Source organism: Vicia villosa, linkage group LG6, assembly GCF_029867415.1.
Source record: "Vicia villosa cultivar HV-30 ecotype Madison, WI linkage group LG6, Vvil1.0, whole genome shotgun sequence".
NCBI classification, from domain to species: domain Eukaryota; kingdom Viridiplantae; phylum Streptophyta; class Magnoliopsida; order Fabales; family Fabaceae; genus Vicia; species Vicia villosa.
The window spans coordinates 57,487,489-57,559,577 of record NC_081185.1 but is presented as its reverse complement, the minus strand read 5'-3'; the positions used below and the strand labels follow the sequence as shown (position 1 = coordinate 57,559,577).

Here is a 72,089-nt window from a genome sequence, read left to right as displayed (position 1 = left end):
GTTGGTATTTGTTTCGTTTGGTAACCAAGAGGGCTTGAGTTCAACCCTTGGCAAGACCAAACCATATTTTTTTACCACTATTTTCTTCCATTTTATTTACAACTTCACATAATTATTTCACCTATCAAATTAAATCATTTTTGCTTCATTTTTCACACACTTCTCACTTAATATATCTATTTTTAGGATATACCAAAAAATCATAAAAAATATATTATTTTAGTATGTTTTAATTAGGTTAAAAATCACATATTTTAAGTAAGTTTTAATACTTTAAAAAAAATATAAATTTCACTTAATTTTCTTAACCTAATCTCTTGTAAATATTTTTGAGTTAAAACCCTATTAATTTAGGTCTTAGTAGGGTATAAACTTTGTCATTACCCTAATTAAGTTGACTGTTGTCAAGAATTTAAACTGTTTTCAATCTCCGATCAAACGGACGATCCAGGTTTTCAGACAACAAAACCTTGTATCTCCTCAACTGTTTCTCATAAACAGTAATTCATTCTTAATGGGCCTCTAATAGAGTGTAAGACCCATCACCTTTTTCTTTTCCTAGTTTGTTTTCAAAAACTGTATTTACAAAATCTTCTTTCTGTTTTCAAAACATTCTTCTGGTATTTGAAGGGCATTATTCCCGGTGAAACTCTTCAGATACCTATGTGACCTATGTCCATCTTCACTTCTTCTGTTTCAAAAAACCCTTAACTGTTTATAATAAATATTCAACTGTTATCAATAAAATTGCTGGTAAGGCTTTGTACATACTCCTTCAAAGGCCTCCACTCCATCCAGGTTAGGCTTTACAAGCTTTCAATTTACAATTACTGTCAAATATAAACTGTTTATATACTATTTAGAACTACGTCTGAGTATAAACCTTAGGACAGTTAAAACATATATATATATATATATATATATATATATATATATATATATATATATATATATATATATATATATATATATATATATTATAGGACTATGGCCTAGGATTGAGAATGTCTTCCCGGTGAAGGCTCATTCCTAATTAGAGATCTTTAGTTCAAACCCTCAAGATGAATTATACCCGCTGAAACATCTTGAAAAAGCCTTAGAACCCAAATAGGATACATCCACCCAAGAGGAGTTATTCCCGGTGAAACCTCTTACCCATTTGCTTAAAGCCAAAATAAGTTCAAAACCACATAGCTTTCTCTTGTACTATAACAAGGACCCTCGATGACCCTCGATTAGCCTCCTCTTAGGCTTTGTACAAGGACCCACATGCTTCTTAAAAGCATTCCCAGCTTCCTCTTGAGCTTTATACAACGACCCATCAGGTTTCTTATAAACATAGGAACAGGTCTTTAGTCACCTTTTAGCCTATCCTGGTGAGTCTCTTCTTTTCTTTAAACCAGACTTTAAACAAGCTAAGAATGTCTCAATCGCATATTGAGTCCACCTTTTGGAATGAGAGACATGGATAGTCTCTGTCACCCTTATCTTCATTCATCTTCCTTAGCAGAGTCTAGGATCCATAGTTATCTATCCTTAGTCAGTGTCAGCCTTAATCCTGGGCTTTAAACAAGAAGTCTCAATTAGATAATCTTTCTGCTATCATTCATAAGTCCCTGGAAAGGGTTAGCTTCCCAAAAAATCAGTCTTTTAATAAATAATTTCACCAACTGAGTCAAAACCCCTGGAAAGGGTTAGCCTCCAAAAATTGATCTTTCAAAAGATAAATTCTCCAGCAGAGTAAAACCCCTGGAAAGGGTCAACCTCCATTCATTCTTTAAAAAAGATAATCTCACAAGTCTCAGTCAGTAAAAGACATATTTTTCAATAAAGAGTCAGCCACAATTATGGGCTTTGTACATAACACCAAATAAAATCCATCAAATAAATGCTCTTCAGCTAGAGTCAGCCTCAATTCCGGGCTTTGTACAGAACACAAAAACTTCTTAGTTTAAGTCAATTCCTAGTAGAGTTATCTCCCAGAGTCAATAAAATAATAAATCAATCAAAAGCCTCAAGCTTGGGCCTCATTCAAGCCAGCTAAAAGTTAAATCTTTCAAACAGTGGATAAACATAGCTTATCTCTATAGAGAGATATTTCTCCTATCTCACCACATTCAAACAAACATTTCAATTTCAATTTCAATTTCAAACATTCTTCCATTTAGGACTTTGAAAGACATGCTCTTAGGCAAAAAAACCCAGACTTGTACACTTTCCCTAATTTGGATGAGAATCCTTCTTTCATTCAAGAGACACGTGACTGGCATACTTGCAAACATACAAGTAAGGTCCCTCTCTTAATGAAATGTATTCAGCTTTTCTGTCACTCTTTTAAATGTTTGTGGTGGAATAGTAGAAATACCTCTCTATAGAGATGATTTCATGTCTCTTTACTGTAAACAGAGATTTAATTCAAGCTTCAACCTTGAGCTTCAATCAAGGCACCAAAAATCATTAATTTCCCTAATTAGTTCTCTGAACTACAAAAAGCTCTGACTTCCATTAGGGATATGTAGGCATGAGGTTCACAAGGAATCTCAGCGAGCTAATAAAATACCAAAAATAGTCAGTCAGTCTGTCTTCTTTTTAATTCAATTCAATTCCTTCTCCTAACACAAAGGAGAAACTTTCCCAATAATAAGCAACAAGCACAAACACATAGACACAGAGAAGGTTCCCGTAGAGTACTACAGATATGTAGGGTGCTTAAACTCTTCCCTATGTATAACCGACCTCTCGGACTCCAGAATTTCTAGTCTAGGTAAATTCCCACACTTAGCAAACTCCTAGGGTTTATTTGAGATCTTTTTCCCCTTTCCTACTCGTAGGATAATTAAAAAGTTCGTGTGATATCGTAGGAAGAACTGAAATAAAATTCATCCTGCCCCGGGCGCATTCTCCTTCCAAATTTCACGTGAAGGGTCTAGCGTGCCGTCCTCCCAAGTGAAACGGGGAGGTAAAGAAAACGACACCACATTGTCTGGTTAGGAGCTGTTGGTGAAAGCTTGACATGGGAATTGGAGAGCAAGATGCGAGATTCCTATCCCGAGTTATTTGAATCAGGTAAATTTCTATTTTCGAGGACAAAAATATTCTAGTGGGGGAGAGTTGTAACGCCAGAAAAAAATTAATTATTTGCTTAATTTAGACATTTGTGATGATTATTGAAATTTTTGCGTTTTGGGACGATTCAGTCGGTATTAGTTCGGGATAGCGGATTGACATTTAATCGGAAATTTTAATATTTTTAGTATTAGAAATATTAAAGAGCTAATATCTAACGTTTTGGGAATTTTCCGAGTAATTGAGATTAGACAGGAAATATGAGGCATTGAGTAATAAGTTGGTATATTAAAATAATCGGATTTTATTTTAATGGAGTTTAAGTTAAAGTATTATTTTTACATTAAATGTAGAAATTATTTTGGGCATAATTAATGACATCTCTAAGTATTAAGGGGTATATTTTGTTAGGCCCATTTGTATATTAATGAGTAAGATAGTCTTTTTTTGAAAAATAGAAGTAAGAGAGAAGTAGTATTCAGTAAAAGAGAAGAAGGAGGAAACCGAGGGAGAGAAAGGAAAGAGGGGCTAGGGTTTGAAGAGGAGAAGAAGGAGACCCAAAGTATTACTCTAAAGTGTCATTTTTCTCCAATTTTCCATTGAATCTTCTTAGATCTGCACTCAATCCAAGGTAAGGGTGGAGTTCTTACTACCTAAATAGGAATATGATGAACTTTATGTGGGGTTTAGGGTATTAGATTTCTCTATTGTGTTGTCCTATATATGTTGTGTTGTTGTTCATGAAATTGATAAGAAATTATTCTGGAAATTATATTGTATATTGGAGTCGTGTATTATTTTGGGTGTGATATTGAGTAGGTTGAATCTGTGATGTTATGAACGTTGTGCGTATGGAAGACGAAGAAAAAAAATAAGGGAAATGTACTTGTTGCTGTTATGTTGTCTTTCCGTTGCTGTTCATATATTCTCAGTATGTTCGTTGCTTGCTTACCACTACTTTATGAATATGTATTATGTATATATAGTGATATGTAGAAGAAATAAAACAGCACTTTAACTATATTATTTTGTTTACCAGCTAATTCCAATGCTGAGTGCTGTTCTTTTAGTTCTCATTTCTATTTTCATATTGTTTCCATTGTGTTCTATTATTTTGTTTTGCTTTGCTATGTGCCTTATTAGTTCCATGTTTCTATCTTTTTTAATTAAGGGACATATATAATGGATAATATAATAGAAATGAAACATGGTTATGAAAATGAAATTAAATTGAAATAGTAGGAAATAAATGGTGGAACATGTAGCACTAGTAGAACAAAATGTTCTTTTACATAAGATGCTAGAAGTGGACATAGAATAATTGAATTGAAATTAATATAGTGTGATAGTAATAGGGGATTAAATTAATAGTTGTGATAAATTTTTAGTAGCAAGATGTTGAAAAAGTTGAAAAATGTTCCGTTTTGTCGAATTAGCCGAATTAAGCGGTATAGTTAATTGTCCGGAATTTGATGAAAATTTATGTGGTAGCTAAGTTTAATTAGTATATTAACGCGGTGGTGTTATTTTTTTGGAATTGTGATATTTATGAATCGATCGAAATTGTGTTTGATGTGAATATCCTTTATAATTAAATGTTGATCTTGAGATGGAAAATAGTATAAATATTAATATATTATTTAATTGGAAAATACTTAGACTTGGATAAATTATTCGGTTTATCGGTAAATTACGGGATCTTGAGAAATTGACCGTAATTATATTTTGGTTGAATATTTATGTTGAGAATAATATATTGCTATGCCAATGATGTTGTTTTGATAATTAACGTTATCTCTAATTGAGTTATATGTTAATTTGGAAGTTGTTTTTGGCTTATTTGATATATTGGCATATTGCGATTATTTTGCGAATTGACCGCAATTTGTGATGTTGTTTTGGATGCTTTTGTTGCGATTAATGTTGTGATTTCCAATATGATTATTTTGTGCATTCTTATGTGAATAGCCTCATAGTGTGAATTATAGCAAATTTTGATATTCTGTATATAACACTATGAATTGATAAGTTGTGTTGTGAGCCTTTGGCTAAAGTGGAACGGTGTGATGTTGATATGTGACCGTTTTTGTGTTGTTGTTATGTCGTTGTTTCGTTGTCAAATCGTAGTCGTTGTATGTTTCCGCATAGCATAGCATAACATAAAGTTGAACAGTGTGATGTTGATATGTGATCGTGTTGAAGGCTTTGCCTTACGCCTCGGAATTACTGGCAATGTTCTAAGTTGGGAGTTTTACTTCAATGGTACCACATGCATATGCATAGTGAGCCGCATTTGAGTCGTCGTTAGTTGTTGTTGGTTGAAGTTGTTGTTTATACATTGTGATGCTTAGGTGTTGAATTGTTGAAGATGCTTATGTGTTGATATCAAGACTATTCTTAGATTATGTTCTTTGTGTTGTTTATGTTGATGTAGTGTGGAGTGGTGATTCATTTATATTCTTTACCTAATATATGGTTTATCATAATCCTATTTATATAGTTTGATATCTCACCCTTTCTGTTTGAATGTTTCCTCCACGTGGGTAACATGCAGGTAATCCAGATGAGTAGCTGTTTTCGCTTATAGTCGAGTTTTGGGTGTCATTGCTCTGATACGTAGCACTTGGGGGGAAATGAACACTTACTTTATGTTGTTGTTTGTTTATTGAACCTTATGTTGTATTTGAGGAGATGTTAATATTGTTGCTATTTTATTGTTCAAAGATGCCATGTCTATTTGGTGAATCATTGTGAATCCGCTGCATGTTGAATCTAAGTTTGGAGTATGTTTACTCAGAAGTTGCGATATATGTTAAGAGTTATATTCATTTCAATCCTGAAAGTGTTATGTATTAGTTTAAAAATCATGACAGGTGTATGTTTATGTTGAATGTGTGACATCCTGATTCTTTTGAGAATTTTTATACTCTGATATTTTCCGCATAAATGGTTGGGGTAGAATTGGGGTGTTACACGAAGCGCATACAAAAGAACAACGTGGCGCCCTTTTAGAGTAAGACCGTTAGGGTCGAATTAGTATATATAGGGATCTTAGTAGTAGGATTCAGAGGTGTTCATTTTGTACAAATCACTCAAAAACTCGCTCAAGTACCAAGAAAAAGAGAAAGAGTTTTCATTGAGAATGTACGTGTAAAACCATTTGTAATTTACATTTGTCTCAATTTTACAAATTCAAGTCATTTACATACGTTTCTTTTTCGAATCATTTTCTTTACATTTGTCATTGAACCTTTAAATCTCTTATTTAAATTCTCATCTTTACATATTGTATTGCCTTTACATTAATTTCACATTCGAAGTATTCCTTTAGAATATGAACCTAGTTATTAAACTAGAAACTTTTAGACACATGTCCTTAGGATCAATCTAGTCGATTCTGTACGTTACCAAAATATATTTAATAGTTTGGAAGACTAGCGTACCAGAAATCACTGTAAACCAATATGCACCCCCAGTGGGACCAGTGTCAAAAAGTTTAAAGGTTCATAAGTCTCATTTATATTGACTTGTTATTTTAATTTAGAATATACCAAGATATTGTATGAACCTTAGGAGTGGTAAAACTACTAGCAGTTCACAACCAATACCTAAAAGAAAATATAACAAGAGAATGGCAAATACTGCCAATGATCAAGGAGGAGAAAATCCTCCACAAGGGCCAAGCACGATCGTTTAAAGTTCGACCAACGTTTAGACCTCTATGCCAGGTTCTCAGGCCATGCCCACATCTACATGATCTATGGCCGTAAATATTTCTCAGGCCATGCCGATATCCACGAGATCTATGGCTACAAATAATTCTATACCAATGTCCGCAGGAACTATACCCATAATTTGTTCGACCACTGTGCCTCCTTTCTTGAGTACAATAGACATTCCATCAAATACTCAAGTTGGCCCTTTTTCAACGTATCTTGGAAACCAGGCACAACCTTCAATCCCTAGGCCACCAGGTTTTGAGAGTTTTAGGACTTGGAGGGAACAGCCATATGGAATGCCATCCTCTTATATAGCAGGATTACATAATGGCACGTCCACATGTACACAACCTAATATGGCCACGTTTTCGCCAATCCAAAATGCTGGCTCTGTGGGTCGAAGTGCCCAAAACCAAGGTCCGTCAAACCAAATGCCTACATTAACAACCAATAATCAGGCAGCATTTAGGCAGCAAATGGACGCTAGCAGCCATGATATGGTTGGGGTCCTTGCTTGTGATATGAACACCATATTTTCCCCTTTAATCCAAAATGTCAATAGAACTAATCAAGAAAATATCCAGTCCTATCAACATTTATTAGCGCAGATGGCGTGTATAACAGATTTTTTGAGGCTCCCCAACCATCAGGACAACATAGGATAAACCATGTAGAAACTCAGGAAGAACCAACTATTAACCAAGTTCAACCACCTAGACAAAATGTCGTCAAAAGAGACATGGGGGCAGGGGTAGAACGACAAGAGATTCGACAGCAGGCCCCTGAAGAACAACCTAGGAGAATAGTGATGATTAATAAAGATCAAAATGCATACGAAGTAATCCATAGGGTTAGACAAGATAACATGGTGGTCGAAAATAACTTATCTACCATGATCGAAAGAATTATGGCCCAGAACGGCATGAACACAGGGCTTCAACACCCAAATTATACATCTCCATTGGTAGACTTTATCTTAGAAACTGAATTACCAAGGGGTTGTAAGATCCCTAAATTTACAAAAATTTTAGGGGATACCAGTGAGTCGATTGTCGAACACATATCCAGGTATTTAACTGAAGCAGGAGATTTGGCGAATAGTGAAAACTTGAGGATAAAATATTTTCCTAGTTCTTTAACAAAGAACGCATTCACATGGTTCACTACTTTGTCACCAAACTCTATAGATACATGGCCTTATATAGAAAGATTGTTCCATGAACAGTCTTACATGGGGTAGACTAAGATAAGTCTTAAAGAATTGGCTAGCATTAAAAGAAAGTTTACTGAACCTATAGATGACTATCTGAATAGGTGCGTCACAATAGTTCCTGAGCATGAACTAGTTGAAATGGCTGCAGGAGGGCTAGATTATTCCATTAGAAAGAAGTTAGATACCCAATATCTGAGGGACATTGCCCAATTAGAAGATAGAGTTCGACAAGTCGAACGATTGAAGCCTGAAAAGGCCAGAGCAAATAAGAGTTATAAAAAAAGAAAGAGTGGCTTATGTCGAAGTCGAAGATGAGGAATTCGAAACCTTCAATGATTCCTGTAATTTTGAGGAAGTCGAAGTAGATTTGGCTGAATTAAAAGAGGCACCTCCATATGCTTGTAAAATGCTCACACCTTCGAATGGCAAGAACACTGTCAAAGTAGAAAAGAATGATAAATTTCCTAAGAAAACATATACATTTGATGTTACCAAGTGTGATGAGATTTTTGATTTATTGGTAAAAGATGGCCAGATGATAGTGCCTCATAATACTAAAATTCCTCCGTTAGAACAACGGAAGAAAAGAGGTTTTTGTAAATATCATGGATTAAAACCTCACAATGTTTTCTTTTCATGGATATTATTCAAAATGCTATCAAGGACAAACATCTGAAGTTCGCTGACAGAGCCAGAAGCCATATGAAGATTGATGTTGACCCCCTTCATGTTGCAGATACCAACTATGCTGAACCACTGGAGATCAACATGGTGGATATGGTGGAATTTGGGGATAATGAGGCGCAGAAAGTGGAAGATGTCTCAACTGGAAAGCAGGCTACTGAAAGCCTAATTGATAATGTTGCCTTCAACACTGATGTCAAAGGTTTCATTGTCGTGAATTCTGGACCTAAGACTACTGAAGGCCTTATGGAAAGGATGAATGAGGCTACTAAAGTTCTTTGAATGAAGTTAGAGAAAGTAAAGATTTTGGAAATTCCTACTTTAGGAGTGAATATGGTGGACCTGAACCAACTGACACCAGAAAATATGAGAAAAGAAGGAGAGTTTAAGAAAGCAAGAATTGAAGTTGCTTTGGTGTGTTTTTGAATGAAGATGAACTCTCTACTTATAGGCAAATAAAGTGAATTAGTCTTGAGAGCAAATGAACTTGATGTTGAATAACTTAGTGAATCAGTTATGGAATATTCCATTTATGCAATGATGAATTTTTGGCCATGGTTGGAATCCAATCCTCTAGCTCCCCATTTCCCTAACTATGAGTTTGATTATGATTCTATGATCCAATCAAATTGGTGATTTGAAGATAAACTTGATGATTCATCATTTGCTAATGATTTCAAAAAAGTAATCATTACTTTTTCACATGGCAAGTGAAAAATATGGTACTTTGATATTCTCTTGAAATGATTCAAATTCATACCACTTGCTCTTGGTTGATGACAATGCATAAACATGTGCCTAATTGGTGAATAAATTGTGAAAAATTGGTCATGGGCAAAACTAGTTATGCATAAAACTAGTTTTATGGAGTCTTCTTTAGAAAATCATAACTTCTTGCTCAAGTAAGATCCAATCATGTTCTAAGAATTTTTGGAAAGCTTAGATGATTTACTTCAACTCCCTTGTTGATGGCTTGGAAGTTGGTGAAAAAGTTAATAAAAAAGACTTAGAAGTTTTTTCTAAGTGTTGGAAGAAACTTCACGAGCCCACATTGTAACACCCCAATTCTACGCAACGAATATTATAAAAACGAGAGTATAAAATTTCCAACAAAACATGGGATGCTACCATTTCAACTTAAAACAATGGAAATCAATCACATTTAAATCAGATACATAACACATAATTTTCGGATGAACCAATAAAAACCTGTTTTGTCTTTAAAATTCAAAACAATTTCATTACTACGCAGCGGATTCACAAAATTCAATATAAAATGACATAATCTCATGTCCAACTCAAAACAACTTCAAGACATCAAGTCTTTAATGAAATAACTTAAAAATTCAGCACCATAATAAAAACCAACAATAAAGAAAACACGCGTTCATTCCCCTCGAGTGTTACGTATCAGAGCGACAAACACCTTACTCGAGCTAATGAAGGTTACCAACCTTCACTCTGGATTACCTGCACGCTACCAACATAGGGGTAACGTTCAAATAGAAGGGGTGAGATATCAACCCATATAATTGAGTTTATAATAAATAATATATTAGAATTTAGATCATATAAAATTACCACTTCACAATTATTAACATCGCACAACACTTCATATTACAACCTCATATACCTCAACCAATTCAAATCACAATTCAAGTTGCATCATTTCACATCATTCATACTTATGAAAAATAAAATGTGACACTAACAATGCACATGCATGTGGTACCATTAGGACTTCAACCCCCATCGTTAAATTGCCAATTAATAGAGGCATCAACAAGGCATAAGCCTTCATCGCAGTTTGTCAATCCAGACCATTGCAAAATAATGCAATGTATGTGACTCAATGAATATGACATCACATAACATGATCAACAACAACTTTCCATTGCAAGACATACGCTTATATAACTATTTTTTTTACCAAAAATAGAGGTAAATCATCATCACAAAACTTCCATGCAACTTCGCATTATCAACAAAATATAGTAGCATCACAACACAATAATCAACAACAATCATATAACGACAATTCAACATCAAAAACGGCTACAACATTTATTGACAACTACAACATATTAGCAACATCTAAATAATACACCGTATTGACTAAAATATACTACGACCGTTCCACGTATTTATTCGAACGATTTCGACTATTTCCGGTTAATTAATTATCGGCTAAAAATACTAATATTTTCTATTCTGGACTGCTACTATTATTCCATACTGTTACTACTAATCATTCTACTGACAATTCTATTATTACTATCTCTATAACTTTTTACAACACTGCTACTAAAAATATATACCTCAATTACTATTATTTTCTGTTAATAGTACTAGTTCAGATACTATTACACTGCTACATACATATACCAACTTTGCTAAATTAATATACTACCCCTGTTAATTATATTGTTACTATAATATTGTCCTATTAATTTATTACTAAAACTGCTACTGAAACTTATACTAAATAGTTCTCTGCTAAATATTAACTCTATTATTAAATTACTGTTACAATGTGCCTATGCTAATTATATGAATCTGCAACATTTACTTGTTTTACTAATACATAAAACAGTTATATAAAATTTCCACTCAATTGACAGCACAGGCATGGAAGGCAAATCAAACAAAACAAAATAAGGATAAGAACATGTGCCCCTCAGCACATAGTGTGCCACCCGACACACTTGGTTTCTGTGATGTCCGTGCCAGGGTTGTGCCACTCGGCACACCCTCCCAAACCACTGTGCCGCTCGGCACAATAGCATGCCCCCCAGCATGGCTTCACTCTGTGCCCCTCAACACGATGCACATTTTCACGCAGCTACTCTAATCATCGTCCGTTTCAATGTAAAACCTCAATTAATTCCATCGATCAATGATTTCCGGCCACAAAAACATGAATTATAGAACAACATAACAATTATATCAACCATGGAATAATTCCCAACAACAAATTCATCGACTGAATCACTGCAACTTTAGCAACAAAATATGACAGTAACACCACAACAACACTTTTCACACAGAATCAAACATACGATAATTTTATACAACCAATTCCCACATACTATCCGGCATATACCCTATTATAGAGTCAGAACCCCACCCTTACCTTGGATTGGAGATTTCTCTATAATTCTATTGATCGAAGCCTTCTAGCCTTAACTTCCAACCTTTGGCTTTTTTTTATCAGAACCAAAAGCTGGAAATTTCCCAAATATGTAGCTATAGTGCGATGATGATATCTCACAACTCAAACCTTATTTTGAAGATCCCAACAGTCAAAAGTTAGATATAGGTGTTGCGAAACTACCCTCAAAATTGGAGCACGATCCAATGGTTAACGAATCGGGGATCATCAATTTAGTGAGACTGCTGCAAGAAAAATAGTTTTGAGTTTCTCTCATCTCTTCTCTCTTCTCTGCAACTTCCCATAACCAATTCCCTAAGAATTTTTACCTTCTAATTAACCTAATCCTTATATAATTAACTTAACCTTATTATTTTATCAATTCATAATCCAACTCTCTGATCTCCAGGTTGCGTTCGTCTACACTTAGATCACTACTTTCCAAGACATAAGAAATACTCTACACGATTAAAATCAAATGCACACATGCTAATCATGCAACACCTTCGCGACATAATCATTCCTATAGGCTTCTGATGTTTTAATCCCCCACTTCTAACCAGTCGTACACGCATAGCAACTGCGCCACATCACACCTCAGTTGCGCAACTCTGATCATCCACCTTAAATCACCATCTTCATTAATAGTTCCGTCAACCATCCAATGTACAAGTCTCAATCTAGTTTTGGACTTTCTTTAACATTGACCACAAAATTGTTATTCACTTTGATATTCTCAATCTTTCACTTTGTGACGTTAGCTCACATATAAACCTGCTATTCCGAGTTGTTCAATACGTTCCCACTCTATCTTAGCAACTTCTCCATTAATTCACACAACCTGGTGTGAGCGACTAATCTCACGATATAACATCAATCACCTTACACACTATTAAGATAGCAAGATAAGTCTATACCATCCAACACGATCTCGTCTACTATCAATAAGGGATTAAGGGTGACCAGTTCCTCAATTTTTCAATAGATAGTTGACAACCATAGTGGAGTATAAACCGTCGTTACCAACTATAACAACATTCCTTAAAACTTGTACTAAGTCACTTAAAACACAATAATCTCTCTTAAGGTTTACAATTCCTCCCACAATTTCCTTCTCATTCAATCTTTACAATGAGACACCATCGTCCAAACATATTACCCGATCCACTTCACCCTCACTTTGCATCACACAAACGTTAAGTGCCTTCCAACTCAAGAAATGATAACATACTTAATACATTACAATTCATTGTGCTCCAATTGAAATTTGTATCCATGTAGAGGATTTAACAACATTCCTAAATCCTTGGTTTCATCCTAAATATCACAACATCGAGGATTCATACATTTCACATTTGCATCTCAGTTCAATCGAAATCTCAACAAAAGCTTCTCGTCTCCTCAATCCATAATTTAAGTCGCTCGACAATCATCACTACGTACCATTTAAGTTAATTCCAAGTACATGAACCATTTTTGTTGAGAGGAATGCCGCGCTAGTTTCCTAACACTTAAACTGGCGACCAAAATGGTGTCACAGTCAAAAAGTTATGAATCTCTGAAGGTTACCAAAAATTGCAAACACCGACATCATACACTGACACCATAAAGTCTCATTACACACCAATTTAAATTCATTCCCTGAACAAGAAACTATTTTTCTAAAAAAGTACATTGTATGAGCTTTTCCCATATTCGAATGGTGCGTCAAACGGATACTAGAGTCAAAAGTTATGAATTTTTGAAGTTTCCGCAAAAACCAGAAAAATTCCTGCGAACAGTCCTCGGGTTCATACTAATTCTTCATTAAAATCCAACCAATTCAACCATCTTTCATGAAATAAACACTTATCCATCCATACCTAACATACGGTAAAAATCTGGAGCCATAAAACATGAATTCTATCACATTTCACAACCTCATTCTTCTTATAACTCAAGAGACACAGTAATTCACCAAAAATTCCGTCTTCGAAATACCAAGACTTTATTCCTTTTCACAAAATTACTCATATCCTCGAGTTCTGACTCCGACTCACGATTCAAAGCTTTCCAACAACTTCTACGATTACTCACAAGGATCCCACGACAAGGTCTACAACAATCTGTCACTTAACCACCGTTCAAAAGTTGACATCATACGCAAGGGCTACTCAAACCGACAACTCAACAATCCACCAGCAGTGCTGAAACATCGCAACTTTCTAAGTTCCATCTTCTAGAATTATCCCTTTACTTAACAATCACCTTCAAAAAACATCATGGATTTACACTCCACTCGTATATCAACAACCGTTACATTGCTCTTCATTCTCTGAGAAGTGCACATCAACAGTGTCTGATCATTCTCCATCAAGACGTTCCAAACGAAATCTTGAATCCATGTCACCTTCGTATTCGGGAAACAACAAAACTTCAACAATACTTGCACTGTCTCCATCAACACCACATTGAACCAACATCTTACAACAGAAACATCTCCGAGAAGCAAAGCTTCTCCCCCACTTATCTCAAACTAACTCCTACCACAATCGATTAGAAAAGCAAACAAGTATCGACAGTGTTCCACACACATGTCACGTACTAAGGAATAACACGCTAACAGTATTCAACTGTCGTAGAACTCTACAGACTCGACAACTTGGCCGGACGGACGGATCTGCTCTGATACCACTAGTGTAACAACCTAATTCTACCTGGCAAATATTATAAAAATAAGAGTATAAAATTTCCAACAAAACATGGGATGCTATCGTTTCAACTTAAAATAACGATAATCAATCACATTTAAATCAGATACATAACACATAATTTCTGGATGAACCGATAACAACCTGTTTAGTCTTTAAAATTCAAAACAATTTCATTACTATGCAGCGGATTCACAAAATTCATTATAAAGTGACATAATCTCATGTCCAACTCAAAACAACTTCAAGACATCAATTCTTTAATGAAAACAACTTAAAAATTCAGCAATATAATGAAAACCAACAATAAAGAAAACACGCGTTCATTCCCCCGAGTGTTACGTATCTGAGCGACCAACATCTGACTCGAGCTAATGAAGGTAAGCAGCCTTCACTCTAGATTTCCTGCACGTTAACAACATAGGGGTAACATTCAAATAGAAGGGGTGAGATATCAAACCATATAATTGAGTTTATGATAAATAATATATTAGAATTTAGATCATATAAAATTACCACTTCACAGTTATTAACATCGCACAATACTTCATATTACAACCTAATATACCTCAACCAATTCAAATCACATATCAAGTCGCATCATTTCACATCATTCATACTTATACAAAATAAAATGTGACACTAACAATGCACATGCATGTGGTACCATCAGGGCTTCACCCCCATCGCTAAATTTCCAATCAATAGAGGCATCAACAAAGCATAAGCCTTCATCGTAGTTTGCCAATCCAGACGGTCGCAAAATAATGCAATGTATGTGTATATGTATACGTTACATGTTAATACCATATGTATACGATAGCATCCTACTGTCCAATTGATTTGCATATGTATATGTTACATGTTAATACCATATGTTACAAAATAAATGCATGCTGATATACATGCTGAGTGAACCAAATAAAATGAAATAAATGATCCACATGCAAAATGAGTAAATGGAATAAAAAGAATGATAGTGGGCTGAGATTGGTAACTGGGCCTGGTGCTTTGATTTGTACACCCCCTGAATCCGGGCCCAAACGCACCTTTAACTAGACATCAGTGCATTCCCAAATTGCTTTTATACCCTTGCCTGTTCAAACCTCTTTAATTTGCCATATTTGTTTTCTTCATAACTTTGGCTTCATAAATCTTTCTTCATGAAATAAAGAATAAAAAAAAAATATGTTTTAGATACTTCTATGTGTGTAAATAATTGTGGTATTTTTTATAGATTTTAAAAAACTAGTTTGCTATTTTAAATAAATCATTTACTTTGGTATGTTCATGTTTCTCTTGATTTCGATAGATTTTGCAAAGTAATTTCGTTTAACACCTTAGGAACAGAATTTAACCACCAATTTTTGTATGATTGCTGTAGACTAACCCGTGATGTTGTGTATAAAAATTGAACTCCTAATTCTTTGTTTTGATTGGTATTTGGTTAGCTTTGTTTAACTCGATTAATATGCGTTTCTAATAGATACTTGTGACGTTTGTGCTCTCAAATTGAAATGCATTCATGCAATAATGTTGGTTTCTTTTTGTACATATAATTAGGGATGTTTAGAGGTCCTAAGACCTGGAATTGAAAATTTTAATTCATGTTTTCTTATTTTACTTGATTTTCCTTTCTCACATGTGAATAACTTGTTTTTGGGTGACGATTGCATCGTAACTTGTACAAATGACCCGTAATTTTGTGTGAAACTCTTTGGCATGATTTTGTGGTTGTTTAGGCATCTAGTAGAGGCTATTTGCTACTGACTTGCACCATTTGATTACATGTTTCTAACTTCATTCACGATTTGAAACCGTTTAGCTAGTATTGACCTAATGTTGTCTAGTTTTGGTTAGAGTTTTGTATTGCTTCGTGCTAATTGACTAATATAGATTAACATAGGATATTAGAACTAAATGAATGAGTTTGCTACTGACTTCAAGCCTAGTTCATGTGTTCACTTGTCTTTGTTTTGATTAATTGATGTTCGTCCGCTAGTTGGTAAGTAACGACGCATGCGATACTTTGGAAATTTTGTGTGAATACTTTTGTGTGACGCCATGATGCTTTTGTGTTTGACCTAAGACACTCAATTCCTTGGTTAGCTACTGACTTAGAACTTTCATCTCCCATTTTCATGCTTAGCCTCTTATTTCTTGCTTTGGTGTTGCTTATCTCTTACTATATGCTTGCCATGTTCCCTTAGACTCTTCCTTCTTTGTTAAGAGGAATTGAGATAGGATAGTTATCCTCAACCTTAGGGCCACAAATAGGAATTAGACAACTTAGATTAGAATTTAGGATTAGTTCCCTATTTCATTCTTTTTCTTTTCAACTTTTAAAATACTTAATAAAAGGAAGATGCGAATCACATTAAGAAAGTGATAGAGAAATGAGTGGGATTCATTCCCTAATCTGTTTCTCAATCGCTTAGCGGCATAGAAACGAGTGGGATTTATTCCCTAATCTGTTTCTCGGTCACTACTTAATGGGAGAGAAATGAGTGGGATTCATTCCCTAATCTGTTTCTCAAACATTAATTAATGGGAGAGGAATGAGTGGGATTCATTCCCTAATCTGTTTCTCGAGTATTACATAATGGGATGGAAGTGAGTGGGATTCATTCCCTAATCTGCTTCTCGATCATTATACATTTTATGTGATTCGGATCGCAAAATAAACTCCCTTTAAAAGCTACACAACCAAAAACACTTAAAACACCTAATAATGGTTCAAACTAAAACAAAGTGGAGAAAGTGGTGAGTGGCCCGGTATTGGGAACTGTTCATCACTCATCTACCCTAAAAGACACAAACCAATCTCTTTTCCTTCCTTCTAAGGGCATTGTTATCTCTGCTCTATTGCATCCTAGGCTGTCCCCTTATGCAAGAGCGCGATCGTTAACTCCGCCCAACTAAAAAACACAAAAACAAACAGAAAATCGTGAGCCGAGCTACGGTAACTCTGATTCCTGAAAAGGATACGTAGGCAGCGGGGCAGGGCCCGTGCGAGTACAATTATTTATTTTCCCTACATTTTGCATTCATTCGCATTTAGACATAGACATAGTTATACACCCTTTAGATAGAAACAAACATAGGTGGATACCATCGAGTACGATGGGCGCGAGGGGTGCTAATACCTTCCCCTCGCGTAACCGACTCCCGTACCTAGATTCTCTGGTCGCGAGACCTTGTTCTTACCCTTTGTTAGGTTTTCTGATATTCCTTTCCCTTATGGGATAAATATATTGGTGGCGACTCTGTTCATTTTTCGCGAGCGTGCGACAATGTGACTCAATGAATATGACATCACTTAATATGATCAACAAAAACTTTCTATCGCAATGCATACGCCTATATAACTATTTTTACCAATAAATAGAGGTAAATCATCATCACAAAACTTCCATGCAACTTCGCTATATCAAGAAAATATAGTAGCATCACAACACAATAATCAACAACAACCATATAACGACAATTCAACATCAACAACGACAACAACGTTTATTGACAACTACAACATATTAGCAACAACTAAATAATATACCGTATCGACTAAAATATACTACGACCGTTCCACGTATTTATTTGATTAAAATATACACCGATTTCGACTATTTCCGGTTAATTAATTATTGGTTAAAAGTACTAATATTTTCTATTTTGGACTGCTAATATTATTCCATACTGTTACTACTAATCATGCTACTGATAATTCTATTATTACTATCTCTGTAACTTTTTACAACACTGCTACTAAAAATATATACCTCAATTACTATTATTTTCTGTTAATAGTAGTAGTTCTGATACTATTACACTAGATACATAAGTTAACCTATATTGGACTTAACCTTCACACCACCACTTTTGTTACACACAACCATAGAATGAGCCCAACAAATAGTCTTCTTAATATTCTAGTATATTATTACTAATATAAATCGACCAATTAATCAACTAAATAATCAACTTAGCAACACCACGCAATGTATAGCAACTTATCAACAAATAATTCGAAAATAATTTAATTAAATTATTAATAAAATCAACGGGCGTTACACACATCTCTCAAATGATTGATTTTTTGGGAAATAGTTATATGTGACAGAGTTGTAGATCTTGATTTTCTCTTCAAAATGATCTTTGGTTTAGAACTTTTGACCAAGGGATGAGAAAGTTATGACTTTTCAAAGTTTGAATGTGATTTCCTTACTTAAAAAGTCAAAGCCCTAATGGTTGAATTTTTGAATCTTGATTGATTTTCTTAATTTATCTTGATCAAATGGATTCAATAATCACATGTTAATGATTTTAATCCTTAGAAGTCCATAGTTGACAAAATTTCTCAAAAGTCAAAGGTGATCTCAAACAGTTGACTTTTTCTAGATGAATTGTAATCTTCTAGGTTTCAACTGAGGCAATTTCTCCTAACTAAATATGTGATATGAGTGACTCATAATTGTTGAACCATGATTTGAGCCACGGAATCATGTCTTGACTAAAAGTCAACCTCCCAGGTGAATTAGGTAAAAAAAACCTAATTGTGGACCAGATGAAATTAGGAGTTGTTGAGCTTGAATTGAAGCACATCTTGGTTTATATATTGACGAGGGGGATCATATGAAAAAACTTGAGCTCCTTGAATTATGTTTTGAATCTTGTAGTTCTTCCTAGGTGAAAATCTTGATTTCAGCCCTTGATGAATCCAAAACCCTAATCTGGTGCACTTGAGGCTTGATGCCTTGAGATTGGAGATCATATATAGATGAATGAAACATATTTGACTTCTATGATTGTGTTAAGGATAATTTAAATCATTGATTGATCCTTTTTCTGAATTCCCTGGCTTGAAACCCTCATCTGAGTACTTGGTGAACAAGTGACTGCTCTAGGTATCTGTTTTGAGTTGATGGAGTATGTGAGATGCCATATGATGAGACATCTTAGGGGGGGTCAAAATTAGGGTATGACAATTATGCATAGGCAGCCACATTTCATTTTTTATAGGTTTAATACCTCATGTTATCTCATTTGATTCAACAAGTTTAAACCAAAACAATTATCTTACAAGAGCCATGTGATTTAGGTCAAACAAGTATCAAAGTGTAAGTTCAATTAGAAGCATACTTGCCATGTAAACAATTAGTCAAAGTCAGCAAAAAAGTACCTCTAATATTTGTCTATACATTCAAGGTATCATACCAAAGAGAATCTACAACTTTACAAGTCATCATAACAAGTTATGTTACAAATCAACCAAAGAAAGCCAACTTTTGTCATGTTGAAAGAACAAATCATACAAGGCACAAATGAATGATTTAAGAATCCCGAAATTATAGGTCCTAAGACCTCTAAAGGCTACTCATTATGTACACAAATGGATCTAAAATAATTCACAAGTGCACTTCAATTATGAGCAACAAACAAGCAAAGGCATTTATAAGCACAAGTGAAAACAGGCTTCAAATATTCATCTTAATGCCACATTAAAAATCATAATTGAACCTTGAAATTTTATATATAATATCACATATGACCCTACTGAGTACTCACAAAATTTTTGGTCAAAATTCATCATCTAAAGTCCTCAATCAAGTTCATTTGGAAAATGTGTTAAAGCAAGGTGAGTTATGAACACATGTGAGAAAAAGGATTATAAAAAAAAAGCAAATAAAATTTTAAAAATCAATAAAAATGTTTATATACATCCAAACATATCAAGGTACCTAAAAGCATTTTTTTTTGGCATTTTTGGTTTGAGTGAAAAAGGATTTAAAGAGCAAAAGTTAAAAAAAAAACAATTTAAACTATTCTAAAAAACTTTCTAACACTGGGGTGAATTAGTAAAGGTGATTGAACTGAAATCTATTTGAAATGGCGCATGGGCCAGAAATAAGGGGTGTAGGAATAAAAAGTTAGGCCCATTTACCAAGTGCACGCGTGTTATTAACAGATAGGGAGTATATTGAGTAAACAAACTCAAGCCCACTCGCTCGTGGCCCAACATCAAGCCTTCACTATTATTCACTTCAATTTCATTTATCTTGATTTTCAGTATTTTATATTCATTTCTATCACATGGTAATGAAATTAAAATGTGACATGCAAAATATATCACCATGTATTAATAAGCTAGCTTATCATTTAAATTGATTAAGAAGAAAACACACCTTGGCCAATTACACACCAACACGCATCAACCCAATCATTTGGAAGAAGATAAAATGGTTAAATAATGGGAAAGCTATACAACTAAAGCATGCCACGTGAGCTCACCTGAGTCAAGACACCCAAACCTAACACAGACACCGGAGATAACTCCGGTCGCCTTCTCTGACACCTACTACCATCGGAATTCCATAAAATCCGCCATAAATTAAAGAGGCTTACATTGTTTGACTTGATTTTTCGCCCTGAGTCCGAATATTAACTTAGTTTCCACAAATCAAACCTCTAACACCTTAACTAAAAACCAACCCTCAAACCTTAATCTAACTGAATCTCACCAAATCGCAATTAAACATCAACATTCACCTTGTTTTTATGTATAGAATTCAAATACAAGGGCCACACTTAAAGAAACACAAGTTTACATAGAAAATTGTTGACATCCAAACCTGCGCTGCACAGAAAAAATGCAACAAGCAACCACCACAAACATTTGGCCTACTTCCCAGCCTCCCAGTGGTAGGAGCTCTCAGATGCAAGTGCCCTATCCAATCAACTAAACATGCTTAGAAAGTTTGAGAATCTTACATGAATAATTCCCCAAGAAAACTCTACAAGCTCTTTTGAATCTTGATGATGATTGATGCTGAAACAAGTGTGGATATATAAGAAACAAACTCAGGAGTCCATGATGACTTTGAAGCTTAGATGAAGATGATGATGCCTTGAAGAAAGATGCAATAGTATAGAGTGTCGCTACCGCGAAAATTAACAGAGTCGCCACTAACATATTTATCCTGAAAAGGAATGGAATGCCAGCAAACCACAAAACAAAACAACGGTCTCACGACCAGAGAAAAAAGGGTAAGGGAGTCGGTTACGCGAGGGGAAGGTATTAGCACCCCTCGCGCCCATCGTACTCGATGGTATCCACGCTTATGTCTAAACCTATGGGTGTGTAAGCAAACTGCGCCAATCTAGACTAAAATGCATGTAAAATGTAGGGAAAAGAAAGAGTTATACTCGCACGGGCCCTACCCCGCTGCCTACGTATCCGTTTTGTGGAATCATAGGTACCGTAGCTCGACTAACTAATTTTATTTGTTTTGTGTTTTTTAGGTGAACGAGTTACATTCACACTCCGCTGCTCGACCTTTGGAGACTTATGCTGGGAATGGAGCGGAAATAACAAGCTCTTAAGAAAAGAAAAACAAAGAGTGTGGTTTGTGTTTTAAAGAATGCATGAGGAAAACCTAAGCTAAAGGGGAAAGCTTGCTACCTAATGTTATCATACAAAGGGTACAAGTCTAAACTAAGCTAGCAACCTACGAGGGAAAAGCGAAAGCACACAGGAATATCACACAAACGAGCATCCGCTCGTAAAGCAAACAAACCAACGGTACTGACCGAGTGGTAGAAAAGCTGTCCCGCCATAGCCAAGGGGAGCAGCTCAACCCAAGTCAACCAAGCATTAGACCTCGTGAAAATGATCGGGCCATAGACAAGAGGGCGGACCCCTCTCAGCAACCAAGCCGTCACGGATCGTAAAGGAAAACGGTGCGTGCGTACACCGAGCATCAACGTCGAGCGACGCGAGCTATAGGAAAGGCGGGGGTCCGGCTACATGAACCCTTTTCCTGACATACTCGATAACAAGATCTTGTGCAGGTTCAGAAGCGAGCAACGCGAGGCGTGCGCATACCGAACAGACTCGATGAGACTAGGCAGGGGTTGATTGCTAACCCTTTCCGCGTGCCTTCCATGAGGACTTAACGGAGTGCCATATAGGACTTATTACACCGTGACTCCCTACCGCAAAGCACAAATATAAACATACCAACAAAAACAGAGCCTCTTTCGAGGACTTGGCCAGATGAATGTCTAGGTCCTACTTCTCATATTAAAGGATGATGCGAGAAAATGATAAAGTGCGAGAGAAATAAAATGAAACGGGATCAATACCAAACAGATGATGATCCGTAAACTATAGCGAAGCAAAGCGAAGAAACTAAGAATCCCGCGAGCGAGCTAGCAAAGCAAAAGCAAATAGTCAGCACACTGATTAGCCATAAAGCGCACAAATGTCGACTCGCACGTCGAGCATAATCACGATACACCTGCAAGAGGAACAAGCAAACCAAATAAGCAGACATAAAGCAATAGGATCGTGTCTCTAAGTCGAGGACACGATACAAATGATATAGAATCGTATCCCGCAAATGAAGCGGAACACTCGAGTGATAGGCATCGATCGGTTACCATCCAAAAGCCTTGCACACTAGCACACAAGTTCGAGATACCAAACACCGCAATCGGAATTGCGTTATTGCATTATAAGCTAAGAGGAAATGAACAATCAACGCACATATAAAATGGACAACAAATGTCAAGGGGAAAACACACATGAATAACCTACAATTAATCAACATCAATCGTCTCATGAGATAGCACGTTTCACAAGCTTTCCAACGACATAAAGAACGCGCAAATCGGAGTTACGAGTAAAAAGATACGAAGGTTTGAAGTTAGAAAAGAAAAACACAAAAATTGCACTCAGGAACCGGTTCCTGCATAGGACAACCCGGTTCCCAATATAAAAAACCAGAGAAGCAACATTTCAGAAAACTGGGAACCGGTTCCCACCTAGGGACAACCCGGTTCCTGGTACAAAAAACACAGAGAGTCAAAATTTCAAAAAACTGGGAACCGGTTCCCACCTAGGGACAACCCGGTTCCTGGTACAAAAACACAGAACCATGCAAATTTGAGATAACTGTGAACCGGTTCCCACCTAGGGACAACCCGGTTCCTGGTGCAAAAACCAGAGAGTAAAAACAACGCAGGAACCGGTTCCCACTTAGGGACAACCCGGTTCCTGGTACAAAAAACCAGAGGATCAGCGTTTTGGATTGAGTGGGAACCGGTTCCCGCCTGGGACAACCCGGTTCCTGGCGTATGAAAACAGAATTTTGCACATTTTTGAAACCTTAGAGCCATTCGCACTCAATCCAAAAACGTACCAACTCGAGATTAATCACAAACAAACACAAATATCATGGTATACATGCATTCACACATCAAATGATCCACATGTCAACAATTATGCTAAGTGCGACGCGTCAAGCAAGGCGAATATCAATCGAAAATGTAGCACATGCATTTATACGAACACGTTGAGTACATCGCAAATAACGCCAATTATCAACAACAATTATACACACAAAATCACCAACAAATCACGGATTCAACCACGAATAACACAATTCATCATCAACGGATATCAATCATATGCAATGAACATCAATTCTAATCAAAATCCCCATGAACACAATCAATTCGAGCAAAAATGAACAAATTCACCGATCAATCGTCATCAATCATCCATAAATCAAGAACAAGGAGTAGATCTAGATTTGAATTCACATGATAATCAACAATTAAGCACCTAATTCAAGATTCGAAAGCATACCGGATGAAGATCCAAACCGAAGCGCGAACACGAACACGATACGAACGCGAACACGACACGAACTCGAAACGAACTCGAAAACAAAATCCGAAGTGTGAGAGAGAGAGGGCGCGTGAGTCTTGCAAGGGGGAGGAAAAGAAATTCGAACTTCGATCCTTGAATCTTCAATCCATGTTCTTGATCTTGATGAAATTTTATGAATATATTGATGAAAGTTTTATGTAATTTGTGGTTTTGATCCAAGAGAATTGAGAGAGAATTAGGAGAAAGTGTTTGTGAAGAAAATCGGTGAATTGAAATTATGAGCTCTCTTTTTTTGATTTGTGAAGAGCAAAAGTTTATATATTATCAACGCGAAACGTCCAAATTGCCCCCGGTGCGTCTTATTTTGGCTCGTTTTTAAAGGAAACTCGGTTCGGCTCTGAATTCCGGAACGAAACAATTACAATTGTGAAGATGACCAAATTCTTGACTTTTCGCCGTGAGAATCGTCTCAATCCAATAAGCGATGAAGAAAATACGCCCGTTTGAATGACGAGAAACGCCAATTCATTTGGTGCGACTGTGCAGAATTTTGTGAGTACCGCTCAAAGAACTCGATAAAACCCTATCTTCGGCTCAGAATCTGAACAGGCATGTGTGACGAAGAATCGAAGCTAACGAAATTTCTGAGAAAATGCCGCCGGAATGGACTTCATACGATAAAAATCGAAGAAGTTATGAATTTTCAAACTAGGCGCGACATACTCGAAAACACACTTTTTACCGAAACAATGCGACGATCCTTAAAATTCTGGGAATTTCCCGTGCATAATTGGCCTTCGGTCCGAACATATGAAATCTTGGTAATGATGGTACGGAGCTCCAGTTAAATTTTCAAGTGAATCCGACGAGCGGATTAGGAGATATGAATTTTCCGAGGTCCGAAACCCTACATTCAGCATTGTTTTTTTACTACAAAACCTCAAGTAATTTGCAAATTTGGCAACCTTCCTCAAAGAATTGGCTTCCGAGCCAAACACGAAAGTTGTAGATATCGTCGAAACTGTTGGGACATCGCGGGAACTTAGCTCATATCACCTTCCAAATATGACTTGCGAATTTTCTCGTATTTCCACTGTTTATACCATTTTTCACGCCTTTCTTCTTAAACCCATGAAAACTCTTTATTATTTTTTCTTCCATTTTAGAATGACGAAATAAACGTCATTATTAAATAAAGAGGGCAAATTTTGGGGTGCAACAACTGCCCCTATTCAAACTTCTTGAACCTGACGAGTGAGAAACGAAAGTTTCGAACCGTTGAGGTGGAAGGAGATTGAATACCAGAATGAACTCGAAAATTTGCGCTCTTGATCAATAGAAGATTCCGTCTTGCAATAAGAAGGAATGTACCACCCCACAAGCAGGGAGAAAAAACTTCAATTGATCTGTATAATAAATATGCTCCAACTTGTGATAAGGGGGAACGGGCACCCACAGGCAGGGGAAACACTTCAAATGATCTGGGCATCAAAAGAAGGAACATCTCGACTGATCTGGGTATCAGGCGTAGCAGATGTCTCCGAACTTGCATCGGGATAGATGTCTTAAGTCGATCTGGGAATCGAGGGAGATACATCGGTTGAATCGGACATCAACGGGTAATAGGTATCTCTAATCTGGGAATCTGGGCAGACATCTCTTCTGATGCAATTAAATCATCAGGTAGATATTCCTACTAATCTGGGAATTAGCGGCTAGCTCCTTCGTAAGACCACGGGGATCCGGAGGCGGCTCCTTCAACTGAACTGGGAATCAGGATAGGAACAATATCTCTTCCGAACTGTGTACGCCGGGGAAAGAATGCCTTTAAACTGATCTGGACATGATGCCAGAAAATAAGTAGGACAATCTTCATCTGAAAGACAAAGTCGATCAAGCAAACATCTCCATCTGATATGATGATATCAGTGGCTTGCTCCTTCGTAAGACCACCGGGATCCGGAGGCGGTTCCTTCAACTAATCTGAATCTGAATATTAGGATAGGAACAGATGTTTCTTCCGAACTGTGTACGCCGGGTAAAGAAAACGTCCTCAACTGATGGTTAGGCATCAGGACTGGGCAAACGAATTTCTTCTTCTGAACGAACTAAATCGTCAGGGAGTAGATATTTCCAACTGATCTGATGTATCAGCGGGCTTGCTCCTTCGTAAGATCTTGGGAGATCCGGAGGCGGTTCCTTCAAAACTGAACTGAATATCAGGATAGGAACAAATATCTTCCACCGATCCGGGGGCATCGGGAATAGGAATGCCTTTGAACTGATCTGAGCTACGTCAGAAAATAAGTAGAACAATCCTCTTCTGATTCAAAACATCAGGATAAGCGCCTGTAATGACTAGGCGAATATTGCTCTATGGGGAGCATTTGAATCTGGATAACTTTCCTGCAGAAAGAGACAGATATGATATGGTTTATGCATGATGCATGTATGAATGTATATGGAATAACGTTTTCGAAAAGGAAGACGCTATACGGTTTAGAGAATGCAATGCAAATGATGCATGATTCGAACGTTGCTTAGGGAAACAACGGATGGGCACTGAATTGCTGAAACAGTCCTGGAGAGAGTATGGAACTCTGTGGGGAGGACAAGATGAGTAACCAAGGGTCACCATTGCGAGCTGTTAAAGATGGATCAGAAATCTGCTGGAGATGATCAAATCTGGATGCGAGCTCTGCTTGGGGAATGAATCCTGCTTGAGGATATGAACATCCCGATTAACTCCTCGGGGGGAAACCCTGGCAACTTCACTAGAGAAGCAAATTCTCGACACACTGGGGATGAGGAGATAAGAGCGAGTCGTGGAGATAACTCTGATGAGGAGTGACCGACTTGCTTGTATAGGACGCATTCCGCTGGGGAAGTCCTAGATGAGAACAGATCCTGCTGAGGATGCATGTGAATCTTTGCTGAGGAAAGAAAACTCAGTGGGGAAGATGAATACTTCTGCAAAGCGAGCTGCTGGGGATATGAGAGATCCGCTGGGGATAAGGAACTTAGCATAAGAACCTTTTGTTAAGGCAATCCCACTGGGGAATAAGATGACTCTTCTGGGGAAAACAGGTCAATCTGTTGGGGAGAGAAACACTCTACTGGGGAGAATGAGGAGCTCGGTCAAGGAACCTCATTAAGAGCTTGCCGGGGAATCAGATACCATCCAATCATGACTCAACTGGGGAGAAGACATTCCGCCGGGGAATAAGGCTTCTGGAACATAGAGAATGCATTAAGATGTGCTTTGATGAGGAGATGAGAATCTTGGAACAAAGAAAGTCTCATCCAGATATACTCAGCTGGGGAATGAGAATCTCTCGTTAGGATGCACTCGGCTGGGGAGTGATAATCTCTCGTAGCTGTGTCCACCAATATGCTGATGTGAAGCGCTTGCAAGGACGTACCTGCGAGACAAACAAATGAAAAATGCCCCAGGATATAGCATGGCATCTTGGCCTGCCATCCGGGTCACACAAGACTTTGAAGTAATTTCAAAGATTTTATCATTTCTAATCATGTATTGTAAAAGCAATGCGGTTTTCATATGCAAAGTTTAACACGAATCCAGGACGTTTTATGCAAACAAAACAGTAAAAGAAAACAGTTGTTTAAGATAAAGAGATTTTTATTAATTGCGAACAGAATGCTCGTAAAAGAGCGAACACATTTCAGAAGTAGTTCCTAGTAAGAGGTAACCACGCATTTATTGAGTATAAGAGAAATGGCAATGTGAAAACGGATATCCATTGATTCCGATCCGGCTATCACTTTTATAACCTTGACGTTCTCATCTCCTTGCTTTGGAAGACCGTACTCATTAGGATTGATCACTGCCCGATCTGATAATGTCACCAAACTTGTGGACCCGACGGGGTTTGTGAGAGCCTTTAGGGATTTGAGCTGCCAGGTGCAAACTCAAGAACACAGAGTCTTGCTTATCCCTCGGTCGGGAGCCCTAAACAAAGTGATTGGAACTTGTGAATGCTTTAGGGATTTGAGCTGCCAGGTGCAAACTCAAGAACACGGAGTCTTGCTTATCCCTCGGTCGGGAGCCCTAAGCATGTATGAAGAGTGATTACCGAGATGGCATGCAAGATGTAGTCATTCGCTTTTGTCCCTTTTTTGCCTAAGCCGCCCTTTCGGGTTTTCAACTTAGCGGGTATATTTGTTTCTTTTTCATTCTTTTGCCTGATTCATTTTCTTTTTCTTTTCTTTTTTTTTTCTTTCTTTTTTTTTCTTCTTTTTCCTTTCTTTTTTTTATCAGGTCTATGCGAAGTATTTTTTGACTACATCCGCGTTCACAGGGTGCGGAAAGTTCTCGCCATCCATCGTTGCAAGCATCATGGCACCGCCAGAGAACACTTTCTGCACAACGAAGGGACCTTCATACGTCGGAGTCCACTTGCCTCGGGGATCACCTGGTTTATAGCTTTGGGGTCGCACCCGCTTGTCAAAAGCTTTTCTCATCTTCTTTTGATACACCTGACCATGTCCAATAGCCGCTAAGCGTTTCTCATCAATGAGGTTCAACTGATCCATCCGATTTTGTACCCATTCTGACTCGTCAAGCTCGACGTCTTTCATAATCCTCAGGGAAGGAATCTCAACTTCAACAGGCAGTACCGCTTCCATACCATAAACAAGTGAGAAAGGAGTTGCCCCAGTCGATGTACGTACAGAGGTACGATAACCATGCAAAGCAAAAGGTAACATCTTGTGCCAATCTCGGTAGGTCACTACCATCTTCTGCACAATCTTCTTAATGTTCTTGTTGGCCGCTTCAACAGCGCCATTCATCTTTGGACGATCCGGAGAAGAATTGTGATGCTTGATCTTGAAGGTCTCACAAAGCTCCTTCATCAACTTGTTATTAAGATTCGATCCATTATCGGTAATGATCTTTTCAGGAATCCCATAACGACAGATTATATTGTGCTTGATAAAACGAGTAATCACTTGATTGGTTACATTCGCATAAGATGCGGCTTCAACCCACTTGGTGAAGTAATCGATGGCAACCAAAATGAAGCGATGTCCATTAGAAGCAGTAGGTTTAATCTCTCCAATCATGTCAATGCCCCACATTGCAAAAGGCCACGGAGAAGTCAAAACATTCAAAGGCACAGGCGGCACGTGCACTTTATCAGCATAGATCTGGCACTTGTGACAAATTCTTACATGGTTATGACAATCGGTTTCCATAGTGGACCAATAGTAACCAGCCCTCAAGATCTTCTTAGCCATTGTATGTCCACTAGAATGGGTACCAAACTCGCCTTCGTGCATTTCTTCAATGATTTTCGAAGCTTCTTCCTTAACAACACATCGGAGTAACACACCGTCATGATGTCTCTTGTACAAGACACCACCGTTAAGGTAGAACTTAGCTTCAAACCTTCTCAGAAACTTCTTATCAGTCACCGACGCTTCGGGAGGATACTCTTGAGTTTCGAGGAACTTTTTGATATCATGATACCAGGGATTACCATCCAACTCGACATCAGCCTCAAAGCAAAATGCAGGTTCATCTAACCTGTTAATGGTGATATTAGGCGCTTCATTGGCCCACTTCACTTTGAACATGGAAGCCAAAGTAGCGAGAGCATCAGCAAGATTGTTCTATTCTCTAGAAATATGCTCAAATGTGATCTCATCAAAGTATGGAATAAGTCTCATCACATGCTCCCTGTATGGAATCAGATTCTGATGGCGAGTTTCCCAATCTCCATTGATCTGGCTAATGACAAGATTGGAATCCCCATAAACCTTCAAGTACTTGATTCGCAAATCGATCGCAGCTTCGATACCATAGATACAAGCTTCATACTCAGCCATATTATTAGTGCAATCAAAATAGATTCTGGCTGTAAACGGAATATGAAAACCTGATGGAGAAGTAATTACAGCTCCAACACCATTCCCGAGTGCATTAGAGGCACCATCGAACACGAGCGTCCATCGCGATCCTGGTTCGGGTCCTTCCTCTGGTCCAGGAATGTTACAATCTCTGATATACAGGACATCCTCATCGGGGAATTCAAACTTCATTGGTTCATAATCTTCGACCGGCTGATGCGCGAGATAATCCGCCAACACACTACCTTTGATGGCTTTCTGAGTAGTATATTGGATATCATATTCAGTCAAGATCATTTGCCACCTAGCTACTCTTCCAGAAAGAGCGGGCTTCTTAAAAACATACTTGATAGGATCCATCTTGGAAATCAATAAGGTGGTGTGAACCAACATATACTGCCTCAGCCGGCGAGCAGCCCACACCAAAGCACAGCAAGTTTTCTCGAGCAGTGAGTATCGGGATTCACAGTCGGTAAACTTTTGCTAAGGTAGTATATTGCATGCTCTTTTCGGCCAGACTCGTCATGTTGGCCCAGCACACATCCCATTGAATTTTCAAGAACTGTGAGGTACATAATCAAAGGCCTTCCTGGAACTGGAGGCATTAGTATCGGAGGTTCTTGCAGATACTCTTTCACTTTTTCAAATGCTTTTTGACAATCATTATTCCACCTGGCCGTCTGATCTTTTCTTAGTAATTTGAATATTGGTTCACAAGTGGCCGTAAGATGAGAGATGAATCTAGCAATGTAGTTCAATCTCCCTAAGAAACCACGAACCTCTTTTTCTGTTCTCGGCTCAGGCATCTCTTGTATAGCTTTTATTTTTGCAGGATCGACCTCAATACCTTTCCCACTAACAACAAAACCCAACAGTTTTCCGGATCGCACTCCGAAAGTGCATTTGTTTGGATTCAACCTCAGTCTGAATTCCCGAAGCCTTTCAAACAATTTCTGCAAATGAACCAAGTGCTCTTCTTCAGTGTGAGACTTTGCAATCATGTCGTCAACATACAATTCAATCTCTTTGTGAATCATGTCGTGAAAAAGAGTCACCATGGCACGCTGATACGTTGCCCCTGCGTTTTTCAACCCAAAAGGCATGACTTTGTAGCAGAAAGTTCCCCACGGTGTGATAAACGTTGTTTTCTCCATGTCTTCTGGTGCCATCTTGATCTGATTGTACCCAGAGAAGCCATCCATGAAGGAAAACACTTTAAAAGGAGCAGTATTATCGACCAGCACATCAGTGTGAGGAAGAGGAAAATCATCTTTCGGACTCGCCCTATTCAAATCTCTATAGTCAACACACATCCTGACCTTTCCGTCCTTCTTAGGTACAGGATCAACATTCGCAACCCACGGCGGGTAATTCACAACTTGCAGAAAGCCAACATCAAACTGTTTCTCAACCTCTTTCTTAATCTTCTCAGACATATCTGGGCGAGTCCTTCGGAGCTTCTGCTTGACAGGAGGACTATCTTCCTTGAGAGGTAGACGGTGTACCACAATATTTGTATCAAGACCTGGCATATCCTCATAGGACCAAGCAAAGATATCCGCATACTCTTTCAACATATCAATAAGCTTCTGCTTCACACTACTCTCAAGCGCAACCCCTATCTTGACTTCTCGGACCTGCTCTTTAGTACCAACATTTACCATCTCGATTACCTCTTGATGCGGCTGAATCGCTTTCTTTTCCTGTTTCGACAATCTGGCCAACTCGTCGGGGAGATCATAATCTTCATAAGCTTCCTCCTCGGCTTGGTAGATCGGATTGTCAAAATCATAATAAGCAATAGCGGAACTGTTACCAATGGAATCCGTGGTGGTGGAACATCTGCATGATTTATGTTTTTATTTTAGTTTTATTTTTATTAAGATATGTGCAAGTGTGTGCAAAAACATTGCCATTTAAAGGAAAAAGTTAAAAGAAAGACAAAGAGCGAAACATTTGAATGCAAAAACGTCCTTTTATTTCATGATTAACTTTGAAAAATGCGAACTGCATGGCCCTACAAATGATTCATTACGCCTTGGGCAGAGCGTAGGAATTATGTCATGATAAGAAAAGTAAAAACAAGGAATTTACTCCTGAGCTTGTGTAACTTGGATGACATCTTCGATTGTCCAGTTGCAAGGCATCTCCCCAGGAATACTTGGACGAATCCAGCTATCAAAGTCACAATCACTATCCACCTCTTCACCATTGACAATGGCGTGGACCTGACCGTTTTGAATGACACCTCCACTCACGAACTTGATCGGGCTAAGGACACCAGACTTGGGCGATGTATTTTGCCTTCCAGGATTGAAACCAAGACCCTTCTTATCAAATTTGGGACGCACATCAATTACTTGCCCCCAACCTTCCACTCTTCCCGTCTCAACGACAACCTGAGCATCTTTCAAAGAGGACATAACCGTTTCTGGCTTCGTTATCTCATAAGGAGGAGTTCTCACAGCGTTCACAGCCTCAAACGCTTGGAACAGCATCTCATGTATTTCACCTTCGATCTCTACATATCGGAAAGAGGACAAGTGACTCACGATATAATCTTCTTCACCACAAACCGTCACCACTTTACCGTCAACCGGATATTTCAACTTCTGATGAAGAGTGGATGTCACCGCACCAGCCTTGTGAATCCACGGTCGTCCCAACAAACAACAGTAAGCAGGTTGAATGTCCATCACATAAAAGGTTGTAGTAAAGATCTGAGGACCCACTTGAATTGGTAGATCTACCTCTCCAAACACAGACCTCCTTGAACCGTCAAAGGCGCGCACCACCAACTCACTAGGCCTTAACTCCATACCAGCATAGTCAATTCGCATGAGGGCCGACTTGGGAAGCACGTTCAAAGAAGACCCAGTATCAACCAAAACACGGGACAAAGTCGTCCCCTTACACTCAATCGAAATATGCAAAGCCTTGTTATGGTTTCTCCCTTCTGGAGGAAGATCACGATCCGTAAATCCCAAACCGTTCCCAGCAGAGATATTATTGGCTACCGCCTCTAGCTGATTCACAGATATTTCATGCGGGACGTAAGCACCATTCAGAATTCTCAAGAGAGCATCCCTATGACCTTCTGAACACATCAACAGTTGCAAGATGGAAATCTTTGACTGGGTCTGACCCAACTGCTCAACAACCTTGTAATCAGACTTCCTGATGATTCTTAATAATTCCTCCACATCCTTGGAAGACACAGCACTATCAGGTGCCTCACTCTGAATCGGAGAATTCTGGACATCAGGCACTACTTGTTTTCCTTTGGCCTTAGCCAAAGCATCTGCATTGTTTTGAACAAGCTGAGGAGAGAACACCCTACCACTGCGAGTGATCCTACCAGTACCGGTGAAATTATCAGTGTTTGCAACTGAGGCCTCAACAAACTTCTCTTTAGATGGCTCGCCTTCTTCCTTCGTGCCATAGTAATATACGTCTGAACCATAATGCCAAGGGATGGCCTTCTCACTCTCATATGGAATAGGCCCTGGCACAGTAATCATCAATGCCGCCGGTTGTTCCTCATACGGGATACTGACAGGTATCTGAATAGGCACTTGGATACATATTGGAACAACTGGATCATAAGGAATTGAGATCACAGACATTTCACCATCCTTACTCTTCGCACCTCTCAACCTTCGATAGAACTGAAGAGGACCCTCATCAATCAGCTTTTGTACCATACCTTTCAAATCATCACAACCTTCGGGTTGACTTTTGCACTTCTCACAATCCACACCACAACCCGGGAAGATACCGCTATTGATCAGATGTTGCTTCACAGATACCAGAGGAAAAGTCAAACAGCTCACTTCAGATACAACCTTTATCTCTTCACTCTCAATGGCATTCACACCCGAACCTCCGTGAGTAGGCATCGGATTATTGACAATATTGGGTGTAGGAGTGAACTGAATTATCTTTTGGTCCAACAAGTCCCGGACTTTGTTCTTCAACGCAATACACCTCTCGGTATCATGCCCAGCGGCCCCTGAATGGAAAGCACATCGTGCATTCGCATTGTAATTCGGAGATTGTGTGTCCGGAGCATTCGGAGCATCTCTCAAAGTAATCTTCTCAATCTTGAGCAAATGTTGCAACACTTGAGCATAAGTCATAGGAATCGGATCAATCTTTCTGTGAGGCCTAGTCCTGGGAGGATAGCGATCATTACTGGAACGTTGTCCCTGCTGTTGTTGTTGTTGTGGTACTGGGATCATGACAGCATTAACCTGTGAATTGCTTCTCCCCGAACCCCTTCTTCCATATATGGCATCCGCATTTCCTTCTTTCCTTCTGGCGTAACCTTCAGCTTGTTTCTTACCACCAGCGGAACTAGAAGAAGCTCCCAACTGAATTTTCCCCATCTTTAGACCCATCTCAACACGTTCACCATATCTCACCATTTCAGAAAAGTTAGCTGAAGCACTACAAGCCAAGTAATAGTGTCCAGACAAGGTACTGGTGAACATGTCAATCATCTCACGTTCAGTCATCGGTGGCTGAACTCTTGCGGCTAACTCACGCCATTTCTGAGCGTACTCTTTGAAAGATTCTTTAGACCCCTGAACCAAACTCTGCAACTGGGTCCTGTTGGGTGCCATATCAACAATGTACTGATAGTGCTTAATGAAAGCCTCCACAAGATCTCTCCAAGAATGGATATGGGTGCGTTCAAGTTGAACATACCACTCCAAGGAAGCTCCAGCCAAGCTATCCTGGAAGAAATGCATTAGAAAACCCTCATCCTCTGAATAAACTAACATCTTGCGATAGTATGCTTTGACATGAGTCATGGGACAAGTCGCCCCATTGTATTTGTCAAAAGATGGAACTTTGAATTTTGGTGGGATCCTCACACCAGGAACCAACCCCAAGTCATTGATATCCATGCCTAACACCCCTTTGCCTTCAACAGCTCTAAGACGTTCTTCAATCAGACGATACCTCTCGGCTTCCTCATGTGCACCATCAGCACTATGCCTTGATACCTGGTCAAAGTTCTCAACATTGAAATCCAAACTACCACGGTTCTGATGATCTCTCCTTCCCAACAGACGGGACGGAGGTGGAGGTGGAAACCCGTGATGCTGATTGAAAGGATTATAGTGCCCTCCCACGTGATCAAACTCATTCGGATCATGATGATCGTCAGTTCTACCAGACACATCATCAAACAGCCCTGGATGTCCTCCATTCTCATTCCTTCTGGAGTTCTCGACAAGAACTCGCAAGTCATCCTGCCCCTTGGTCACATTAGTCAATGCTTCCATAAACTGCGCCATCTGTGCATTCATCTGCTCTGTCAGTTGAGCTCTCATCTCTGCCATTTGTTCCTGAATCTGTTCCATCTGCCTTCTCTGATTGCTCCTAGTCGAATACGGGTGATTAGCCGTCTTAGAACTCATTCTGACAACAAAACAGTGAGACATAAGATATAAGACCTGCAAAACCTGCAAATATATGACATGTATGATATATGAATGATATGCATGAAATGTTTGTCAATTTTCAGGTATCCAAGAGTTCATCCCACTTTCAGATAGGACATAGAAACCCTGATACTGAATATATTTGAATAACAATCCGCACACGAGAATAATTCAGCAAACTGAGCATACTTCATTCAAACATAACTGAGAATTTGAGTTCATACAAATAAAACACATAACCGTGTCACAATGTGCTCATAAGGCATACAAAAGAAATTCAGAACATCAAAATGCGACCCCATCCAACAATCCTGGACATGGGCGACAAATATCAAGCATAAACATCAAATCCACCATCATGGATCAAACAAATCCACCCCACAGTGATACTAGGATCGCCTGGCAACAGAATGAGCTCCTTCATCTCCTCTCCGTTGGGCTCGGAGTCTTCTTAGTTCTTCTTCAAGTCGAGCAGTCTTAGCCTTCTCTTCTGCTAGCTGTTTATCTGAATCCCGCTTCTGCCTCTTGAGACTACTCTCTGATCTCTGTAACTGTAGACACTCTTGCTGCTTATGATACAAATCTTCCTCTAGCAACTCATAGGGACGCCTCCGGGTACTGGCTTGACTTGAACTTGCGCCTTCGACTTGCTTGAGCTGGTGCATCAACCTCATCTTTGCATCTCTCTCTTTAAAGAACTTCAAATTGGTCTCTTGCTCTCTTTCATGCAACCTGTAGTTGGTAACTAAAGCATCCTTGTAAAGTTCTGTTGGCACAAATTCGGATAGAATCAAAGGAGGTTGCTTTTGAAGTGGTGCAACCCTATCATATGGCAGCGACAAGTTTCCGACCCGTTTTACAATCCATTCAACATACGGTGTCAAAGCGAGTGATTCCTTCTTCCCTAAATGGGCTCCGCTATGCTTACGGATCTTCTTCCGAGCCACAATTATCCCCTTCAACTTTTTTGGATCCGACCCCTTCTCAAAATAGACTGTCTCTGCTATCAAGTGATCCGCCGGCTTGTCTTTCAACGTATACCCCAACTGACGCAAGGATACCACGGGATTGTAATTGATGCAACCTCTAGTACCAACCAAAGGAACATTATCGAACTTACCGCACCCAATAATCACTTCAGAAACGTTAATTCGATACTTTTGCCACTGAATATCATAAGAAGTAAGTGACATAATCCTGTGTGTCCACTTGAGCGTATCCCTTGTCTTCACAAAAGGTCCTTTGCTGGGCAACAAAGAGAGGAACCAAATGAACAACAACTGAAGGCAACAAGTGATGGCACCACCATGTTTCTCATATCGGGAATGAACGGCATAATAAGTATCGGCCAACAATGTAGGAATAGGATTCTTTCCCATGAAGATGTATACCGCGGCCGAGTCTACAAAATTGGGAACATTTGGGAACATCACAATCCCGTAAATAGGCACAGCAAGCAATGCATTGTACGCGTTCCAATTCTTTTTCTCAAATTCCTCTTTAGCTTTTCTTACCAAGAACTTCAAAGAGAACCCCGAGACACCTCCATTCGACTTCCAATTATCATATACTTCTTTTATGCTCAAATAAAGAGCAGCAGCGATCAACTTGAAATTCACTTCTTTTGGAACGTCGATGAATGGCACTTCGTCTTTTACTTTGAGATTAAGAATGATAGAGTACTCTTCCAATGTCGGAGCCAATTGGTAATCCTGGAACGTGAAACACCTCATTTCAGGATCATAGAATTGCATCAAAGTTTGCAAAGTAGGTGTCTCAACCACGGTTTCCAACAAAGTCAAAATATTCCCATAATTATCCGTGAAACTCTTCCGGCAGAAAGCGGTCATTAACGAACTCAAACCCTCTAAGGCGGTCAACGACTCTCGGAAAAAGCTGTAGGTGTGCGTATGTCTCTTTGCTTCCTTGACAATATCAATGGGAGTGTCCATCTTCAACTTGAATGAACTCTTGAATGTCCCTGAAAATATGACATGCAAATGTTTGTTATACATATATATTGTTTTTGCGTTTCTTTTGGAAATAAATATGCTATGATGCAAAATGGTGGGGCTTGTTGCCGCCCACCAGGCATTCTGGACTGCCGGTAACACACATAATACAAAGCCAAAGGTTCGGCCTCAAATGGTATACCACACGGAACACAGAATATCAATCCACGGAACCAAAGCCCATAGTCAATAACACACTGGAATGGAACACAGATTACCACTCGAACAAAAACCATAGTACCCCACGAACAAGAACCAATAGTACACTCGAACGAGAACAGCGGTAACCCACGAACAAGAACAGCGGTAACCCACGAACAAGAACAGCGGTAACCCACGAACAAGAACAGCGGTCACCAACAATGTACCTGTTAAATGATCATTGATTCCCGCCCCACTCACGGGTAAAATCTAGGCCAAGGTAAGGTCATGAAACGCAATATACGGTCCGCCCGAAGGTAAGCATCATCACAGCGCGGACGCGGGTGACGATAATACCTCCGTTTGAAACCACTACTCTGCTCGTGGTCACATAATCCATCCCGAGACGTACACCTCGAGACAAACCATGCTCCCACTCTATCCTAAGGTTCCTATGGTTCACACATAGCCTGGGTATTGGGCCTTTTACCTCTTGAAACACCCACCCAACAGACAGAGATCCAGCCAGTCCAGAATATGATGCAGAAAAGTAAAAGCGCACATAGAATGCAATGCAAACAGGTAAATATGCAAAGCAGTAAAACACCCAATGATAAACATACAAGCGCTAGGATCGACTCGCTAGGTCCGGACCAGCAACAGGTCGAGACGTCCCCAGCAGAGTCGCCAGCTGTCGCTACCGCGAAAATTAACAGAGTCGCCACTAACATATTTATCCTGAAAAGGAAGGGAATGCCAGCAAACCACAAAACAAAACAACGGTCTCACGACCAGAGAAAAAAGGGTAAGGGAGTCGGTTACGCGAGGGGAAGGTATTAGCACCCCTCGCGCCCATCATACTCGATGGTATCCACGCTTATGTCTAAACCTATGGATGTGTAAGCAAACTGCGCTAATCTGGACTAAAATGCATGCAAAATGTAGGGAAAAGAAAGAGTTATACTCGCACGGGCCCTACCCCGCTGCCTACGTATCCGTTTTGCGGAATCAGAGGTACCGTAGCTCGGCTAACTAATTTTGTTTGTTTTGTGTTTTTTAGGTGAACGAGTTACATTCACACTCCGCTGCACGACCTTTGGAGACTTATGCTGGGAATGGAGCGGAAATAACAAGCTCTAAAGAAAAGAAAAACAAAGAGTGTGGTTTGTGTTTTAAAGAATGCATGAGGAAAACCTAAGCTAAAGGGGAAAGCTTGCTACCTAATGTTATCATACAAAGGGTACAAGTCTAAACTAAGCTAGCAACCTACGAGGGAAAAGCGAAAGCACACAGGAATATCACACAAACGAGCATCCGCTCGTAAAGCAAACAAACCAACGGTACTGACCGAGTGGTAGAAAAGCGGTCCCGCCATAGCCAAGGGGAGCAGCTCAACCCAAGTCAACCAAGCATTAGACCTCGTGAAAATGATCGGGCCATAGACAAGAGGGCGGACCCCTCTCAGCAACCAAGCCGTCACGGATCGTAAAGGAAAACGGTGCGTGCGTACACCGAGCATCAACGTCGAGCGACGCGAGCTATAGGAAAGGCGGGGGTCCGGCTACATGAACCCTTTTCCTGACATACTCGATAACAAGATCTTGTGCAGGTTCAGAAGCGAGCAACGCGAGGCGTGCGCATACCGAACAGACTCGATGAGACTAGGCAGGGGTTGATTGCTAACCCTTTCCGCGTGCCTTCCATGAGGACTTAACGGAGTGCCATATAGGACTTATTACACCGTGACTCCCTGCCGCAAAGCACAAATATAAACATACCAACAAAAACAGAGCCTCTTTCGAGGACTTGGCCAGATGAATGTCTAGGTCCTATTTCTCATATTAAAGGATGATGCGAGAAAATGATAAAGTGCGAGAGAAATAAAATGAAACGGGATCAATACCAAACGGATGATGATCCGTAAACTATAGCGAAGCAAAGCGAAGAAACTAAGAATCCCGCGAGCGAGCTAGCAAAGCAAAAGCAAATAGTCAGCACACCGATTAGCCATAAAGCGCACAAATGTCGACTCGCACGTCGAGCATAATCACGATACACCTGCAAGAGGAACAAGCAAACCAAACAAGCAGACATAAAGCAATAGGATCGTGTCTCTAAGTCGAGGACACGATACAAATGATATAGAATCGTATCCCGCAAATGAAGCGGAACACTCGAGTGATAGGCATCGATCGGTGACCATCCAAAAGCCTTGCACACTAGCACACAAGTTAGAGATACCAAACACCGCAATCGGAATTGCGTTATTGCATTATAAGCTAAGAGGAAATGAACAATCAACGCACATATAAAATGGACAACAAATGTCAAGGGGAAAACACACATGAATAACCTACAATTAATCAACATCAATCGTCTCATGAGATAGCACGTTTCACAAGCTTTCCAACGACATAAAGAACGCGCAAATCGGAGTTACGAGTAAAAAGATACGAAGGTTTGAAGTTAGAAAAGAAAAACACAAAAATTGCACTCAGGAACCGGTTCCTGCATAGGACAACCCGGTTCCCCATATAAAAAACCAGAGAAGCAACATTTCAGAAAACTGGGAACCGGTTCCCACCTAGGGACAACCCGGTTCCTGGTACAAAAAACACAGAGAGTCAAAATTTCAGAAAACTGGGAACCGGTTCCCACCTAGGGACAACCCGGTTCCTAGTACAAAAACACAGAACCATGCAAATTTGAGATAACTGTGAACCGGTTCCCACCTAGGGACAACCCGGTTCCTGGTGCAAAAACCAGAGAGTAAAAACAACGCAGGAACCGGTTCCCACTTAGGGACAACCCGGTTCCTGGTACAAAAAACCAGAGGATCAGCGTTTTGGATTGAGTGGGAACCGGTTCCCGCCTGGGACAACCCGGTTCCTGGCGTATGAAAACAGAATTTTGCACATTTTTGAAACCTTATAGCCATTCGCACTCAATCCAAAAACGTACCAACTCGAGATTAATCACAAACAAACATCAAATATCATGGTATACATGCATTCACACATCAAATGATCCACATGTCAACAATTATGCTAAGTGTGACGCGTCAAGCAAGGCGAATATCAATCGAAAATGTAGCACATGCATTTATACGAACACGTTGAGTACATCGCAAATAACGCCAATTATCAACAACAATTATACACACAAAATCACCAACAAATCACGGATTCAACCACGAATAACACAATTCATCATCAACGGATATCAATCATATGCAATGAACATCAATTCTAATCAAAATCCCCATGAACACAATCAATTCGAGCAAAAATGAACAAATTCACCGATCAATCGTCATCAATCATCCATAAATCAAGAACAAGGAGTAGATCTAGATTTGAATTCACATGATAATCAACAATTAAGCACCTAATTCAAGATTCGAAAGCATACCGGATGAAGATCCAAACCGAAGCGCGAACACGAACACGATACGAACGCGAACACGACACGAACTCGAAACGAACTCGAAAACGAAATCCGAAGTGTGAGAGAGAGAGGGCGCGCGAGTCTTGCAAGGGGGAGGTGTCGCACGCTCGCGAAAAATGAACAGAGTCGCCACCAATATATTTATCCCATAAGGGAAAGGAATATCAGAAAACCTGACAAAGGATGGAACAGGGTCTTGCGACCAGAGAATCAAGGTACGGGAGTCGGTTACGCCAGGGGAAGGTATTAGCACCCCTCGCGCCCATCGTACTCGATGGTATCCACCTATGTTTGTTTCTATCTAAAGGGTGTATAACTATGTCTATGTCTAAATGCGAAATGAATGCAAAATGTAGGGAAAATAAAGAATTGTACTCGCACGGGCCCTACCCCGCTGCCTACGTATCCTTTTCAGGAATCAGAGTTACCGTAGCTCGGCTAAAGATTTTCTGTTTGTTTTTGTGTTTTTTAGTTGGGCGGCGTTAACGCTCACGCTCATGCATAAGGGATCGCCTAGGATGCAATGGAGCGGAGATAACTTGCCCTTAAGAAAAGAGGGAAGAGAGAGAGAATTGGTTTGTATCTTTTAAGGGTAATTCCATGATGACGAGAACCTACTACAAGGCTTCGCATCACTTCCTTACTTTTGCTTTAAATCTGACCATTTATTAGGTTTTTTGAGGTATTTTTGGTTGGTGATTTTTAAGGGGAAATTATCTTTGTGACTTAGATCATACCAAAAAAGTTTTGTTTTGCATATTTAGAGAACGCACATCGAGGCCTACGCCACAATCGTTTCTCTAAATAGCGGTTAAGAAATACACCGAGGCTTCACACCTCAATCATTTCTTCTCCGCTAAGTAAACGAAATACAAAAAGAAGTTTTTGTGAATATTTAGAGAATGCTCATCGAGGCCTACGCCACAATCGTTTCTCTAAATAGCGGTTAAGAAATACACCGAGGCTTCACACCTCAATCATTTCTTTTCCGCTAAGTAGGAAAGAACATACATCGAGGCCTACGCCTCAATCATTTCTTTCCTACCATGAAATAAAGCAACGGTATGATCTTCATCGATATTTATTAAGTATTTTAAGAGTTGGAAAGGAAAAGAATGCAATAGGGAACTATATCTAAATTCTAGTCTAAGTTGTTCTAATTCCTATTTACAAGTCTAATTCTAAAGTTAACATGATGACTAAATTCTAAAAGGAGCATACAAAAGATATTAACAAAATAGGCCAAAATATGGCCAAAAGCTAAGTAACAAAATCACACAACAATTCTACAAACATAACATGGAAATGGTACAAAATCATAAAGGAAATGATTCAAGCGTTAGTGCAAAAATGAAACTAAAGACAATACTACTTTTTGTGAGTTTTTTAATGTGAGAAACTTATGACTAAAATCTAACCATTAATTTCTAAACAAAATATCTAAAATTTATTTAGGAAAAAAAAGATGAATTTTATTATGTTTTTATCAAGAAAAATCTAAAGGAAAATAAAATCTAAATAAGAAAATAAAATGGAAACAGAGGGGTGTGGATTGAATTAAGGAGTATGCTAAGTACGGGCGCTGGGCCCAGGGAGAGAGGCCCAAAGTGGCGTTTTTTTGTTGTGTTTGCAGAATTTTGTTTGTCAAAAGGATGTTGATAGCCTGGGCCTAATGGGGGTGTAATCTAAATTCGGCCCATAGCATTTGTGTTGGTCCACCACGGATTTTATTCAGATTTTATGCTATTTCTATTATTCAATGAATTAAAAAAATAAAATAAAATAAAAATAAAAAGAGACAAAAGGGAAATTAGGGTTACCTTGGCTGCGGCGTTCCCAATCCCTTCATCTCAGACCTTCTCGTTCTTGCCTCTCCTTTGTGAAAACGGCGATGGGCGGCGGCTTCATCACCTCTCCCGGTCGAACTCTAACAATCCCCGTCGCACAACCAACACGTATCCACCGTCTCTCCTCTTCCTCTTTGTATTTTTAGTTTCCTCCCAAACGTTCTTTCCGTTTCGGATCTCCTAAGACAAGTCTGGTTCGAGATTGACGAAGACGAAGAATGAACGGAGCAATTCGATATCCAGGTAAGGCGTCTTTCTTTTTTCTGATTACAACTTCATCTCTTCCCTTCTCACATTCCTTCGCGTTTCTAAATTTGTTGACGTTTCTGAATCGCAGATGAAGATGCGTGAAGCTCTGAAAATGATGCGTGTTATTGATTGAAGGAGATCACGATTGAAGATGCGGAAGCGTGATAGGAAGATGATGTCGTTGCGTATCGCGGGTGAAGATGTATGGTGATGCGTGATGTTTGTTGATGCAGATTGAAGACGATGATGCACAGGTGTTGCGGATTGAAGCAAGATTGGTGATTGATGATGCTGAGCGTGGTGGAGTATGGAGATAGGGAAGATCCACTTCTGGTTTTTTGAGGTGAGTTTTCAATTCTGTTATACGATTCTTCTTCTTGTTCTGTTCTCCTTCTCTTTTTCTGTTATGCCTTTCTCTTAAGCTCTTTCTGAGTTTTGGTTTTTGGTGGATGAATGATGAAGAAAGAGTTGAAGAGAGCGAATTGTTGAGAGCTTTTTCTGTTACAGTTTCAATTTCTTCTTTGCAGAATTGGAGATGGAAGAATGATTGGTGATTCCGAGGTTGTGAAGATAACGTGTGAAGTGAGGATGAAGGTGGGAGAGGAAGGTTATGGTGATGAAGTGGAGAGAGTGATTAGAATGAAGAATCGAGAGACCTGAGAAGAGGTGATGACTGATTCTTTTATAAGGTTGGTTTTCCTTCTGATTTTTTTTTATAATCAGTTATATTCTGTTATGAATCTGTTAGGTGGTTTGGAAATAGAATGAGAATCGGTTATAGGTGGTTATTTCGGTTTTGGTTGTTATTGAGTTAGAAGTTGGTTAGGGACAGGTTAGGAGTTAGTTACAAAAACAGTTAGGTTAGTTATGGAGAGGTTAGAGGCAATTAGTGACAGTTGGGAATGGGTTTGAAATTCTGTTATGGTTAGTTAGTTTGTTTGTTTGAATTGAAACTGGGTTAGTTATTTGTGGGAAGTTAGTTAGGATATAAGATGTTAAGATGTGTGAGACTGAGTTGGGGTTTAGTTAGTTTAGAAGTTATGAAAACAAATGCTGTTTATGAACTTGTTAGGATGAAATTGCAAGTTATTTTGTCATGCCCTGATTTATGTTGGCTGCAACTTGTTTGGTTCTGCAGAATCTTTGTAATAAGCTGATGCGGTTCAATGGCTCATGGTTGAAAGAGTTTGAGGCCTATTGTGATTCTCTTTGTGATTCAATTTATTGCACTGGATTTTGTATGGGTATGCAGGGGCTGTTTTATTGTGTTGCATAATTTCTAATGTGGTTTTATATATATGTGCAGGGGTGATCTGAATTTGACTATGCAGGTTTTCGATGGTGTGTGTATGCTGCAGCTGGAATGAGCAAGAGCTGAAGAGTTGTAGCGGACTTTTCGTTAAAGTGAAGGAAGAACGGCTTCGGGACACCTTAGGAGATCAAAGTAGTAGTTTTTTGTAAAGTTTGGCTCTTTTCTTGTATTGATAATGGCTCTGAACTTAGAAACTTGGTTCACTTTGAATCAACGTTTGAATGTTGAATTGTAATTTGGCCTTTTGTAATGGTTTTTGAGTTCATGATGAAATGGGTGATGTTTAGAGATTAGAAACAAAAGCCCAAGGTATTTTTATGTAATTTTTGTAATGGGTTTTGACTTTAGGAATAGTGTAATGTATTGGACTTATGAATGGATTTATGATGTTGTAATCCTTGTGACCTCGATGATCCATTTTCAATACGCAAAGCGTTTCTCCTCTTTTTGCTAGCCTTTGACCGATACCTTGTTTTTTTTAATTTTCAAGAACTTGAACATCGATTCATTTTGATTATCTACAACTTTAGATTCACTTCAAATCTCAACGAATGAATTCCAATCACCTTGCATCTTAAGAAAGCTTGGTTCACTTAACAAGTCTTCACCTTCAAATTTTAACGACAACTCTTGAATCTTTGACTTTAACTCTCACAGTCCAAATTAATTTGCTATTGAAGTAACAAATATATGATGAGAATTAGAAATTGTGTTGAGCAACTCCCTCTTCTATGCTGTTGCATTTGTAATTCAATCCCTCATAACAATAATGCCTCGAAGGAATCCTTGAAGAAGATAATAATTGAGCATAGAAGAACGCCTTAACACGAAATCCAATGAACTCAAATGAAACAACAATCTTAGACACCATGCGTAAGTAGCTCTAATCTCTTGATACACACGGGGATGTAGACCTTAATCCTTCGATCATAGTCCATCTTGAATGAGGAAGTCAACATGACTTGGTCAACAAAAATCAACATTCCAAGGTTGACTTGTTTATGAAAAGTCAACTTATGCCCAATGAGATCATCTTTAATTTTCTTTCTTGTTCCAAATTTACACTTCTCTCCATGCTTGATATCAACAGAACTTGCACTTCAAACTAACCATTAATCCCATGTCTTGTGTTAGAAGAAACAAAATTCGAACAATAACTTTCGCCAAGACTAAGTGAAACTTTCAATTGCTTCATGACCCTTGATCCCATATTTTTAGCTGTCTTATTAAGTGGATGAATGCACAGTTTATGCAAATGACCTAATGGAGAGTATGTACATGAATGCAAAGCCTAAGTCAGTTAGAAATAGAGGGGTAGGACAAATTTGGGGTATGACAGCTGCCCCTATTTAATCATCTTAAACCTGAAAGTGAGATTGGCGTTAGCCTTTCGAACATTCAAGGTTTAAGAAGATTAAATACAAAGACCTGAAATTTGTCCTAAAAAGATGGTATAGGTGTTATCCTTATTTTTGTTTTGATATCTGCTGGGGAAAGAGAAATTTATTTTTGTTTTTCTGGTGGAAGAATTTACGATGAGTAATAAATTTGAATGGGGAAAGAGAATAATGACTTGTTGGGGATTGGGAATTAGTTTTACAGTAAGAAATTATGGATGAATGGTGATAGCTTGTAACGTGGTAGCGGTGCCGACACGGGGTTTTCAAAGAGAATGGTTGTATGAAACAACAACCGAAAGGAAAAAGATCTCGTACGATCTATGACTCAACATCGACTCGACATCAGGAGAGGATCTCGTACGGTCTTTAGGACTGAAAGAATAAGATCTCTTACGATCTATGACTCAGCATTGACTCAACATCAGGAGAAGACCTAAGCATGATCTTCAGGACTGAAAGAATAAGATCTCTTACGATCTATGACTCAACACCGACTCGACATCTGGAGAAGACCTAAGCATGATCTTCGGGACTGAAAGAATAAGATCTCTTACGATCTATGACTCAACATCGACTCGACACCAGGAGAAGACCTAAGCATGATCTTCAGGACTGAAAGAATAAGATCTCTTACGATCTATGACTCAACATCGACTCAACATCAGGAGAAGACCTAAGCATGATCTTCGGGACTGAAAGAATAAGATCTTTTGCGATCTATGACTCAACATCGACTCGACATCAGGAAAGGATCTCGTACGATCTTCAGGACTGAAAGAAATAAGATCTTTTACGATCTATGACTCAACATCGACTCGACATCAGGAAAGGATCTCGTACGATCTTCAGGACTGAAAGAAATAAGATCTTTTACGATCTATGACTCAACATCGACTCGACATCAGGAAAGGATCTCGTACGATCTTCAGGACTGAAAGAAATAAGATCTCTTACGATTTATGACTCAGCATCGACTCAACATCAGGAGAAGACCTAAGCATGATCTTCAGGACTGAAAGAATAAGATCTTTTACGATCTATGACTCAACATCGACTCGACATCAGGAAAGGATCTCATACGATCTTCAGGACTGAAAGAAATAAGATCTTTTACGATCTATGACTCAACATCGACTCGACATCAGGAGAAGACCTAAGCATGATCTTCAGGACTGAAAGAATAAGATCTTTTACGATCTATGACTCAACATCGACTCGACATCAGGAAAGGATCTCATACGATCTTCAGGACTGAAAGAAATAAGATCTTTTACGATCTATGACTCAACATCGACTCGACATCAGGAAAGGATCTCGTACGATCTTCAGGACTGAAAGAAATAAGATCTCTTACGATTTATGACTCAGCATCGACTCAACATCAGGAGAAGACCTAAGCATGATCTTCAGGACTGAAAGAATAAGATCTTTTACGATCTATGACTCAACATCGACTCGACATCAGGAAAGGATCTCATACGATCTTCAGGACTGAAAGAAATAAGATCTCTTACGATTTATGACTCAACATCGACTCAACATCAGGAGAAGACCTAAGCATGATCTTCAGGACTGAAAGAATAAGATCTCTTACGATCTATGACTCAACACCGACTCGACATCTGGAGAAGACCTAAGCATGATCTTCGGGACTGAAAGAATAAGATCTCTTACGATCTATGACTCAACATCGACTCGACACCAGGAGAAGACCTAAGCATGATCTTCAGGACTGATAGAATAAGATCTTTTACGATCTATGACTCAACATCGACTCGACATCAGGAAAGGATCTCGTACGATCTTCAGGACTGAAAGAATAAGATCTTTTACGATCTATGACTCAACATCGACTCGACATCAGGACAAAAGAAAACATTGCGTCAGACGCTCATCAGAAACTGAGGAAACCTCGTATCGGTACCGTGGTTTGGGAACGTTTGTGATGTGGCAGCAGATACCAATCGAAGTTTGTAAGGACAACCTTTTGTGTGGGGATGTATTATTGTCTTGACTGGGTGCGGATTTGTATTATCTGGCTTATGCTTTGTATGCATGTTTGAATTTTTCTGTGGCGTAATGATCCGCTTTGACGGATATGCTACGCTTTTGAGGATGCGATGTTACATGCGGTGAACGCTATATGCAGAGTGCCAAATAAAGGCATTAATAAGGTAAACACCAGGGAGAATCCCCTTAGTGTTAAGGACCATGTGGAGGTGCCAATAGATATTGGACTTTGATTTGTAAGATGCACCTTCTTTGACTTGAAGAATAATTTCTGACTTCTCACCATGTGCCACTGCTTGGAGTATTTTCAGCCTGAGGAGATTCCCTCGATTCACCATGTTGGGAATGAGAAATCCAGATAAGGAGCCTTGATTAGGGAAGTAGGACAACTCCTAGGAGAAATAAACTCCTATGCTTGAGGAATGGAACAAAATCTCGGGAGAAATAAACTCCATGCTTGGGGGGAGACCAAGATTCTAGGAGAAATAAACTCCTATGGTCATGGAGCGACAAAAACTCAGAATTGTGCCCCAAGCTTTCATGACCCATGAAGGAAATTTCCCCACAGGATCCTTGGAGAGATTTGTCAAATCTCGACGTAACTGCCCCAGATTGGTTGAATTTGAGGGAGATTCCTTGACATGATTGCCCCAGATATGATCAAAGCTTGAAGAGATTTATCGACCTGATTGCCCCAGATTGGTCAAAGCTTGAAGAGATTTATCGACCTGATTGTCCCAGATATGCTGAATTTGAGAGGTCAAACCTTGATTCAATTGCCTCTGATTAGGTACATCTTACTAGAATCCTCAAGCTTTCATTGTTTTGAAGTCAAACAAATATGGAAACAACTTTACCACGCTCAACAGAGTCTTCAAACTCTTCCCCTAAAGGTAATCAAGGACAATCATTAACTGTTCATGCCCAACGAAGTTCTTTGGATAACTTCCCCCTTGATGGTCAACATTTGAGATGATTAGCTTTTCCTCCTCGGAGTTCTCAAGTCTCTTGTTGCTTTGACATGATCAAGTTACTCACTGATTCTCATCATGGTAACTTCCTTGATGTTAAGCATGTATTTGTATGCAAAAGAATGTTAATTCTAAGAATGATAATTCTAATGCAAAGCGTATGTTAGTCTTGAAGTTTAAAGAAACTTTTTATTGAAATGAGGTTGCGACCTCTTGTGACTGAATCACTAGTTGACACAACCTCGATTTTTGCATATAGAAGATAAAGCAAGCATACGATACCAACATGGAAATGAGTCTCGCTTCATTGGGAGTCAGTTAAACGCTATCTCATAGGAGTGTGCTTTCAAAATAACCCTACTTCAATTAGGACTTTTAAGGGTTGTAACTTGGCCAGGTTCACGGTTTTGGAAACAAAGGATTTTTAGGCTCAAAATTATTTGTTCCCACCCCCTTCATGATGTTCTCCATTCCTAGGTTCAATTAACTCGACATGAGTGTTCATTCCTCACAAGGAATTTGGGATGGTTGAGGAATCAATGAGGTTTTTCGGACGTGGCAGTCACTCACTTTCTTATTCTTCTGATTGATCATCACACGACTTTGTTCCTTTGATGAGGATTTTTATTTTGTAATTCTTGTTTTTCGCTTCTGCTTTCCCTAACCTTTTCCTGGACAAATTCTTTTGAATTTTATTTTGGAGTCCAGCGGGATGCCCTAACTTTTGCCTAAGTCACTTATTTTCCAGTTGTTGACTTAGCGGGCTCTCTTTTTTTTTTTAATTCTTTTTTTGAACAAGTCGTGTGATGTTGCGTTGTTTTCGATTTGTTGGAGGTGATTGCGACTGCCTCACTCCTTTGATTTGATGAAGGATTACCATTATGGTACCGTCATCTCTTGATCTCTTGATGGAATAAGGATGATCATTGCGGTTTTGAGATTCCTCAACCTTTGGAAGGATAACCATTGTTGTATCCTTGGATGCATATCCTTTTGGTGAATTTTGAACACTCGATCAAGTTAAATGAACACTACCCTGCCCCAGGGTTAAAATAAGGGTTTTTTATGATTAGAAAAGAAACTCCTTCTCCAAGGCTCAAAGGGGTTTACGAGGGTCTATCTCCCTTATATCTCCGGTGTTTGGGGATTTGAAACAATGCCTGTACATCCTCAGTAGGGTTTTTATTCGAAAACACATGATTAGAGATTTTTCATTTTTATCTTTCATCACTCTCCCTCGGCTTTTTGCATAAGCAAGCAATTAGTAAAGTTGGTATCGTAATGCCAAAAACATTTTATGAGTGATAACGAATGGATTACTTCAAGACAAACATAGACAATGTATTATGATTTTCATTCAGAAATTAACAAGTTTTTACATGCTATTGATGCTTAAACACACAAATGAAAAATTACAATGAGAATGCAGTAAGAAACTAAATGGGTGTCGTTGTTGAGGAGACTTGACTCCGTCTGGACTTGTTGAGCTTGAATACTTTCTGCAGTTCCTTCCAAACACTTCAGATTACTTCAAAAGAGAACTCCAACAAAGTCACCCATGAGTTGTAAACTTTTGCCTTGCTTTAGGGATTCGAGCAATGCGAGTGATGCAATGCTCAAGATAAGAGTACGTCTTGCTTATCCCTCGTGCGGGAGCCCCAAGCATAGTTGCTAGAGTAGTAATCGCCATCATAAATGGGAAGAATCTTGTATGATCATCAACTCAAGAGAGCCACTTGTGGTGAAGAAGACCCAATACTAGAATCTTAACCAATTGTGATTCCAACAAACAAGGAAACGAATGAGCACAAGGCAATCACATCAATTTGTTTCGCATATTCTTCTTGTCTCTGTTAACTAGCAAGGCCACTGAGAAGGAGATCCTGAGAAAAGGCAACTGATATCTGAAGTAGAACCTTGAGAATGAGGATCATTGTGAAGAACACTCTTGATTATCACACAGAAGAAGATTCTGACGGATTCACATAGGAATTTGTAATGCTTTTAGGGATTCGAGCAATGCGAATGATGCAATGCTCAAGATAAGAGTACGTCTTGCTTATCCCTCGTGCGGGAGCCCCAAGCATAGTTGCTAGAGTAGTAATCGCCATCATAAATGGGAAGAATCTTGTATGATCATCAACTCAAGAGAGCCACTTGTGGTGAAGAAGACCCAATACTAGAATCTTAACCAATTGTGATTCCAACAAACAAGGAAACGAATGAGCACAAGGCAATCACATCAATTTGTTTCGCATATTCTTCTCGTCTCTGTTAACAAACGGTGGCCACCGAGAAGGAGATCTTGAGAAAAGGCAACTGATATATGAAGTAGAACCTTGAGAATGAGAAGCATTGTGAAGAACACTGTTGATTATCACACGGAAGAAGATTCTGACGAAGTCACCCAAGAATTTGTAATGCTTTAGGGATTTGAGCAATGCGAATGATGCAATGCTCAAGATAAGAGTGCGTCTTGCTTATCCCTCGTGCGGGAGCCCCAAACATATTCATTGAAGAAGTATTCGCCATTAAACACGGAGGAACCTTGTGTGGTCACCAAACTTAGAGAAGCTACTTGTTGCAAGGAGAGCTCAAACACCAACTGAAACATCAACCTCCACGGATACAACTGAGCACAAAAACCTTGAGAATGAGAGATGCTTCTACAAAACATTCTTGATTACTTTTTGAAAAAGATTCTGACAAAGTTGCTCGAGAATTTGTGGTGCTTTCATTATTACCATACCAACGAGTTCAGACAAGGAAGTAGCCTTCTACAAAATAGGAAATACTGAAAATGAGAATACAGAAGTGAAATGATGATTGCCATAGTTGAGGAGCCTTGACCCCATTTGGGCTTATTCTTTTTTTTGTGATACTTTCTGGAATACGGGCATTCACTTATGCATGAACTCTTCGTTTTATGCGCAGGCCATTTTGAGTGAATGATATTACTTGGGAGTCAATGAGATCTTGGACTTTGTGTTTCATCGCCCTACAATTCTCAACATCATGGCCAGGTGCCCCGGAATGGAACTCGCATCGAGCGTTGGCATCAAAGTTGGGGGGAAGCTTTTCAGGCGTAGCCGACTCTCGTAGCTCAATCAACTGAAGTTCTAGCAGGCGAGGAAGTAACTGAGCATAAGGCATCGGGACCGGATTGATAAGCCTCTGAGGTATCTTGGGCTTTTTCCCACACATTTGGTCTCCTTGATTCATTCTAGGGGCATGAACATTTTGACGTGGAGGCAATGGCACTTGGAATTGAGGGAGAGCTCCCTGAGGCATCCCATGAGTGAAAAGAGATCCTATTGGAGAGAAGGAATCAACAACTTCTGTTGCAGCAACAGGAACAACATCACCTTCCTTCCTTAATACCGTCTTCAGAACTTCCATGACCAAGCTCAATTGAGTCTTCAACTGACTATTTTCCTCTTTTAGTGCATCCTGATTACGGACCAAGTCTCGCATCTCCAACATAAGATGACCCATTTGTTCCTTCATCTCATCCATTTCCTCACGGAGTTGTTCCATAGTTGATCTTGGAGTTGTGGCGGTGAGAAGTCAAATCCGTTGTTGATCTTGGAATCTGAATAGAAATGGTCCCATAAGTCTTTGAGAGAACCATGAAATGCATGATAGTATGAATGCATGTTTCATTTATGAGAGATCCTAAAGTCTTTTCACACACTTTCATTTTTCTTTTTTGGAATCAAAGCTTCTTTTTTTTTTTTGTATAGAATATCTTTTCTTTCCTTTTTTGCTTTTCTATTTCCTTTTCTTTTACATATCTTTTCTTTTTTTTTTTCTTTTCTTTTCTCTTTTTTTTTGGAAATAGACTTTAGGATCTTTCATAAATGGAGTGGACAAAGCAATGATGTTATGCAATGCAAAAGCATGGGATCCTCGGTCCATATAATCTTAGTAACCACTGTACAAACTTCTGAATAACTGGTACAGGTCAAACATCACAGAATCAAAGGTCCGACACCTTTTTGAATACCAGGAAGACCAATAGTCACCAACAGTACCTGTCATGTATATCCCTCCCCACTCACAGGTGAATCTAGGTCAGGGTAAGGTCATGAAACGCAGTATACGGTCCGCCCGAAGGTAAGCATCATCACAGCGCGGATGCGGGTGACGATAATACCTCCGTTTGAAACCACTACTCTGCTCGTAGTCACATGATCCATCCCGAGACGTACACCTCGAGACAAACCATGCTCCCACTCTATCCTAGGGTACCTAAAGTGCACTCATAGCCTGTGTATTGGGCCTTTTACCTCATAGAATCATCCCCACCCAACCTGCAAAACAGAACAGAAGACCCCAAGGAACACAGAATATAATCCATATGCATGATGTGCAAACAGAAATAAACATGATATGCAAGCAGAAAAATAAACATGCAAACATATATACAAGGTATAGACATGAAAACAAATAAACACCCAGTAAATAAACAAACAAACGCAGGCTAGGATCGACTCGCTAAGGATGGACCAGCAACAGGTCTAGCAACATCCCCAGCAGAGTCGCCAGCTGTCGCACGCTCGCGAAAAATGAACAGAGTCGCCACCAATATATTTATCCCATAAGGGAAAGGAATATCAGAAAACCTGACAAAGGATGGAACAGGGTCTTGCGACCAGAGAATCAAGGTACGGGAGTCGGTTACGCCAGGGGAAGGTATTAGCACCCCTCGCGCCCATCGTACTCGATGGTATCCACCTATGTTTGTTTCTATCTAAAGGGTGTATAACTATGTCTATGTCTAAATGCGAAATGAATGCAAAATGTAGGGAAAATAAAGAATTGTACTCGCACGGGCCCTACCCCGCTGCCTACGTATCCTTTTCAGGAATCAGAGTTACCGTAGCTCGGCTAAAGATTTTCTGTTTGTTTTTGTGTTTTTTAGTTGGGCGGCGTTAACGCTCACGCTCATGCATAAGGGATCGCCTAGGATGCAATGGAGCGGAGATAACTTGCCCTTAAGAAAAGAGGGAAGAGAGAGAGAATTGGTTTGTATCTTTTAAGGGTAATTCCATGATGACGAGAACCTACTACAAGGCTTCGCATCACTTCCTTACTTTTGCTTTAAATCTGACCATTTATTAGGTTTTTTGAGGTATTTTTGGTTGGTGATTTTTAAGGGGAAATTATCTTTGTGACTTAGATCATACCAAAAAAGTTTTGTTTTGCATATTTAGAGAACGCACATCGAGGCCTACGCCACAATCGTTTCTCTAAATAGCGGTTAAGAAATACACCGAGGCTTCACACCTCAATCATTTCTTCTCCGCTAAGTAAACGAAATACAAAAAGAAGTTTTTGTGAATATTTAGAGAATGCTCATCGAGGCCTACGCCACAATCGTTTCTCTAAATAGCGGTTAAGAAATACACCGAGGCTTCACACCTCAATCATTTCTTTTCCGCTAAGTAGGAAAGAACATACATCGAGGCCTACGCCTCAATCATTTCTTTCCTACCATGAAATAAAGCAACGGTATGATCTTCATCGATATTTATTAAGTATTTTAAGAGTTGGAAAGGAAAAGAATGCAATAGGGAACTATATCTAAATTCTAGTCTAAGTTGTTCTAATTCCTATTTACAAGTCTAATTCTAAAGTTAACATGATGACTAAATTCTAAAAGGAGCATACAAAAGATATTAACAAAATAGGCCAAAATATGGCCAAAAGCTAAGTAACAAAATCACACAACAATTCTACAAACATAACATGGAAATGGTACAAAATCATAAAGGAAATGATTCAAGCGTTAGTGCAAAAATGAAACTAAAGACAATACTACTTTTTGTGAGTTTTTTAATGTGAGAAACTTATGACTAAAATCTAACCATTAATTTCTAAACAAAATATCTAAAATTTATTTAGGAAAAAAAAGATGAATTTTATTATGTTTTTATCAAGAAAAATCTAAAGGAAAATAAAATCTAAATAAGAAAATAAAATGGAAACAGAGGGGTGTGGATTGAATTAAGGAGTATGCTAAGTACGGGCGCTGGGCCCAGGGAGAGAGGCCCAAAGTGGCGTTTTTTTGTTGTGTTTGCAGAATTTTGTTTGTCAAAAGGATGTTGATAGCCTGGGCCTAATGGGGGTGTAATCTAAATTCGGCCCATAGCATTTGTGTTGGTCCACCACGGATTTTATTCAGATTTTATGCTATTTCTATTATTCAATGAATTAAAAAAATAAAATAAAATAAAAATAAAAAGAGACAAAAGGGAAATTAGGGTTACCTTGGCTGCGGCGTTCCCAATCCCTTCATCTCAGACCTTCTCGTTCTTGCCTCTCCTTTGTGAAAACGGCGATGGGCGGCGGCTTCATCACCTCTCCCGGTCGAACTCTAACAATCCCCGTCGCACAACCAACACGTATCCACCGTCTCTCCTCTTCCTCTTTTTATTTTTAGTTTCCTCCCAAACGTTCTTTCCGTTTCGGATCTCCTAAGACAAGTCTGGTTCGAGATTGACGAAGACGAAGAATGAACGGAGCAATTCGATATCCAGGTAAGGCGTCTTTCTTTTTTCTGATTACAACTTCATCTCTTCCCTTCTCACATTCCTTCGCGTTTCTAAATTTGTTGACGTTTCTGAATCGCAGATGAAGATGCGTGAAGCTCTGAAAATGATGCGTGTTATTGATTGAAGGAGATCACGATTGAAGATGCGGAAGCGTGATAGGAAGATGATGTCGTTGCGTATCGCGGGTGAAGATGTATGGTGATGCGTGATGTTTGTTGATGCAGATTGAAGACGATGATGCACAGGTGTTGCGGATTGAAGCAAGATTGGTGATTGATGATGCTGAGCGTGGTGGAGTATGGAGATAGGGAAGATCCACTTCTGGTTTTTTGAGGTGAGTTTTCAATTCTGTTATACGATTCTTCTTCTTGTTCTGTTCTCCTTCTCTTTTTCTGTTATGCCTTTCTCTTAAGCTCTTTCTGAGTTTTGGTTTTTGGTGGATGAATGATGAAGAAAGAGTTGAAGAGAGCGAATTGTTGAGAGCTTTTTCTGTTACAGTTTCAATTTCTTCTTTGCAGAATTGGAGATGGAAGAATGATTGGTGATTCCGAGGTTGTGAAGATAACGTGTGAAGTGAGGATGAAGGTGGGAGAGGAAGGTTATGGTGATGAAGTGGAGAGAGTGATTAGAATGAAGAATCGAGAGACCTGAGAAGAGGTGATGACTGATTCTTTTATAAGGTTGGTTTTCCTTCTGATTTTTTTTTATAATCAGTTATATTCTGTTATGAATCTGTTAGGTGGTTTGGAAATAGAATGAGAATCGGTTATAGGTGGTTATTTCGGTTTTGGTTGTTATTGAGTTAGAAGTTGGTTAGGGACAGGTTAGGAGTTAGTTACAAAAACAGTTAGGTTAGTTATGGAGAGGTTAGAGGCAGTTAGTGACAGTTGGGAATGGGTTTGAAATTCTGTTATGGTTAGTTAGTTTGTTTGTTTGAATTGAAACTGGGTTAGTTATTTGTGGGAAGTTAGTTAGGATATAAGATGTTAAGATGTGTGAGACTGAGTTGGGGTTTAGTTAGTTTAGAAGTTATGAAAACAAATGCTGTTTATGAACTTGTTAGGATGAAATTGCAAGTTATTTTGTCATGCCCTGATTTATGTTGGCTGCAACTTGTTTGGTTCTGCAGAATCTTTGTAATAAGCTGATGCGGTTCAATGGCTCATGGTTGAAAGAGTTTGAGGCCTATTGTGATTCTCTTTGTGATTCAATTTATTGCACTGGATTTTGTATGGGTATGCAGGGGCTGTTTTATTGTGTTGCATAATTTCTAATGTGGTTTTATATATATGTGCAGGGGTGATCTGAATTTGACTATGCAGGTTTTCGATGGTGTGTGTATGCTGCAGCTGGAATGAGCAAGAGCTGAAGAGTTGTAGCGGACTTTTCGTTAAAGTGAAGGAAGAACGGCTTCGGGACACCTTAGGAGATCAAAGTAGTAGTTTTTTGTAAAGTTTGGCTCTTTTCTTGTATTGATAATGGCTCTGAACTTAGAAACTTGGTTCACTTTGAATCAACGTTTGAATGTTGAATTGTAATTTGGCCTTTTGTAATGGTTTTTGAGTTCATGATGAAATGGGTGATGTTTAGAGATTAGAAACAAAAGCCCAAGGTATTTTTATGTAATTTTTGTAATGGGTTTTGACTTTAGGAATAGTGTAATGTATTGGACTTATGAATGGATTTATGATGTTGTAATCCTTGTGACCTCGATGATCCATTTTCAATACGCAAAGCGTTTCTCCTCTTTTTGCTAGCCTTTGACCGATACCTTGTTTTTTTTAATTTTCAAGAACTTGAACATCGATTCATTTTGATTATCTACAACTTTAGATTCACTTCAAATCTCAATGAATGAATTCCAATCACCTTGCATCTTAAGAAAGCTTGGTTCACTTAACAAGTCTTCACCTTCAAATTTTAACGACAACTCTTGAATCTTTGACTTTAACTCTCACAGTCCAAATTAATTTGCTATTGAAGTAACAAATATATGATGAGAATTAGAAATTGTGTTGAGCAACTCCCTCTTCTATGCTGTTGCATTTGTAATTCAATCCCTCATAACAATAATGCCTCGAAGGAATCCTTGAAGAAGATAATAATTGAGCATAGAAGAACGCCTTAACACGAAATCCAATGAACTCAAATGAAACAACAATCTTAGACACCATGCGTAAGTAGCTCTAATCTCTTGATACACACGGGGATGTAGACCTTAATCCTTCGATCATAGTCCATCTTGAATGAGGAAGTCAACATGACTTGGTCAACAAAAATCAACATTCCAAGGTTGACTTGTTTATGAAAAGTCAACTTATGCCCAATGAGATCATCTTTAATTTTCTTTCTTGTTCCAAATTTACACTTCTCTCCATGCTTGATATCAACAGAACTTGCACTTCAAACTAACCATTAATCCCATGTCTTGTGTTAGAAGAAACAAAATTCGAACAATAACTTTCGCCAAGACTAAGTGAAACTTTCAATTGCTTCATGACCCTTGATCCCATATTTTTAGCTGTCTTATTAAGTGGATGAATGCACAGTTTATGCAAATGACCTAATGGAGAGTATGTACATGAATGCAAAGCCTAAGTCAGTTAGAAATAGAGGGGTAGGACAAATTTGGGGTATGACAGGAGGAAAAGAAATTCGAACTTCGATCCTTGAATCTTCAATCCATGTTCTTGATCTTGATGAAATTTTATGAATATATTTATGAAAGTTTTATGTAATTTGTGGTTTTGATCCAAGAGAATTGAGAGAGAATTGGGAGAAAGTGTTTGTAAAGAAAATCGGTGAATTGAAATTATGAGCTCTCTTTTTTTGATTTGTGAAGAGCAAAAGTTTATATATTATCAATGCGAAACGTCCAAATTGCCCCCGGTGCGTCTTATTTTGGCTCGTTTTTTAAGGAAACTCGGTTCGGCTCTGAATTCCGGAACGAAACCAATACCATTGTGAAGATGACCAAATTCTTGACTTGTCGCCGCGAGAATCGTCTCAATCCAATAAGCGATGAAGAAAATACGCCCGTTTGAATGACGAGAAACGCCAATTCATCTGGTGCGACTGTGCAGAATTTTGTGAGTACCGCTCAAAGAACTCGATAAAACCCTATCTTCGGCTCAGAATCTGAACAGGCATGTGTGACAAAGAATCGAAGCTAACGAAATTTCCGAGAAAATGCCGCCGGAATGGACTTCATACGATAAAAATCGAAGAAGTTATGAATTTTCAAACTAGGCGCGACATACTCGAAAACACACTTTTTACCGAAACAATGCGACGATCCTTAAAATTCTGGGAATTTCCCGTGCATAATTGGCCTTCGGTCCGAACATATGAAATCTTGGTAATGATGGTACGGAGCTCCAGTTAAATTTTCAAGTGAATCCGACGAGCGTATTAGGAGATATGAATTTTCCGAGGTCCGAAACCCTACATTCAGCATTGTTTTTTTACTACGAAACCTCAAGTAATTTGCAAATCTGGCAACCTTCCTCAAAGAATTGGCTTCCGAGCCGAACACGAAAGTTGTAGATATCGTCGAAACTGTTGGGACATCGCGGGAACTTAGCTCATATCACCTTCCAAATATGACTTGCGAATTTTCTCGAATTTCCACTGTTTAAACCATTTTTCACGCCTTTCTTCTTAAACCCATGAAAACTCTTTATTATTTTTTCTTCCATTTTAGAATGACGAAATAAACGTCATTATTAACTTATAGCTCAAATAAAGAGGGAAAATTTTGGGGTGCAACATAGAGTCTTGAAGGTAAAGGTGATGATGATGGTGGCTGAATGTTGAAGAAGTTTTTTTATTGCAGATAAAGATTGAAGACGTTTAAAGGGAGATGAAGGTTCAGTTATGGAAGTTGATAATGAAACAGTTAAGGTAGTTGAGAGTTTGTTAGAGTTGGTTGAAGGAAGATGAAGATGAGAGAATAGTTGAGAGAACGAGGAAGGTTTGAATGAAACTGAGAAAAAAAGAAAGTGATTCGTGGCTGTGAAATGTGAAGGAGTTTGGCTTTTATATGAGGTTGCATTGGTTGTATAGTAGAGTGGTAGGTAGTTAATAATTTCTTAACACTTAATGCACAAGTTTTGTGCATTTGAGGTATGTCCTCCTTGACCTTTCGTTTATTGATAGTGCACAGACTAAGGAGAGGGGTAAACCCGTCATTTGGAGGGTTTATCAAAGGAGAAATAAAATAAATAAGTAATATAATATTATTGTGTTAGTTTAAATTCAAATAGTTAGTTACCGGCAGTTATTGGCTGATGTTGTGGATTGTATTTAAGTTTGTTGTTTGTTGTCTTTTATGTTATGTGAGAAGTTATTTTGGAAGTTATTAGGCCAGAAGAAGTTATCTTCTGAGAGAGCAAACTGCTCTTCTAGTTTTTTCAGATTGTATTTTCTTTGTTTGTCAATGAAAAATCGCAAGTTCCTTGCAATTTCCCTTTCTCTATAATTCTATTCTGTTAGTATCTATCAAATTGGTCTGACCTGCCGGATTCTCGAGACGGAGTCAGTGAATTTCTAAAACTGGATGCCACCGAAGAAGATGGAGGCCAAAGTGACTGCACTTGAAGAGAAAATCACAACTTTGGAGGTTTCTTTACATGAAATGCAAAATCAAAATAAAGACAATCAGGAGAAGATCATCTCTTTATTAAATTCGAATAAGCAGAAGGATATGGAAGAATCATCGCACAATAATGAGTCAGTTGCTACCAAAAAGAAAAATTCTGGTTTACATGGGGAAACTTTGGATGAATTTCGCCTATCTGTGAAGAAGGTGGAATTACCGATGTTTAATGGTGACGATCCCGCTGGTTGGATTGCTAGGGCAGAAGTCTATTTCAGTGTACAGAATACTGTACCAGAAATCAAAGTGAATTTGGGACAATTATGTATGGATGGTCCTACAATTCATTTTTTTAAAGGACTATTGGAGGAGAATTAAACATAAACATGGGAGAATTTGAAAGATGCACTTCTTGAAAGGTATGGTGGTGTAAGTGATGGGAATGTATTTGAACAACTTTCTGCGCTTCAACAGGAAGGAACAATTGAAGAATACATAGAAGGTTTTGAGAGGTTGGTAGCACAACTGCCTCGATTACCCAATGACCAATTTTAGGGTTATTTTGTTCATGGTTTGAAGGAAAAAATCAGGGGAAAGGTTCGCAGCATGATCGCTATGGATCCTATGTCAAGAGTGAAGTTAATGAACGTGGCTCGAGCAGTAGATCTTGAATTGGAAGAAGGTCGAAGAGATTGGACACCGCGAAGGTCACATGGGTCAGTGTCCCGACCTGTTTTTGGTAATAAGATTGTCACACAGAATGAAGGCAGAAATGGAGATTGGGTTATGATTGGTAATAATAAAGACAATCTTGATCGTTTTTCAAGGGGAAAATCAACAGGTGGTCCGTGTGGAATGTCTGGTTTCGGACCAAACAAAACTCATACTGCCGGCACGGGAAATTGGCGTGACAGAACTGTGAGGAATCTGTCTTCACAGGAGATTGCTGATCACCGTCAAAAAGGGCTCTGTTTTAAATGTGGAGGTCAGTATCATCCTCGCCATCAATGTCCTAATAAAAATCTGCATGTTATGGTGCTTGAGGATGACTCTGAAGATGAAAACAAAGTCAGAGTGTTGAATGATGAAGATGTTGAAACAGATGCAGAAGAATTACAATTGAATGTGCTGACTTTTGAAAATATATTGACTTTTGATAAACAAACTGAGTGTTATCAAGATAAGCTTCAATGCATCAAGTTGCAGGGGACGGTGGGAGCGGTACCGATGCTGATGTTGGTTGATAGTGGGGCAAACAAAAATTTCATGTCAAGGCATTTAACTTTGGCTTTGGGTTTACGAATTATCAGAACTCCTGATAGACAAATCAGATTGGGTGACAGTTATGCGGCTCCGATGTTAGGAGAGTGCCAAGGTGTTATTATTTTTGTTCAAGGGGTAAAATGGGATATAGATGTTGTGCTGTTTGAGTTGGGCGGTTATGATCTAGTATTAGGGATGGCATGGCTGACACAGATTGGATGCACATACATTGATTGGGTTGAGAAGAAAATGCGTTTCACATACCAGGAGGAATGGATTGAGATTAGCGGGGTTCATACTAGAGAGTGCACTCTGTTACAAAACTTTGTTGATGAAAACCATTTTGCCCAGTTGCATTGTGATATCCAATCTGGTATGGTGACACCAACTCAACAGTTGGAGATGAAATCACTACTACAAGGGTTTGATAAATTTTTCAAGGAACCACAAGGATTGCCTCCTAAACGACAACACGAACATGCTATACACTTGTTGACCGGCCAAGGCCCAGTTAACGTTCGACCATATCGCTACCCTCACCACCACAAGACAGAAATTGAGAAACAAGTGAATGAGTTGTTGCTGTCCAGTGTGATCAGACCTAGCCAGAGTGCTTTTTTAAGTCCGGTTATTCTAGTAAAGAAGAAGGATGACTCTTGGAGGATGTGTGTTGACTACCGTGCTTTGAATAAGGTAACTATTCCGGATAAATTTCCTATTCCCGTCATTGATGAGTTATTGGATGAGTTACATGGTGCACGATATTTTTCCAAAATTGATCTTAAGTCTGGCTACCACCAAGTACACATGCGACAAGAAGTCATTCATAAAACCGCATTCCGCACTCATGGGGGTCATTATGAATTCTTAGTGATGCCTTTTGGTTTAACAAATGCTCCATCCACCTTTCAAGCATTAATGAATGAATTTTTCAAGCCAATGTTGCGGAGGTATGTGTTAGTATTTTTTGACAACATTTTGGTGTATAGTATGACATGGGCAGACCATATTCAGCATGTAAATTCAGTTTTAAGTGTGCTAGCTGAGCAACAATTAGTGGCCAATAAAAAGAAGTGTTTGTTTGGCCAATTTTCGGTCGAGTATTTGGGTCACGTGATTTCTCATGAAGGGGTTTCTATGGATCCATTAAAAATCAGCAGTGTGTTAGAATGGCCTGTGCCAAAGAATGTCAAAGGTATCAGAGGATTTTTGGGTTTGACCGGGTATTATAGAAAGTTCATTCGAGATTATGGAAAGATTGCAAGACCATTAACTGAGTTGACTAAGAAAGAGGGTTTTAAGTTGGGAACCAAGAAACAAGCAGCTTTTGAGGAACTTAAGCACAAGGTAACTTCAGCCCCAGTTTTAGCATTGCCTGACTTCACCAAAGAATTCTTTATTGAGAGTGATGCATCCGGGAATGGGTTGGGTGCTATCTTGATACAAGACAAGAAGCCTATCGCATTTTCAGCAAGGGTCTAAGTGATCGTAATTTAAACAAATCAGCATATGAAAAAGAATTAATGGCTGTGGTGCTCGCAATCCAACATTGGCGCCCATATCTCATAGGGAACAAGTTCACGGTGTGTACAGATCAAAAGAGTTTGAAACAATTAATGCAACAATGTATAACCACAATGGATCAACAAAATTGGGTGGCTAAGCTTTTGGGATATCAATTTGATGTAGTTTATAAACCTGGTCTTGAGAACAGAGGTGTTGATGCATTGTCCCGTCAGTTTGATACTTCCCCAAACAACTCCATGGCGGTCCTTGCTGATTCAGATGACAGGTCAACACTCCATTCTATGATATTCCATCTTGAGTGGTTAGATTTCAAGGCTGTCCATGAAGAAGTACAACAGGATCCAACATTACAGGCAATCATTTCAGCTTTGCAAAAGGGGGAAACCACCAAACCTGGGTTTGCACTACAGAATGGGGTTCTTTTGTATCAGGAAAGATTAGTTATGTCTGCTTCATCAACTTTTGTTCCGATAATTCTCAAGGAATTTCACAGTACCCCTCAGGGTGGGCATTCCAGGTTTTATCGCACTTATCTCCGTTTGGCTGCTAATTTGTATTGGATTGGTATGAAGAAGGATATCCAGAATTTCGTGCAGAAATGTACTGTATGTCAATGCAACAAGTATGCAACTTCAACACCAGGTGGTCTTCTCCATCCGCTTCCAATTTCTATGGAATTCATTACTGGTCTTCCAAAGTCCAAGGGATTCGAATCTATTTTTGTGGTGGTAGACATGCTGTCCAAATATGCTCATTTCATCCTTCTTAAGCGTCCCTATTCTGCAAGATTTTTGGCTGAAAATTTCACCAAAGAAGTAGTCCGACTTCATGGAATTCCATAATCTATTGTGAGTGATAAAGATCCCATCTTTGTTAGTAATTTCTGGCAGGAACTCTTTAAACAACAAGGTACATATTTGAATCTTAGCATGGCATACCACCCTTAGACGGATGGGCAGACAAAAGTAGTTAACCGTTGTCTGGAGACTTTTCTTCGCTGTTTTATTGCTGACCAGCCTAAGACGTGGGCCATGTGGCTTTCTTGGGCAGAATATTGGTACAATAGTACTTTTCATGCTTCTATAGGTACAACTCCATTTGAAGTGGTGTATGGTCGTTCCCATCCGGTAATCACTAATTATTTACCGGGCGAAGTTAAGGTGGAGGTTGTTCAACGAGACTTGGCTGATCGTGATGAATGCTTGCGACAACTGAAACATCATTTATCCCGTGCTCGTGACCGGATGAAGACACAGGCAGATAAACATCTTCAAGAACGCTCTTTCGAAGTTGGTGACTTGGTTTTCTTGAAGCTCAGACCTCGCGTGCAACAATCTGTTGCGGCTAGAATCTGTCCCAAGTTGTCTCCAAGGTATTTTGGTTCGTTTAAGGTGGTTGAACGTGTTGGGGCTGTTGCTTACAGGTTGGAGTTACCTCTTACATCTCGGATCCATCCTGTTTTTCATGTTTCCTTGCTTAAGAAAGCGGTTGGCGATGCTGTTGTTAATCCAACTCTCCCTGCTAGTTTAGTGATTAACGAAGATTCCATGTGGGAACCAGAGACAACTTTAGATCAACGGACATTGGTCCGACATGGTAAATCTACTTCTAAAGTGCTTACCCATGGGAAGAACAGGCCTATTGAGGAAGCTACTTGGGAAGATAAGGATTTCATCACTGTTCAATTTCCTTCCTTCAGCCTTGAGGACAAGGCTGTTTCTCTTGGAGGCGGCAATGATAGTGCACAGACTAAGGAGAGGGGTAAACCCGTCATTTGGAGGGTTTATCAAAGGAGAAATAAAATAAATAAGTAATATAATATTATTGTGTTAGTTTAAATTCAAATAGTTAGTTATCGGCGGTTATTGGCTGATGTTGTGGATTGTATTTAAGTTTGTTGTTTGTTGTCTTTTATGTTATGTGAGAAGTTATTTTGGAAGTTATTAGGCCAGAAGAAGTTATCTTCTGAGAGAGAAAACTGCTCTTGTAGTTTTTTCAGATTGTATTTTCTTTGTTTGTCAATGAAAAATCGCAAGTTCCTTGCAATTTCCCTTTCTCTAAAATTATGTTCTATTAGTATCTATCATTTATGCAGTAGCTTATATGGATATTTGAGACCTTATATGTCCTCCTTGGCCTTTCCTTGGCCTTTCGTTTATGTCCTCCTTGTCCTCCTGATGCCTTTCCCAAAGCCAAATCGAAATGCATCAATTTGAGACCTTGCCATTATTGATTCCCTCAAGAAAATGTTATAATCAAAATATCTCTGAAAAGAGTAGGGGGATAGATCGTGTTTGGTGTTGAACTTGGATTGAAATGGTGACTAGAAACCCCTCAAAGATTTCTATGAAACTGACCACACAAGTGTTTGATGTGTTTGATAAATCTGCCAGGCATTTGACAAGTTACCAACATTGAATCACCATCTTTCCACTTTTATAACTATTGATCCAATCTTCATATGATAAAACCTCCAACTACAAAGTTGTAGATCACCATGAAATGCACATTTTTTTTCTTTTGAACCCATCTTGAAATAATGCCTTAATCCATGTGTCAACTAGCCATGAAGTCAGTTGCCCAACCATTCATAAAACTTTCAAAAATTGTCTAAGTCCCATAACCTTCCATTTTTAGTAATTTCCAATTTCAACTACTTTTCCCTTTGGGTAATTTTTGTCAAATCCTTGATTTTATTTATTTTAAATGATTTTCTTGATTCAATTTCACCAAAAAGTCAATAATATGAAAGTTGACCTGATTTTGACTAAAATTCCAAAAAGTCAACTGCTTGACTTTTCAGTCCTAGATGAAATTCCTGATTAAACAATCTTCAATCCAAATTCAATCAATCATCAACCAATGACAACAAATGAATAGCTCAGCATGAATCCCAAGCCCCCTCATAACATATCTCAGCTCCTGGTTAAAAAATGTTGACCAAAAGGTCAACTGAGTTGATTTTGGTCAAAACCCTAATTTTGAGGACCCAATGGCTTCTAAGAGTGTATCTTCAAATCAGAGACTGTGAATATGGTGACTGTGAAACTCTAATTTTATAAGGAACTTGATGAAGGTATAACACTCCAATGAGCCTTAGTTCTCCTTCTTTAAATCTGAAATTCTTTTCAAGAGAAGTTCATTTCCTGTCAACTCTTGTAGAAATAGCAATGCTATAGATGCATGTATTGAGTCATGACCTACATGAGGTGCGTATATGAATGTGATTCAAAATCTCTTCTAGGTTAAAAATTGGGTGGAAATATTTTGGGGTGCAACAAGGGTGCCTTGGAGATTTATGCTAAAGAATAATATAGTTAGGCCAAGAGCTTTGCTTACTTTTTGGTTGGTTTGCCATGGTAAACTAGCTACTAAGGAGAGACTTAAAAGATTTTGCATGATTCAAGAGAGTATTTTCAGTTTGTGTCAAGAGGTGGAAACAACGATTAACCATCTTTTTCTTTGACTTCCGGATCACAAAGAACATATGGAGTGCAATCCTCACTTGGATGGAAGTGGACCATGATCCAAAGGAGCGGTCTCTAGAGAAAAATTGGGCCAATGAACACACTAGGAAGAAAGGTTTGAGAGCCAATATATTGAAACTAGAACTGGCTGAAACTATTCATGGAATCTAGTTGTAAAGAAACAATATCATCTTTAACAAGAGAGGTATAGATAACATTTCTGAGAGTATACTTGAGAAGGTTGTGTATAGAGGTTGGATGTCAAAAAGACTTAGACCACATATAGCTTGTTATATTATTTAGGTGTTGAGTTTTTTGATACTTTGGTGTACTTGGTGGCTGATCGTGAGCGATCACAGTGTATTTCATGAGTTTTTGAATTAATATATTCCAATTTTGATTAAATAAATAAATGAGCACAATTATTTTTATACTGGTTCAATGTTAAGAAAGTTACTCCAGTCCACCCATAAAGTGATTTTGCCTTATTAATAACGACTTGATCCACTATAATCCATCGATTATAGACAACCACAATAAGTATGACCAACCTTGTTGACAAGTCCAAACGAGCTCGTTGATCCTTAATGCCAAGCTACAAACGACCATACTAAGTCCGATCAACCTTGTTGACAACTAAAACAAGTTCAACTGATCCTTAATGTCAAGCTATAGATAACCACACTAAGTATGATCAAGCTTGCTGAGAACCCCAATAAATCCGCCGATCCTTATTGTGAAACCACTATGACCGTAACCAAAGTCTTCTTGAGAATTCTAACTAAACCTAGTCCCCCAAGGAATCTATCAACCATCGTTGATTATAAAGATGTGTATACATAGATGCTTCTAATAAGTAGATTACACAATGTTTAAGTACAACAACACAAAAGTGTTGAAAGCAAGATATGAACAAAAGCTCGTTGCTAAAAATTAAGAAATATACAAAGAATATCTCAATAGAGTTTGTGATGCGCTTTTATGTAGTTTTTTAGAAATGATTAGTTGATATCAAATTATTCCAAGTCTTCCTTTTATAGCTGAAGAAATATATCTGTTGGAGGGTAGAATAGGAAACAGAAATCTAGCTGCAATGTTCCCAAGTGTCACGATGGGAATGGTAGATAATTGTGGTGTCGTTTTCTTTACCTCCCCGTTTCACTTGGGAGGACGGCACGCTAGACCCTTCACGCGAAATTTGGAAGGAGGAAGCGCCCGTGGCGGGATAAATTTTGTTTTAGTTCTTCCTACGATATCACACGAACTTTTTAATTATCCTACGAGTAGGAAAGGGGAAAAAGATCTCAAATAAACCCTAGGAGTTTTCTAAGTGTGGGGATTCACCTAGACTAGAAATTCTGGAGTCCGGGAGGTCGGTTATACATAGGGAAGAGTTTAAGCACCCTACATATCCGTAGTACTCTACGGGAACCTTCTCTGTGTCTATGTGTTTGTGTTTGTTGCTTGTTATTGGGAAAGTTTCTCCTTTGTGTTAGGAGAGAGAATTGAATTGATTTTAAAAGAAAGACAGACTGACTGACTATTTTTGGTTTTTTATTAGCTCGCTGAGATTCCTTGTGAACCTCATGCCTACATATCCCTAACGGAAGTCAGAGCTTTTTGTTGTTCGGAGAACTAATTAGGGAAATTAATTGTTTTTGGTGCCTTCCTTGAAGCTCAAGGTTGAAGCTTGAATTAAATCTCTGTTTACAGTAAAGAGATATGAAGTCATCTTTATAGAGAAGTATTTCTACTATTCCACCACAAACATTTAAAAGAGTGACAGAAAAGCTGAAATCATTTCATTAAGAGAGGGACCTTACTTGTATGTTTGCAAGTATGCCAGTCACGTGTCTCTTGAATGAAAGAAGGATTCTCATCCAAATTAGGGAAAGTGTACAAGTCTGGGTTTGTTTGCCTCAGAGCATGTCTTTCAAGGTCCTAAATGGGAAAATGTTTGAAATTGAAATTGAAATGTTTGTTTGTTTGAATGTGGTGAGATAGGAGAAATATCTTTCTATAGAGATAAGCTATGTCTACCTATTATTTGAAAGATTTGATTTTTAGTTGGCTTGTATGAGGCCCAAGCTTGAGGCTTTTGATTGATTTATTGTTTTATTGACTTTGGGAGATAACTCTACTGGGGATTGACTTAAACTAAGAAGTTTTTGTGTTTTGTACAAAGCCCAGAATTGAGGCTGACTCTTTATTGAAAAATATGTCTTTTACTGACTGAGACTGGTGAGATTATCTTTTTAAAGAATGAATGGAGGCTGACCCTTTCCAGGGGTTTTACTCTGCTGGAGAATTTATCTTTTGAAAGTTCAATTTTTGGAGGCTAACCCTTTCCAGGGATTTTGACTCAGCTGGTGAAATTATCTATTAAAAGACTGATTTTTGGAAGCTAACCCTTTCTAGGGATTTATGAATGATAGCAGAAAGATTATCTAATTGAGACTTCTTGTTTAAAGCCCAAGATTAAGGCTCACTGACTGAGGATAGACAGGTAAGGAATCTAGACTCTGCTAAGGAAAATTAATGAAGATAAGGGTGAAAGAGACTATCCATGTCTCTCATTCCAAAAGGTGTGCTCAATACTGAGATTGAGGCAATCTTGGCTTGTTTAAAGTCTGGTTTGAAAAGGGAAGAAACTCGCCAGGGTAGGCTAAAAGGTAACTAAAGACCTGTTCCTATGTTTATAAGAAACCTGATGGGTCCTTGTATACAAGCTCAAGAGGAAGCTGGGAATGCTTTTAAGAAGCCTGTGGGTCCTTGTACAAAGCCCAAGAGGAGGCTAATCGAGGGTCATCGAGGGTCCTTGTTATAGCACAAGAGAAAGCTATGTGGTTTTGAACTTATTTTGGCTTTAAGCAAATGGGTAAGAGGTTTCACCGGGAATAATTCCTCTTGGGTGGATGTATCCTATTTTGGGTTCTAAGGCTTTTTCAAGATGTTTCACCGGGAATAATTCATCTTGAGGGTTTGAACTAAAGATCTCTAATTAGGAAAGAGCCTTCACCGGGAAGACATTCTCAATCCTAGGCCATAGTCCTATAATATATATATAGTTTAACTGTCCTAAGGTTTACACTCAGACGTAGTCCTAATATATAAACAGTTTATATTTGACAGTAATTTAAATAAAGACTGTAAATTGAAAGCTATAAAGCCTAACCAGGATGGAGTGGAGGCCTTTGAAGATGTATGTACAAAGCCTCACCAGCAATTGATTGTTTATTGAAAACAGTTAAATATTTATTATAAACAGTTAAAGGTTTTTTTGAAAACAGAAGAAGTGAAGATGGACATAGGTCACATAGGTATCTGAAGAGTTTCACCGGGAATAATGCCCTTCAAATACCAGAAGAATGTTTTGAAAACAGAAAGAAGATTTTGTAAATACAGTTTTGAAAAACAAACTAAGGAAATAAAAAGGTGCTGGGACTTAAACTCTATTAGAGGCCCAAAGATTTATTTACTGTTTAAAAGAAACAGTTGTTTGAAATTGAAATACTGTTGTTAAAACAGTTTTTATTGTCTGTATTTGAAAATAAAAAGGGGTTGGGACTTACACTCTATTAGAGGCCCAGAGAAAAGATTTACTGTTTATGAGAAACAGTTGAAAGAGATACAAGGTTTTTTTGTCTGAAAACCTGGATCGTCTATTTGATCGGAGATTGAAAACAGTTTAAATTCTTGACAACAGTCAACTTAATTAGGGTAATGACAAAGTTTATACCCTACTAAGACCTAAATGAATAGGGTTTTAACTCAAAAATATTTACAAGAGATTAGGTTTTGAAAATCAAGTGAAATTTATATTTTTTAAAGTATTAAAACATACTTAAAATATGTGATTTTAAAACTAATTAAAACATACTAAAATAATATATTTTTTATGATTTTTTGGTATATCCTCAAAATAGATATATTAAATGAAAAGTGTGTGAAAAATGAAGCAAAAATGATTTAATTTGATAGGTGAAATAATTATGTGAAGTTTTAAATAAAATGGAAGAAAAATAGTGGTAAAAAATATGGTTTGGTCTTGCCAAGGGTTGAACTCACGCCCTCTTGGTTATCAAACAAAACAATTACCAACTGAGCCACGCGCGTGGACTGATTACCAAAGGAGCCCATGTGATTATATGTGAAAGCAAAGCATTAAAATGATTTGGAAAAATAAAATGATCAAAAGGTCTGAGGGGGGATCGAACCCCAGACCTAAGGCATGGCAAGAGTTTGGACGCGCGCTGTAACCATTGGGACACTACGATGAATTCGTAGGTTAAACACAAACCATTCAAAATATAATAAACTAAAACCTGGGAAATTTTAAAAATGGCGCCACCATCTTCATCTTCAACCTCAAGCTTTCAAGTTTCTGGAAATCCTATCTCTCTCAATTCTCAACCAAATCCAAAGATGAAAAGATGGATTTTGCTCGTTTTTGGACGAGGATTATGATAGTATCCTTTAATTTCATTTATTCTGAGTGTAACTTAAAATTCGCAAGCATGAACACTAAGAACCCTAAAACTGAAATTTAAAATGAAATACTCTATATGCATGATATGATGCAATTGATTGAGGGTTAATGATCCTCTCAGGTGCAGAAACTTGTTGGTATAACAAGTTTTGATTTATGAAATAGGAATCATAGAGTTTGAAGTTGATGAAACTTACCTCTGAAATGAAGATCGAGCTTTGATCAAAGGGTGCTACAGAGTTGTTGTAACGATCCCAAAAGCTTCAATGATCCCCCAGGAAGGTGTTGAGATGCTTAGTTTGGATTAGAACTCTCCAGAACTTCTTGCTCGACCCCAACTGATATGGCTCCAAGTGAGAGGTGACGATGATGATCCTCCACGTACAAAGCTGTTCCAGATGCTTGGATCACCTCTAAATGCCTCCTTTGATATGTATGAATACTTACTTTCAAAGGAAGAGCTTTGGTTTGAAGAATCCGAGTCTTCTTGCCAAAGAACCTTTGAAAAACCTAAGTATGAAGGGAGAAGAGAGAAAGCAAGAATTCTGTTGCTTTGGTGTTTCTAATTACTGAGGTATGCTCTTCTATTTATAGGCAAAGAGTTCAGTGTGTTTGCAGAGAGTGAGCTTTTCTTAATGAGGTTAACTTGGTTTCTTGGTTATGAAGAAATGTGAGAAAGATCCATATGCAATGATGAGTTCTTTGATACCACTCCCTAGCCATCGGTTTTGCTTGATCTTAGGGGACAAATTTGATGCAGAAATGAGCTCTAATTGGTTGGGAGAAGATTCCTTTGATGAATCACCACTTGGCCATAAATTCTCAAAATGCAATCATTACATAATCACATGTTTTGGTTTTGGAATATTCCCTTTCAATATTTGTGCAATGATGCAAATGATTCTCTCCTATCCTTGCAATGTTTCTGAAGTTTAGAGGCACCATTTAGTGTAAGCACTTGCATAAAATTGCAAATTTCAAACTTAGGCTTGACCTATAATTTCACTTCAAATGCATAACTTTGATCAATCATATCTCTTAGCTCAAAATGAATTTGGAGAAGGTTGAGCACAATTTGGAAAGCCCTTAACATGTACTTCAATTCATTAGTTTGGAGTTTCTTCAAAATCAATTGGGAAATTTGTGAAAAATGAGCTTGAAGTTTGAAGAAAACTAGGGTTTTTTGCTTGTTTTTATGAAGGCAGCAACTTTGGAGCTCCATATTGTCATACCCCAAATTTGTCCTACCCTTTAACTTTTAACTGGCTTAAGCTTCT

General features: G+C 38.7%; 1 protein-coding gene and 1 pseudogene across 1 annotated transcript; both read right to left on the bottom strand.

Moving 5' to 3' along the window:
• Positions 1-29,800: 29,800 nt before the first annotated feature.
• On the bottom strand, positions 29,801-35,376 carry LOC131613708 (uncharacterized; annotated as a pseudogene).
• A 536-nt stretch (positions 35,377-35,912) lies between these two features.
• LOC131613707 (uncharacterized) lies at positions 35,913-37,475 on the bottom strand. The gene has a single exon (XM_058885356.1). The coding sequence runs from the start codon at positions 37,473-37,475 to the stop codon at positions 35,913-35,915; it is 1,563 nt and encodes a 520-aa protein (XP_058741339.1).
• Positions 37,476-72,089: the final 34,614 nt, after the last annotated feature.

Excerpts from the sequence above, each read along its gene's own strand:
- LOC131613707 (XM_058885356.1), bottom strand. The coding sequence starts at position 37,475 with ATGGACACTCCCATTGATATTGTCAAGGAAGCAAAGAGACATACGCAC.